The 72,089-nt window shown below is 37.9% G+C and overlaps 3 protein-coding genes across 8 annotated transcripts in view; all 3 read right to left on the bottom strand.

Moving 5' to 3' along the window:
- Positions 1-4,864: 4,864 nt before the first annotated feature.
- LOC139766593 (tudor and KH domain-containing protein homolog) lies at positions 4,865-47,901 on the bottom strand. 2 transcript variants are annotated; one of them, XM_071695447.1, is made up of 11 exons: positions 47,723-47,901; positions 43,749-43,908; positions 39,751-39,881; positions 36,405-36,525; positions 31,061-31,134; positions 17,599-17,706; positions 17,010-17,126; positions 13,889-13,987; positions 11,968-12,206; positions 8,585-8,735; positions 4,865-7,546 (listed from the first exon to the last, which is right to left on the bottom strand). In XM_071695447.1, exons 1-11 carry the CDS (start codon positions 47,819-47,821, stop codon positions 7,454-7,456), a joined length of 1,392 nt encoding a protein of 463 aa, XP_071551548.1. In that variant the 5' UTR covers positions 47,822-47,901; the 3' UTR covers positions 4,865-7,453. The 2 variants fall into 2 exon arrangements, with proteins under 2 accessions (XP_071551548.1, XP_071551549.1); XM_071695448.1 differs by having other exon boundaries at positions 5,543-7,546; positions 39,751-39,878; positions 47,723-47,900.
- Positions 47,902-54,946: 7,045 nt separating this feature from the next.
- Positions 54,947-64,834, bottom strand: LOC139766597 (uncharacterized). Its single transcript, XM_071695456.1, has 5 exons — positions 64,571-64,834; positions 62,925-63,085; positions 60,659-60,767; positions 58,133-58,319; positions 54,947-55,152 (listed from the first exon to the last, which is right to left on the bottom strand). The coding sequence occupies exons 1-5, from the start codon at positions 64,668-64,670 to the stop codon at positions 55,038-55,040; spliced, it is 672 nt and encodes a 223-aa protein (XP_071551557.1). The 5' UTR covers positions 64,671-64,834; the 3' UTR covers positions 54,947-55,037.
- Positions 64,835-67,665: 2,831 nt separating this feature from the next.
- LOC139766596 (perilipin-1-like) overlaps positions 67,666-72,089 on the bottom strand; it is a 7,514-nt gene continuing 3,090 nt past the window's right edge. For 3 of the 5 annotated variants that reach the window (XM_071695450.1, XM_071695451.1, XM_071695453.1), the window contains exons 5-8: positions 71,607-71,733; positions 70,841-70,974; positions 68,649-68,949; positions 67,666-68,182 (exon numbers count right to left, since the gene is read on the bottom strand). In XM_071695450.1, the coding sequence (XP_071551551.1) occupies positions 68,022-68,182; positions 68,649-68,949; positions 70,841-70,974; positions 71,607-71,733 (723 nt within the window). In that variant the 3' untranslated portion in view covers positions 67,666-68,021. Of the gene's footprint in view, positions 68,183-68,648; positions 68,955-70,840; positions 70,975-71,606; positions 71,734-72,089 lie in introns of all 5 variants that reach the window. The other 2 variants (XM_071695454.1, XM_071695455.1) reach the window with 2 other exon arrangements.

Genomic DNA, 72,089 nt, shown 5'->3' on the forward strand with positions numbered 1-72,089 from the left:
ATGGTGAACATGTATAAAAAAGAAAATTACACTACAAATTACATTTACATCAACTCCAAGCCAAACATACACAAAATATATATATATATATAGTTAATCCCAATCCTCTCAAATACATTTCTGAAAAGCATGCAAATGATGAACTGGACAAAATTACAGTGAGAGCTTTGCCAAAGAAATGGTTAATGGAAGAACAACCATTTTAGCTTTAGTTTGTTGAAAGAGTTCAAATTTGTATTCCTTTTCCAATCAAAACACTGCATGACAAACACTTCAGAACACGCTTTTATGCAAAGAAAGTTTCAGATATATTTCAAAATTTTTACAAGGAACTATTCCTTCTGAGCTTCATGTCATGATAACAATCTCAGGTCATTTCAAGCTGTGGGAAATTACAGTATGCATTATATTTACAACCCGTAAGTGTTATGATGAATATTGTGGAATGATGTTAATTAACTACTCAGGATGTTTTCCACTTATGGAGTCAAGTTTATAATGACCTGCATGTTTATATAAGCATCATATTATTTAGTTTATATCTGCTGTCATTCAAATTCTGTAAACTTATTCTGCTTAAAATAATGATAATAATTGTATGCATTAATGAAAACCATGTAACCATATATACCATACAACATTTGTTCTTTACAAGTGAAAATAATATGAGACGTGGCTAAATATTCTTGAGTATAAAACTCAAACAATTTCCATATCATCATTTATTTGTCAATAAGTTTCATGAATACATCAGAATCTCTAATTCTGCTAAAAGATGGAGGCAGCTTCATGTGTATTTTAAATGCAGGTGACTTGCCTGTAATTAAGGGATTCTAATTCTAAGGATACTTACAATGCATAAGACTAGACACAAGATTGCTATCATAAAAGCCTATATTTACTGGCTTCATTCTTATGGAGACAAATCAACTACATATATTCATATATACATTAATATAAACAGCTACTATCTATTATCCTAATTCCTAACAATCAGGGTAGTGAAGTGAGTGAAATTAAGTGATGCTTTAACTTTTGAAACAGATAATGATGCAAATGTTATGCATACCACAGAACAAAATCCCACTAACATCCACATGAGCAAATGATCAAGACTCCCCAAGCTTAAGTCTAGTGCTACATATCTTCAAAAAAGTGCTCCATATTTTCCTTCTTTTTTCTAACCTGATATGAAAATATTCTATTATTTTTCACAATATAAATTTTTTTATGAAACTGTACAATTCTAAACAGGAACAGCATGACATGTACAAGATTTTTTTTTTCAACTTGACATATGAACTACAAACATACTGTACTAAAAATCTTCTCCATGTTATCATCTTACATCTAAACTGTGGTGAGCCTACTTAGAAAAAAGAGGGCTCCACTATAAAAGTATCTAATATGAAGTGGCAAACTCTACCAAAATTCATTCTTCTAAAAAGGCACCTCGGTAGCATAGTTGTCAATAATGCTGATGTCTAATCCAACAATCTAATAGCCCAGATTCAATCCTCAGCACAGCAAACAGCATGCAACAAAGCTGTTCATCCTTATTGTTTAAAAGAATAAGTGAACACTAACTGAAACATAGTAAACCACTACAGCTGAAACAAGGTGACTGTAATTCAGTTTGTTTCCCCTGGATTGTCCCTGTTAAGGGTCATATCCCTCTCTGAAAGGTCTTCAGCCTACTGAGTGGTGGTTCTTTATGGTACATAAGAATTCAAACAATTTAATAACTAAATATTATTACCTCTCAATTTTTAATGATATACACTACATATTATTGACTTTCAATCTGTATTGAAAATATAGGTGATGAAGAACAAAACACCATTTCTTTACCAGACACAGAGAAGATTCCTGTCAGGATCCAAGATGAACACTTGCTTGCATGTGATTACTTTCCATCTAATCCCCCTATTAATTGGTGGGTATTCATGATAATTTACCCTATTTTGATTCCACAAACAAGTGGATTTGTGACGATATGTGTATCTGAGGCCTCAACAACAAATTAGTATCTGCCTGGCAAAAAAGACATTACAACCACACAAGTTCACTTTCAGCTTTTGCCGATTGCTGGCTCTGCCTCAGGAATGTTACAGGCACTCTCAAGCAGATTTCAGAAAGGAAGGAATAGAAAAGAAAGTAAAATTCCATGCTCACTGGGCTCTGCCTCCAGTGGAGAAATGGGTTTTCATTCTTCAAAATCTACTTTTCTCACCCATAGTCAGAGCTATATGAGCATCTGTGAGCATACCCATGTAAAGGGAAAGAGGGTTTTGAGGAAAACCAAACAGTGAAAGAAAATCTGAGAGAAGGCTTGCCTTTAGTGATGGTCTGACCTTGAATTGACAACTTCGTCCAAAGGCGGAAAACCTGAAATGTCACAGTGAGGAGGAAAACATGAACCCAACTCTATCAATGTCAGAGGAATCTTTCTGGAGTCTTCAAACTTCCTGTAATCACTAACTCAGTCAGAGAAATTCCTGAAAAACATATAACAAAAGCAACCTTTCCAAAACCATAGCTTCTATCAAACTATCTGGATCGAGCAAGAATACAGTGGCTAGATCCCACTTGGTATACTTCTTGCCGAGAAGAAAATGAAAGGATCTGCCTGAAAGAACAAGTTCTGCGCAACCATAGTAAAATGAAACATTCCTAGACAGACCTCATTGGTTATAATTGCTAATAGTGTCAGGTGTTGTCCCACCTCCCTAAAATCCTATATATATACATATATATATATAGGCCCATTCAGCATCCAAATGAGGAGCTGGATGAGTTTTACAATCATCCTGGACTACCCCAAAGTATGCTGTTCATCTTTAACCAGTATTCATCCTTAGAAGCAAACAGGCCTAATCCCAGAGGCACAGCATCATTCTAATAATTCATCTAACAATAAATGGACCAGTTCCCAGACCTGCTCTCCCTCTCAAACCAAGCAAGGATACTATAAAAATTATGGGTCATTATTACTCAAGTGAATAGTCATATTATTAAGACCACACAAAAATTTCCAATGAAGTACATCAAAATCCTCAGGGTAGCAACCTTTTAATTACTTCCCTCAGTTCATCATTGGTTCATTAATGAAGACCATGGTGCATCTATGCTCATATCCCCTCTCAAAGACACAGGTACAATGTGATCTTACCTTAAGCATGATCCAATAAGTACATCAACCTCAAGAAGGGTTCCGTGCAATGAAGGCCACCAAACCTTATTCAGGTTCCATGAAGGAAACCTTTATGAAATCTGGGGACAGACTCCCAGCTGAAGTCCAATTAGTGTCATTATCAGATGTAAACCAGCCTGGCCATATGAACTTTGGTGTTTCTCCTTTCCTTTTTCACCAAAGACTTAGGAATTTGAGAACTTAGCTGATAATCAATATGTAACCAGCAGCTAAAACACGTTTTGAGATTTTATCTCTACCAAATAATTCATTTTTGTTTCTGAAAAAAAATAAATCCAGTAAATAAAGCAAGGAACACTTCTGGGTAGACCCCCTCCAACTCTGTACCCTTTGTAAGTCATCAGAACACTAGCCAGGATATGGGACCTTAGGACACAAAGTCTGTCTTCAAATGTGGGAATTGGGAAACAGATCTTACCTGAAATAAGGGCTAATCAATACAGTGACAACATCATGGCTTTTATGTACTGAAGGCACCTTGAATTTTCTGAAAGAATCAATCAATGAAAAACAATTTTAAGTTCTTCTGAGATGGCAACTTCCTAATTAATTCCCTCAGTGCATCACTAGTACACTAGTCAGAACAAGGTAACTCAAGACTTTGGGGGTATATGCTCCTAACTCCAAATATGAAACTGATCAAGGTCTCTTCACTTCTGCAATATCTATTCAGTACATCTGTTACATCATGGCTTACAAGTTCTGAACGCCAAAGCTTGATGAGATTTCATAGGAGGAACCACTCCATAAGGATTCATTGAGATTTCCTATAAGTAGATGCCCTCTGAAACATTCTACTATTGTGTCATTTGTACACTAGCTCGACTTGGGATATTTTGGCTTCAGGGTCTGTCTCCATCTCCCCCACAGGTGACACTAAGTTACAAAATAATCCCACTTAAAAAATCAAGAACTTCCCAAACTGGTTTTGAGAACCCATTACCAATGAAACCTTTGGAAAAAATGTTTCCAAAAGATTAACCATTAGAGGTAAGATAAGTGGAGACTCTTAGGCTGTCTCACCCCCTTGATGGGAGTTCCCAGGGGGAATAAGCATAACAGATATGAATAAATAAATGAGATATTGCTAGGTATTGCAAAGGCTGACCCTAGAAAGACCCCTTTGAAGTGGTGCCATCAGTATATCACAATATATTGGCTAAGGCATGGAAACTGAGATCATGAGGATCTTGTTTTCACCTCATCCACCAAGATATGGTTATGAGGCGTATCTGTCAACACGATCTATCGACCGGAAACACCTGTAACAGCAAAAAAAAAATGACACTTGTGGAGGAAACTATGTGGTGGATTGTCCCTTTGAAATGTAAACCTCTAAATGAGGTAAACTAGTGTCCTTTACCACCTAAAGACACTGTTCCAAGTCCCTTCCCATTGTGCATGCCCTTTCCCCAGCTCAAACATGAAACCTCAACTAAAAATAAATAAAAATAAAAATAATAAAAGGCTATAAATAAAATACAATGAGACAATATCTTAAAATGGGATGATTATTAAACAGCCTTGATATGTTATCTTTAGATAAAAAAAAATCTAAAAAAGGGTAATTTTCTAATTTCAAAAGATTTATTACCCCCTCATTACTCTGAACCTCCTATGAAGATCAACAAGGGTTGATCTGGACCTAAAATGATAATTTATTGCTTTCTGTCTTCATTTGAATTTCAAGTGATATCTGATTCCATCACATTCACTGATGTCACTAGCATTCTTCCAACATTGCTAGAAAAAGTTCACTTGCCTCAGATACACAAATGACTTAGTGTGTTGACATTCATACTACTTGCTTCAAATACCATACAGTGTTAAAATAATACTTGAAGTTGTTCTGGATCTCGAACAGTAGGAAGAAGTTCTGACCATGTCAACATGTCGATCTGATTCAAAAGCCATAATATGTCTAATCTTAAATCTGTATCTGATGCTCTTCCTGCTTCTCTTCTTCCCAGAAGAACAAGACTCACTGGATACTTTTTTCACAAAGTGTTACAACACAATATACGATGTAAACATTCCAGGTTGTATGCCCACCATAACACATGTGAGTCAGACTGTCAGCAGCTGGGATGCACTGAAGTGCCAGAAACAATCTTTTTAAAGTGATCACATGCTAGTGCCATAAATTGAGGTGCTATTTTCATCCTTTTTTTTTTAATACATTTCATTTTTGTTTTAGTACATTTTTTTCATCTATTTCTTTATGAATAATGGACATAATTCTATAAAGGTCTTGCTGGCACAGCCATTTGCCAGCAAATTATTACTAACACCCACTACTGTTCACGATTCCTAACAAAATTTTGTAACTTTTTCTATTTTTTTTCTGTCTACATTATTTAAGATTTTCTCACAAGCTCCATATACATTAAACACTAGGTAATGGGGCATCAGGAAGCAGGGACTGCACATAGATTGGTTAAACCAGGTATTCCCAATCACCAATACTTTTTCAGAACACAACTTAAAAAGCTGTTCATCATTTTCATTTACTCTGCGTAACCCATGCCCTATAATTATACTCAACTACCATTTCACATACTTTTGTATTCAAATCCACCACTAATGCTCAATCCCCTGCATCAAAATTACTGATGCACTCACTCTGTTCTTCCTAAAAGACTTCCCTCTCTCCCTTACTCCTCTTGCTACCAAAAGCATAAGCAAAGACAATCACCAATCTCTCAAAATCTATTTTCATTCTCATCTACATCAATATGGTACTCCCTTATATATATATGTTAATCTTATTTCCCTTAAAGCAAGTATGTTTTTTGTCACAGAAGAGAGAGAGAGAGAGAGAGAGAGAGAGAGAGAAATGGGGGGGGGGGGGGGGGGGAGAGAGTCCTGTGAAGTTTCCCACCTTACACCCTTTAAGATATATGCAGACTCCACCTTCAGCAGAAGTGCCACCTTCTACTAAAGGTAATTTAAAAATCAATGAAACCTTTTTTTTCATCCTCTGCTGCAGCAACACAAGAAAAACAAACTATTGTTTCCAGTCTAAAGTGAGGGCAAACAACCAAACCACTGCATGGTAGCAGTGTGTGTATGGCACACAAAACTGTCTAAGATGTTCTCTCTTTGCTCTTCCCACTGCATAACGAAAATTGTTACAAAAATGAGAAATGCACACTGAATGGGTAAAGATATAACGAAAATCATAAGCTATCAATGAAAAGAACATAGATTGAGAACAAATCCCATTAAGCCCAACTAGGAAGATAACCAAAGAACATACACCTAAAATAAAACATATGCTAAAAGAAAAGCTATTCACTCTAATCAGCTTCCAAAAAAGCAGTTAAGATTTGTTTCTACTACAACAAACAGGAACTTCTCTAGAACTACCGGAAAAAGAGTCTTAAAAGACAAATTTACTGTAAGAGAGGAAAAACTCTTCTCCCTCAATGTGAAAAGCTAGGAGTGAAGAAAGTCAAGAGATAATACAAAGTAAGCTGGACTAGTATTATTCATGTCACTATGTCCAGTTCAGAATTTCATTTTGTATCATGTATACAATTTGACAATAAAGACATCTTATCTTGAATGCAGATAAACCTAGCTTTTCTGGAAGAAAATGAAAAAACAGCTTTAGAATCTTCCAAATCATAAGGGACATAATCCTAAGCAACTCCTACACCAGAAGATTCAGATCCACTCCTGAATTGTCAGCATTCACAGAAAGGAACTGTGTTCAAAATAATACATTGAAAAAGAACTCAACATCCTTTGTTTGGGGACAACCTAAAAACTAACCAATTCTTATACAATAGGAAAGTCTAAAAACAGGAGGATCAGCTGACTCTAAACAAGAAAATTAGTAGCTGCCAAACTGACTCGAGATGCTAAAAAGGCTACAAATCTGGATTTCCTTAAGAAAAAACAATGCAACTAATGTTTCCTAAAATGAAAAAAAAAGCCATGCAGTTGTAAGGAGCATGATTTCAGGCTGTGGCAAACCATGACACCATGTTTTGTGGAAGTTATATGGAATCTAACCACTTTGCAGCAAGTGCTCTTCTCAGACGGTCACAAGACTCTGACTGTATCAAAATCATATTTTCTTGACATCTGTGTCATATAATACAGTATGATCAATCAGTTTAAACTGATCCGATTTTTTTTCATTATACTGCATTCTATGTCCTCCCCCTCTCTAATACCTGAAACTACCAAACTAATTTTCCATACAGTCTATTTACAAAACGAAAAACTTATCTAAGACTTGCTTGATGAGGATGCTAAACAAGACACTGCATTACTAAACTCAGCCAAACCCCTCTTCACTAATTCTTCAGCAACATCAATGTCCTGAAAATAAAAAAAGATAAACTATAATTTAGCTTTAAATTATGACATGATGATAATGGCTTCTAAATCTTTTTATCTAATACAGTTCTAAACATATTAAGCAAACAGCATGTAGAATATTATTTTGAAAACTCACCAGCATGCCCTGAATTGGAACAATGTGGTATAGCAGGTTCAATGTGCTATCAATGTACTGAACCAGGGCATGTGAAACACCTGGGGTAAACCATGGAAAGGTCTGTGGGACCTGGATGTGGATACTGAGATGTGGTTTTGGTGCATTACACATGACAGCTAGAGACTGAGTATGAACGAATGTGGCTTTTTCTGTCTGTTTTCTAGGCGCTATCATGCTGATGCACGGGGGTAGCGATGCTGTTTCCTGTGGGGCAGGGTGATGCCAGAAATGGACAAAGGCAAACAAGTATGAATATGTACATACATATAAATGCATACGTCTGTGTATATGTATGTATATATGTATGTGTTGATATGTATATGTATGTATATGTGCGTGGATGGGAACATTGGTGAAAGGGGCAGGGGGCGAAGTGATAACAGGCAGTGATATAGTGAGGAGGAGATGGAGTGAGTATTTTGAAGGTTTGCTGAATGTGTTTGATGACAGAGTGGCAGATGTAGGGTGTTTTGGTCAGGTTGGTTTGCAAAGTGAAAGAGTCAAGGATAGTGGTTTGTGAAGACTAAGAGGTACTGAAAGCCTTATGGAAGAGGAAATCCAGCAACGATGCAGGGTTTGATAGTATTATAGTTGAACTTATTAAGAAAGGGGGTGACTGTGTTGTTGATTGGTTTGTAATGAATCATGGTGAAGTGCTTGAGGATTGACAGACTGCATGTATGATGCCCCTGTACAAAGGCAAAGGAGATAAAGGCGAGTGTTCAAACTACAGAGGCATAAGTTTGTTGAGTATTCCTGGACCAAATACGGTAGTATAAAATTTTTACATTTTGCATGGGAGTTCCTAATAGCTTAAGTGTCTATAAAAAGTAAGCAACTATATTTCCAAAAATACTTACAGAGGGACCATTTGTGTCAATGATTAAAACACATGGAATAGTTTTCTCTTCTGCTTGCTGATAGCCCACAACTTTTACCATCACTACCTTCCATTGTGCTGCATATGTTAATTCCTCAAACACATCAGCTGCTTCATCCCCTTTCACACTCCTGAAAAATATAATCATGTGCTACTTTGAACTGAGCTAACCTAAGTCTCTCTTAAAAGATGATGTTAGGGATACAAAGGCTAGATTTTATAAAGCATATAATCAAAAGCATTACTTTGATCATACTTCCCTTAATGTTTGATGAAGTATGATAAAAAAAAACCTGACTGGATCACAGATCAGAGCCTTTGAAATTGAACTGGATGACTGGCTAAAAAAAAATCAGACCAACCCTAAATTTACAATTATTCATAGAGGGTTTCAGTAGACAATAATATCACAGCAGAAGAAAGAAAGATAAACAGTGAACACAGCCTCAGGAAAAAATATTGTCAAAGGTATTTGTAGGTAGGTACTTCCTTATCTCTATGACTTTGCAATCTTCATGATTTACACATTTGTCCAAGTAATGAATGTCCCTATACCTTCACCATGTGGTTTTCCTAAAGCAACACAAAGTCCATCAATTCATTAAAGACATTATTTCTAGGAATATTCAGATACCTAACTTCAAAACTGTCTAGAAAAATGCAATACTAGCCTGATAATCAACTGCTGTATAAGCTTACCATTCTACCTTCCATCTTTCAAAAATAGCCATATCAACTGACCTATAATGCAGCTGAAATAAAACTCTGGACCGAAGGTGGTTCTCATAACAACAATAGGTCTAAAAATACCATATTCTATCAACAATTAACATAGCTCTTCTGTGAACATACATGAATTCTGAGGGAAAGTTTCAAGAAACAAGAGAAAATGAGGAGCTGCATGCTGATTTCCCATGTGCAATCATAGCAAAGGACACTTTAATGACATAGAACGGAAGTGAAATTCTGGAAAGAATAAGAACTGTTAAAAAAGGCAAAAACTGGATACTGAAGTACCTTAGTCATACAAGGTTCATGGATCTAATGAAATCCTTCCATATGCTGTATGTACATGTGGAGAGGTGTGCCACTTGAAAAGCCACTAGAGAAATTCAAAAAATTTTTTAAGGATCAGCATTAAAGAGGTACGAAAGAGATTTCTTTTTGGAGGAGACAGTGAGAGGGAGAAGAATGCACTGAACTATAGGCCAATTTTTCAATAAAGCATGGTTCACAATCATGTTCATCATCTGAGCATAGGTATAAACATGTTCTATTGCCAAAAATGGATAGGTTGTTTACATAATTTTCATGACAGTATACCATAAGCATTACCAGGAACACCAAACTGTGGTTATGCCACAACTAAAAGTCAACTTCAGTGAGGTTGTATCATAGAAATACAATCTCATCAAAACTTCTCACTCCAAAGGAGTCTGGCAATTCCCTGCTACTGATGACAACACACACTTGATGCAGCAGGAATCCTTCAAACAGAAGGGGTCCTAGTTTATCTTTTCATTTAAATGCCACTTCCACATTAGTGTCAGGATCAGACAAAGAAAGGCCACATCTGCTCACACCTATTTTCTAGCTGTCATGAGTAATGCATCAAAACCATAACTCTCTATCCATAACCACGCCTCACAGACCTCACCATGGATTACTCTGGATGCTTCACAAGCCCTAGTTCATTCCACTGACAGTATATTGACCCTGTGTACTACAACATTTCAATTCAGTCTAACCCATGCACACTTTTCATCCTTCAGCATGTTTATGCCCCAATCTTTCAAAAACATTTTCAGTCCGTCCTTCCATCCTCAATTTGGTCTTGCTGTTCTCCTTGTTCCCTCCACTTCCAATAAAAGTATCCTCTTTGTCAACCTTTCCTCACTCATTCTCTCTGTTTGTCCAAACCACTTCAGCACACTCTCTTCAGCTTTTTCAACCACACTTTTTATCACTACACCCCTCTTACCCCTTCATTACTTAATCAATCAAACCAACTCATACCATAAACTGTCCTCAAACATTTCATTTCCAACACATCCACCCTTCTAAACACAACCTTATCCATAGCCCATGCCTTACATCCATATAATATTGTTGGGACTACTACACTTTCAAAAATACCCATTCTTTAGCACACCTAAAACCTTTGCCCCCTCATCCACCCTATGACTCAACTCTGCTTCCATGATTCTATTTGCTGCCATGTTCACTCCCAGGTATCTAAAACACTTAACTTCCTCCAAGTTTTCTCCATTCAAATTCGCACCCCAACTTATCTGTTTCTCAACCTTCCTAAACCTAACAGCCTTGCTTTTATTAACACATACTCTCAACTTCCTCCTTTCACACACTCTTCCAAACTCAGTCACCAACTTTTGCAGTTTTTTGCTCAAATCTGCCACCAGCGCTGTATTATCTGCAATCAGCAACTGACTTGCTTCCCAGGCCTTCTCATCCTCCACAGACTGCATACTTTCCCCTCTCCTTAAGACTCGTTTTTATCTCCCTCAGCACCCCATCCATAAGCATACTGAAGAACCATGATGATGTCACACACCTCTACCACAGACTAAGCTTCACATGAAACAAGTCACTCTCCTCTCTCCCTATTCATACAAATACCTTACACTCGATAAAAACTTCTAACTGCTTCTCTCCCTCATCATACATTCTTAAGACCTTCCACAAGGCATCTCCATGTTTCTCACACACATCTTTTAAGGCAAACACCTGATCCACACATCTTCAACCACACTCTCCTCCACAATCTGATGCTCTGTAAATGCCTTCACCCTCTCAATCACTACCCTCCCAAACAACTTACAAGGTACACTCAACAAACTTATACCCTTGTAGTTTGAAAACTCACTAGTATTCCCCTTGCCTTGATACAATGGCATTATACATGCATTCTGCCAATTCCAAGCCACTTCATCATGATCCATACTTGTACTGAAATCCTAACTGTCCAATCAACAACACAATCACCCTCTTTCTTTATGAATTTAACTGATATACCATCCATTTCAGCCACCTTGCCACATTTCATATTAAGTTAGGCTTTCACTACCTACCTCTCTTCACCAAACCACTCTCCTTGACTTTCACTTTGCCTAACGACCCAACCAAAACATCCAACACCTGTCATCCTATCACCAAATATATTTAGCAGTCCTGAAGTAACATAAAAAATAATAATGAAAATAAAAATATACTTTATGCATGTACACTATAGTAACTTACATTTCAGGGTTATGAAATGATAAATCAGGCTTCTTTTCATTATGACCAACCTTCTCCCAAATCTAGTCTAACATATGAAGGCATAAAAGTTCTCAAGTGACTCACTTAGGCTCAATATTTGCAAGGAAGCACTCAATGGCTTGAAAGTTGAGCTTCAAGAAGTCTGTTCTTAATTCACACACACAATCCATCTTGATAGTCTCTGTGTCCCCAAAGTCAACGTAGTAAACTGTAATAAGACTCTGTGAGGGATCTGTCTCATTGTGTTCATAACTGCAAACTTTTCCTCTATACCACGAGTTGTCATGTGGGAATTTGGCTGCCACAATGCTGTCTATATTAACCTGTAAACAGAAAACACATGAGCAACTCTCTATGGGCAGCACAATCCTTTTCCTCTTTTTATAAAATTTACCTTAAAAGCCATAAATATCAAGAGACTGAGCAAAGATTGGTATAAGCAGACAGTAAATGAAATACTGAAAGTGGAATGTACTTTGGGAAACAATGCATACATAAGTAGAAGTGTGTGGTATGTAGTAGGCAGGCATATGAGAAAAGGTACTAAGTGGTGGGATGACAAAGTCATATTGCTAATTGCTAGTGAAATATAAAAATGGATGAAGAAGTTGAATTGCTAATTGCTAGTGAAATTATTCACCATTAATGCTGTACCTGTATTTGAAGTTAGAGTACAGCTGGAAAACACAATCAGCACAAAAAAATAAATATCATTTCAACATATTCCTACTGTATTGGAAGGTCAAACACATCATTTACACTCCTTCTGGAGCTTCCTGGTCAATGAACATGGCCAAACAAAGGAAGTAATATAACTTTCTGTGTTCTGTCTGTTACTTTTGGATGTAATCTACCATATCATTACATTCTACCATATCATTACATTCATGGAATTTCTGGTCCTTGCCCACTGGTTTCAGGGTCAATGTTCATCCAGCAGTAATGTTTAATGCTTCCTATGAATACTGATGATCTTTTAAAAACTCATGTTGATTGAAATACAGTTTGGTACATATCAATAACCATGAAGCATAAATCCACCATACAAACACTGATGCAATGATTTCATCTCATTCTGGTAGGAGTTTGGACCATACAAGTATGATACATAAAGTTTTATAAGTTAAAGTGGCAGAGTTGCAGCCATTCCTATATTCTGGGTATGGGCCCAAAACTGTTATTTCTCATGGCCATAATGACAAATAGATGCCTCCTGGCAAAAAAATTCAATAATGTACACAATGGCCCTCTGGTATTTCATGAATAACTATCTATCCATCTATTACTCACACCCATTCCCTCCAGGGGATGGCCATGGTCAAAGAGTCTCCATAACTGATGAACTTTAAAGCTGCTTCTTAGCCTTCATGCCTCATCCTCAACAGGCCGCTGACAGAGAGCAACTCTAGCACAACAATGTTTCCAGGGGCTCCTACCTTAAGTTTCTACTGACTACTACCACCTAATAAGTCTACCGAATGTTCCAAACTAATACTTCAGCCTAATGCTCCTGCCTAATGTTCCAGCCTACAACTACTATCTAGTGCTCCTACCATTCGGCCAAAAGGCAAGCTAGTGCATAGCATTCACCACAGGAAAATCGTGAGTTTCAAAGACTGAGCTGTTTCAGTTAAAAATTGTCAAGCATTATGTATGACCTGAAGAGACTGTATGTTTGGGGACAGACTGTCAGCAGTCCACATGTCAGTTAGGCAGCAAGAAATGACAGCTTTCTGGAACAAAGGAGTGCAACTTGACAACCAATGAATTACTGGCTCACTACACAGCCATCATTAACCTTCATGATACCCAGGCAGGTAGTAGTGGTCTTATATCTCCCAACCAACTTCTACCTATCAACTTCGACCTAAATATGCATAACAAATATGAAAAATTAACTGAGCTTCCATATTTGCATGACAGTTGTTGACTGATAAATGGATGGACAAACAAATAAAAGATAAACCTATCGTTGTCAACAACAGTCTATAAGAGGAATCCTTACCTTCTCTAGTTCATGTAGTTCTCTATTTTCCTCACTGTCATAATACTCTGTCATTTCTGTCACCAATCTATCAAGCTGAACAGAACGTGGTCCCACAACCTGTTCCAAAATAAAATTTACATATTTACAATTCTAAAAGTATGCCATCCCTAAAAAATATACAATTCTCTTCATTCAAGGAATAATAGCGCTGCAGACGGCTTCATAAACAGCCATACCAATAAACAAACCTTTTTAGCGAAGGTTTGAATACTACTACTGTATTTCTAATGCTGCTTGACAGGATTAAGTTCTTTAAACAAACAGTTAGGGGAACATTCTGCTCACTGCAATCTTTTTCAAAACAAAAGAAATTCATAGCTTTCACACAATATATCTAAAGTGACATTCATGACTTTTACACAATATGCACATATCTCTATATATATCATTAGCCTTCTGCTATAAAGCAGGGCAGCACATCCACAGCCTCCTTCAGAGGAATGCCCATCAACTACCTCCTTTCGAACCTGAAACTTTTCACATATCTCCAAAGAGTATTTCATAAAAAAAGAAATCATCTATGATTTCCTATACATCCTTTTGAAATAATTCAAATGTCATTTCATTCATTCTCTCCAAATCCACTCTTTTCAGAAGTATTCTACACTTCAATGCTCCATCTGTACCTATCTTTAACCTCACTCTTGCTAAGGTGATCAAAACCTCATTATCTTCTGCCTCTTAGATGGTGTTCACACCAAAATCTTGGAATGAACTCTGCACTTGAACAGAAGCATATTTTTGTTTTTCTACTCTCCTAATGGTTCTTTTGTTTACTTTTCCTATTTTGAGTCTATGGTTAATTTCTTCTACTTTCTTCAGCAGGTTTCTTTTCCTTTGTATAGAAACGTGCACCTATTCAGATAGTCTACAACTTCTTATTGTACCTTAGAGATAATCTCATTCCAATTAAAGCCTTTTTCCTTTCTTTCATGCTGATGCATGTCTGGTATGTCTCTAAATTGGTGAATCTTTCCAGACGTTTTTCCAGAAGATTGTCCAAGTACTGCAGATTGTCAAACATTCATTTCTTCGCACTTTATAAATTCAATGTTAAAATAAGATTAATTTTGCTAATTCACTCCATGGAGGTGAAGGCTCTGCTGTTATGGCTTAACATCTAGTACTCAGCAAGTGTTCCAAAAGGGTGTGACTGACACATTTGACAGCTACTACTGAGAGAGAGTTAAACATGAAAATTACTTTTCTTTCTGTTGAGATTGTTTTATCATCATACTCTTACTTGATACACAATCAAATTACATGGATATATTTTGATATATTACACCTTTTGCACCAAAAATTCTGTATGAGGGAGATTGGCTAGCAAAGGCAGGGAGGATATTGAATAATTTGTTTCTTAACACTAAAAACTCTACTCTTACTTCATATGCAGTCTTATTTCATACATACTCTTATTTCACACAAGAGAAGACTAATCTGTCTACCTATCTATTTATCTACCTATGTATATCTCTGATGCCCATTCCCTTTGGGAACTCCCTCAAGAGGATGGCCATGCCAAAAGTCTCTATAAAAGTTGAACTCCAGTGCCGCTTGTTAACCTTTAGTGCCTAACCCTTGGCACAGTGTTTTCAGAAGTTCCAACCTTAAAGTTCCTACCAACTACTTCTACCTAAAGTTCCTGCCTAGTGTTCCCACTTACTACTTCTACCAAGTGCTCCCAGTTAATGCTCCTATATACTACTTGTACCTAATGCTTCTACTTAATGCTCCTGTCTGATGTTCCTTTCTACTACTTCTATCTACTGCCCATAACATTTTGCCAAAAGGCAAGGCTAGCGCGTAAGGCTAGGGAACATTAACGATGATGAATACCATGAACATATAAACAGAAATATTATATCTTTCACACAACAAATAAATGAGGAGACTGAGTGGCTAGCATGTAAAGGGAGGATAAGGAAGGTTTTAATTTTTTTCAACATTCTAACACTTTATTCACAACCTGCTCCCTAAGCCCCCCAATCCCCAGGGATTAGAAGAAAAGGAAATTAAGTGCAATTGCTCAGTAATTTCATCTTTAATGGCAAGTTCACTTTGGATGTCTCCACCTCCTTTCATAATTTCCCTAGATTACACATCCTACAAGTGCCAACTGCTGAATGTGCTCTTGCTTACTTCAGGAATGAAAGGTGTAACATTACTACACGTTCATTTTATTCACTATCAATGCCATAACTGTATGAAGTCAGTGTTGAATGTTCACTATAGAGGGAAAAAAAGAATCCTTCAATTTCCTCCCCACACTTGCCAGCTAATCTCCCCTCATGCTCAATGACTGTGTGAAAGGTTTGACATCTCTACATATACTCATGTTATTTACCACTAACACTGTGCCTGTGAACGAAATAAGAGAACAATCAGAATACACACTGAACAGAAAGAAATATCATCTCCACTTCTGCCTCTCTTATCAGTTGTTAAACACATCATTCACATCCCTTCTGGGTGCTAAGTTAGCACTGAAACAGCCATCACAGAGATAATAATGTAACTTTCTGTGCATTTCTGTTACATTTGAATGATAATCTGTTATTTCTGAGAGGAGTTTTTTTACAATGAGATATAATTTCTGGACTATACCTGCTCTTTAAGGCTTAACCTCCAAACAAAATAAGAACAGCCCAAAGACTTCCACTAATGTATTCATTATTGATGTAAATTCTAAGATGCTTATATGGGGTTTCTTCAATGCAAAGTTGGCAAAATAAAGCCCACAAAAACATAATGTGACCATTTGTGTGTGATCTTCAAGTATCAAGAAATAAAAATGCAAACTGTCCTAACAATTTTTAACGTGCTTTCTGCACATATGTAACTACGAACCATATAAAAAAAAATCCAAGGTCATAAACAAACCAATGGAAATACGGATGTGTTGTAAATTCAGTATTCAGTATCATTCAAATTCAGTATTCATTATCATTTGAAACAGATGCACAGGAAGTACTTAACTAAAGAAAGATTGTGATCTTTATCAAAAATTATCTCATTTTCAAGTCAAGCATCAAAATCTGCTAACTTCAAAGGAACAATATTGCAAATTAAACCTCACTTGTAGCCAAAAGTGTGATGCAGAGTCAACAGCTGATACATAAGCCTCAATGAATCTATCACTACTTGTCGATGACAGTGCTTCCTGATGTAGGCTGTTCGTGCTCATCGAAGCTGACTGTAAAAGAAAATAAAGTTGTAAATAGCTTCTGGGACAAGGTAATCACCAATCTGTGGGATGGCACAATATAGAAACAGACCAAGGACAGACTACAAATGCTGTAATCTAATAAGAATTGTATTCAATGCTTGTGATGCCATCTACTGATGAAAAGCATAACTAGTCTAACTCATCTGCAATTTCAGGATTGAATATAAATACACAAGTGACCTGAGCTTACTTCTGCAATCTTAGGCTTAGGAAAATAGAAGCACAAATGACTCAAGTTTATTTCTGTGATCTTAGGCTTAAGAAAATAAGAACACAAGTGACCGAAGTTTACTTGGGATTGCATTTCTTTTCTTTTTGCACAAAATTATAAAACAAATATACTCTAGAGCAGTACACGAGTATTCAAATATCTGACATAGTAATGACATAACACTACGAATGCACATAACATTAAGAGTTGATAGTGAATTTAACATACCTGACTCATACTGTTTTCCAATGCTGCAGCTTGCCGGCCTCTGGCTCTCATAGACATATTAGCAGCAGATGCATTTATCTGTTGTCTCATCTCCTCTTCTTCAAGCACCTGTGGAAAAAGCCATCCAGGGGCTGCTCTACACAAGGTCATGCACTGGCAGTGAGTATCCCCAAACTATGATTATTTAATAACCAGTTAACCAGGCAAAACAAAAATAGTTTGGTCACACAACAGAAAACAAAACAATGAAACACTGATTGTCATCAATTTACAAATTACCTAAATCACAGAATAGTAAAAAAAATCATGGTTGTCAAATGCATCTAACTTGCATAATAATGAAAACCAATGGAGTAATAATCAAACTACATCACACTCTACAGCAACATAAACGCAAATCTGTGTATCATATATACATCCTCTGATAAAAGTGTAATCTGCACACTTTATCCATCGCTCTTTGTTGAATTCATTCATGAAACCATTTCTAAGTGTCTGGATTATTAACAAGAAATTCCTTTCTGATGAAAGATTTATATAACAAATTGAAAAAAAAGAAAATTTTCATTTTTGAAGAAAATACAGCCAAAAACCTGACACCTACCATCTTTTCACAACACAATGAGTTAATTTTTTACTATGTCACATAGAGCAAGTGTTACTTCTGGGAGAAGGGGTTTACAAATATATTCCCCAAGACCGAAGCCAAATTCTAATAAGACTATTAATGGTAAGCATTGAAATCTACTGTATATCGCTCAGATTTCACCACCATTAACTCATTTCCTATTTTTTCACATGAGATGAATCAGAGGCAAACAGCCTCTCACTTCTTTTTACACACATCCTTAACCCACTCAGTCTAATGAAAAGGGACTGAAGTTCCACGCTATTACACATCACTTACCTCTCTCTTTGCCTACAGCTGAATCATTATTTGAGTCAGCAATCTCCACAGTGACATCAATCTAATAAAAAATCAAGAGCTGCTGTCAAGATACCAGCAAAGTTTTTTCAATATCACCTATGTCTTGCCATCCACTTTCCGTTTTACCAACATCACTCTAGAATTTATTTCATTACACTTTGTGACAGACTCCCAAAACTCCTCTTTTAGGAGTATTGCTACTCCTTCCTTAGCTCTTATCCTCTCACCAAACTGACTTTACTCCTACGATGTTTCCAAACCATTCTTCCCCTTTACCCTTGAGCTTCGTTTCACTCAAAGCCTGAACATCCAGGTTTCTTTCCTCAAACATATTACCTATATCTTCTTTCTTCTCATCTTGGTTACATCCACACCCATTCAGACACCTCATTCTGAGCCTTCGAGGAGGATGAACACTCCTCGCCTGACTTCTTCTGGAGGGTTTCCAGCCCACAACTCCACCCCTTTTAGTCACCTTCCACAACATGCCAGAAAACCGATGAAGAAAAATCCATCCACTCGTATAAACATACATATACATACAAAAACATACATATACACATATTAAAAAAAGGGGGTGACTGTATTGTTGACTGGTTGGTAAGGTTATTTAATGTATGTATGACTCACGGTGAGGTGCCTGAGGATTGGCGGAATGCGTGCATAGTGCCACTGTACAAAGGCAAAGGGGATAAGAGTGAGTGCTCAAATTACAGAGGTATAAGTTTGTTGAGTATTCCTGGTAAATTATATGGGAGGGTATTGATTGAGAGGGTGAAGGCATGTACAGAGCATCAGATTGGGGAAGAGCAGTGTGGTTTCAGAAGTGGTAGAGGATGTGTGGATCAGGTGTTTGCTTTGAAGAATGTATGTGAGAAATACTTAGAAAAGCAAATGGATTTGTATGTAGCATTTATGGATCTGGAGAAGGCATATGATAGAGTTGATAGAGATGCTCTGTGGAAGGTATTAAGAATATATGGTGTGGGAGGCAAGTTGTTAGAAGCAGTGAAAAGTTTTTATCGAGGATGTAAGGCATGTGTACGTGTAGGAAGAGAGGAAAGTGATTGGTTCTCAGTGAATGTAGGTTTGCGGCAGGGGTGTGTGATGTCTCCATGGTTGTTTAATTTGTTTATGGATGGGGTTGTTAGGGAGGTGAATGCAAGAGTTTTGGAAAGAGGGGCAAGTATGAAGTCTGTTGGGGATGAGAGAGCTTGGGAAGTGAGTCAGTTGTTGTTCGCTGATGATACAGCGCTGGTGGCTGATTCATGTGAGAAACTGCAGAAGCTGGTGACTGAGTTTGGTAAAGTGTGTGAAAGAAGAAAGTTAAGAGTAAATGTGAATAAGAGCAAGGTTATTAGGTACAGTAGGGTTGAGGGTCAAGTCAATTGGGAGGTGAGTTTGAATGGAGAAAAACTGGAGGAAGTGAAGTGTTTTAGATATCTGGGAGTGGATCTGGCAGCGGATGGAACCATGGAAGCGGAAGTGGATCATAGGGTGAGGGAGGGGGCAAAAATTCTGGGAACCTTGAAGAATGTGTGGAAGTCGAGAACATTATCTCGGAAAGCAAAAATGGGTATGTTTGAAGGAATAGTGGTTCCAACAATGTTGTATGGTTGCGAGGCGTGGGCTATGGATAGAGTTGTGCGCAGGAGGATGGATGTGCTGGAAATGAGATGTTTGAGGACAATGTGTGGTGTGAGGTGGTTTGATCGAGTAAGTAACGTAAGGGTAAGAGAGATGTGTGGAAATAAAAAGAGCGTGGTTGAGAGAGCAGAAGAGGGTGTTTTGAAATGGTTTGGGCACATGGAGAGAATGAGTGAGGAAAGATTGACCAAGAGGATATATGTGTCGGAGGTGGAGGGAACGAGGAGAAGAGGGGGACCAAATTGGAGGTGGAAAGATGGAGTGAAAAAGATTTTGTGTGATCGGGGCCTGAACATGCAGGAGGGTGAAAGGAGGGCAAGGAATAGAGTGAATTGGAGCGATGTGGTATACCGGGGTTGACGTGCTGTCAGTGGATTGAATCGGGGCATGTGAAGCATCTGAGGTAAACCATGGAAAGCTGTGTAGGTATGTATATTTGCGTGTGTGGACGTGTGTATATACATGTGTGTGGGAGTGGGTTGGGCCATTTCTTTCGTCTGTTTCCTTGCGCTACCTCGCAAACGCGGGAGACAGCGGCAAAAAAAAAAAAAAAAAAAAAATTAATATATACACATACATATATACACATATAAATATTCACACTTGCTCGCCCTCATCTATTCCCTGCGTCAGTGAGGTAGTGTCAGGAATCAGATGAAAAAAGGCCACATCTGCTCACACTCATTCTCTAGCTGTCATGTGTAATGCATTAAAACCACAGCTCCCTGTCCACCTCCAGGCCCTATAGACCTTTCCATGGTTTGTCTAAGATGTTTCACATGCCCTGATTCAGACCAATGACAGCAAGTTGATTTATTTCTATTTATCATAAATAGTCGCTGTCTCCTGCATTAGCGAGATAACGCAAGGAAACAGACGAAAGAATGGCCCAACCCACCCAAATACACATGTACATAAATGCCCACACATGCACACATACATACCTATACATTTCAACATATACATACATATGCATACACAGACATATACATATATATACACATGTACATATTCATTCTTGCTGCCTTCATCCATTCCCATCGCCACCCCGCCACACATGAAAAACAGCACATCTACACACACATCACTTACTCAATCAAACCTCACACTACGCATTGTCCTCAAACATTTCACTGCCAACACATCCACCCTCCTCCGCACAGGTTATTAGGTACAGTAGGGTTGAGGGACAAGTCAATTGGGAGGTAACTTTGAATGGAGAAAAACTGGAGGAAGAGAAGTGTTTTAGATGTCTGGGAGTGGATTTAACACCAGATGGAACCATGGAAGTGGAAGTGAGTCATAGGGTGGGGGAGGGGGTGAAGGTTCTGGGAGTGTTGAAGAATTTGTGGAAGGCGAGAACATTATCTTGGAAAGCAAAAATGAGCATGTTTGAAGGAATAGTGGTTCCAACAATGTTACATGGTTGCGAGGTGTGGGCTATAGATAGGGTTGTGCGGAGGAAGGTGGATGTGTTGGAAATGAAAATTTTGAGGACAATATGTGGTGTGAGGTGGTATGATCGCGCAAGTAATGAAAGGGTAAGAGAGATGTATGGTAATAAAAAGAGTGTGGTTGAGAGAGCAGAAGAGGGTGTATTGAAATGGTTTGGTCACATGGAGAGAATGAGTGAGGAAAGATTGACAAAGAAGATATATGTGTCAGAGAAAGAAGGAGTGAAAAGTGGGAGACCAAATTAGAGGTGGAAGGATGGAATGAAAAAGATTTTGAGTGACCGGGGCCTGAACATGCAGGAGGGTGAAAGGCGTGCAAGGAACAGAGTTGGAACAATGTGGTATACCAGGGTCGACGTGCTGTCAATGGATTGAACCAGGGAATGTGAAGTGTCTGGGGTAAACCATGGAAAGTTTTATGGGGCCTAGATGTGGAAAGGGAGCTGTAGTTTCGGTGCATTACACATGACAGCTAGAGATTAAATGTGAATGAATGTGGCCTTTGTTGTCTTTTCCTAGCACTACCTTGCACACGTGCAGGGGGAGGGGGGTGCCATTTCAGAAGGTAACTGGGGAAATATCTTCCCTTCCCTAATAACTTAAAAAAAAAAAAAAGCAAGAAGCCAGATGAGGATTTTTCCCTCTAACACTCTGCCATCTGTTCTTGATGCTACTCGCTCATGTGGGAAACGGTGAACATGTATGAAAAAATATATGGCATCTATGGATAAGGAGAAAGGTTGATAGAGATGCTTTGTGGAAGGTCTTAAGAATATATGGTGTGGGAGGTAAGCTGCTAGAGGCAGAGAAGTTTTAATCAAGGGTGTAAAGCATGTGCACATGTAGGAAGAGAGGAGAGTGAATGGTTCCCAGTGAAGCTTGGCCTGCAGCAGGGGTGTGATGTCACCATGGTTGTTTAAACTGTTTATGGATGGGGTGTTGAGGGAGGTAAATGCAAGAATCTTGGAGAGAGGGGCAACTATGCAGTTTGTGGGGATGAGAGGGCCTTGGAAGTGAGTCAGTTGATGTTCTTCGATGATACAGCATTGGTAGTTGATTTGAATGGAAAACCGCAAAAGGAGAGGGAATGAGTTTCGAGGAGTGTGTCAAAGGAGAAAGTTGAGAGTGACAGTGAATAAAAGGAAGGATTTTAGGTTCAGCAGGGTTGAGGGACAAGTTAGTTGGGATGTAAGTTTGAATCGAAAAAATTGGAGGAAGTGAAGTGTTTTAGATATCTGGGAGTGGAAATGTCTGTGAATAGAACCATGGAAGCAGAACTGTCACAGGGTGGGGGAGGAGGCGAAGGTTTCAGGATCACTAAAGAATGTGGGGAAAGAGAGAACATTATCTGGGAGGGGAAAAATGAGGATGTTTGAAGGAACAGTAGTCCAACAACATTATATGGTTACAAGACATGGGCTATACACAGGGTTGTGTGGAGAAGTGTGGATGTATTGGAAAGAAAGGTTTGAGTACAATATGTGGTGTGAGGTAATTTGATAAAGTAAAGAAACAGAAAGAGATGTGTGGTTATACAAAGAGTGTGGCTGAAAGAGTAGAAGAGGGTATGTTGAAATGGTTTGGACATATGGAGAGAATGAGTGAGGAAAGGTTGACAAAGAGGATATATGTGTCAGAAGAGAAAGGAACAAGGAGAAGCAGGAGACCAAATTAGAGGTGGAAGGATGGAATGAAATATATTTTGAGCAATCAGGGCCTGAACATACAAGAGGGTGAAAGGCAAGCATGGAATAGTGAATTGGAACAGTGTGGTATACTGGGATCAACATGCCATCAGTAGACTCAAACTGGGCGTGTGAAATGTCTGGGGTAAACCATGAAAAGGTCTGTGGGGCCTAGATGTGGACAGGAAGCTGTATATTTAGTGCATTACACATTACAGCTAGAGACTGTGTGAGTGGATGTGGCCTTTTTTCGTCTGTTTCCTAGCACTATCTCACTGATGCAGCGGGTGGCAATGCTGTTTCCTGGGGGACAGGGTGGCACCAGGAATGGATGAAGGTGAGTAAGTATGAATATGTCCATGTGTATATATATGTAAGTGTATATGTATATGTTGATATGTATAAGTATACATATATGAATGTGCATGTATGCATATGAGTGGATGGGTCTTTCTTCATCTGTTTCCTGGCACTACCTTGTTTACATGGAAAACAGTGATCAAGTATGATAAATAAATGAATAAATAAAGGTCTATGAGGCCTGGACGTGGATGCGGAGCTGAGATTTCGGTGCATTACACATGACAGCTAGAGAGTGAGTGTGAAAGAATGTGGCCTTTTCCGTCTGTTTCCCTGGCGCTACCTCGCTGAAGCAAGGGGCAGCAATGCTATTTCCTGTGGGGTGGGGTAGCGCCAGGAATGAATGAAGGCAAGTAAGTATGAATATGCACAGGTGTATATATGTCTGTGTATGTGTATGTATATGTATGTACATGTTTATAAGTTGATATGTATATGTGTGTAAATGTGCATGTATGAGCATTTAAGTATGTTTATATGTGTATATGAGTGGATGGGCTATTCTTCGTCTGTTTCTTGGCCCTACCTCGCTGATGTGTGAAACAGCGATGAAGTACAATAAAAATAATAATACATATTCATATACACACACAGAGTATAAGAATATATATATGTTTAACAATATGCACATACAAAATGGACACAAGATATTTTCTTGGAAAAGACAGAATCATAACAGAGATATATATAAATTGTAAGATGGTAATATGACAAGACACTACTATTAGTGGAGAAAAACAAAGTCAAGAAACACACCTGCAGCACCTGTATGCACAAATTAGTATGCTAGAGATGAGGTAGAGTACAGTGCAATTTCAAAGCAAAATTCCTGAGGGCCAAATTTCAAGAGGTAATCTTATCCTTGATCCATCATGTAGATATATCTTGATTCCAAAATAATATGTTGTTGACAAACAGATTTCAAAAAAAATTTCACAAATAATCAATGAACAGTGAACTTGTATGCTGTCAAGTTATATACTAAATCAAGATGTTTATATCAAGCACTTTCTGAACTGTCATGTTCTATCATCATCAAATACAGTTTACACCATTTTCTGCAATTACTATAAGACACATGATAAGCTCTACTTAAAAACTTCTATCATTCACAAGTTAGAACATTCAATCACTACAGATTTTATAGTTTTAAGTAAAATTTTCATCAAGACAATTCTCAACGTTCATTAGGCTATACTACAGAAAAAGAGTGGAAGAGCACTGAAAGGAGAGAAATGGCAGAAGAATGTGTGAAATGGTATGCGCGAGGGAGGCATGTAAGGACTGGGATAAGTAGAGACTCTTTTGCCATGGCCACCCCTTTGTTGAAAGTTCCTGGGGGGAACAGGCATCAAGAGTATAAACAGACAGACAGAAATAGAGAGAGACAAGTCATCCTCATTGTGCATAACAAAAAGTTATAACATTTTCAAGGAATGAAAAAAAAGTTTAAAAGACAAGTTTCCACATGTGAAGAACTCACTTATACAAATAAATATTACAGAATTACAAACCATGCAACTCCTGTGTATCAGTAAAAGCAAATAATTCCCTCCTGTGTCATTACCTTCCTAAATAGGAAAAGAAGTGGTTAGGATTCTTTTCTTTAATGTTTACTTCCAAACACTATCTTGTGAAATTAGTATTTGGCATGCTAGTATTTGAAAAAAATGCATAATTAACACACAACTACAGGATTCCTTTTCTGGGGTTCCTCCAGTTACAAGGCTGTGCTCCAATCAAGAGAAAGGAAATGATGGACTCAAGCAAAAGAAGTTCCTAGGTGAAACTGTAACCTCTTTCATCCAAAGACAATGATACAGCTTTGCTGAAAGTGGTTTTTCATTCATAGTATAGCCACATGCATGCAAGTTAAACCTACACACATTATCAGTACTATCCAATGTTCTGCTTATCCAGGAGATGAAAAAAGTGTCAAAAACCATATTAGGCAATATGGAGATCTCTTTAAGATACTCACTCCATCTCTTTTACATTCTCACTTCCTTTGACTGCTACCACTTCCCCATCCACTATCCTCACTGTTATCCCCATCTGTCTCCTTGTTCTCTACATAGTACTCACTTCCTTCCAACATATCTTCTTCTCTGAGATGTTCACAGATAATCTCTAATCCCATTTCTCATTTGTCCTCTTTATCACTTGACTTTATGCTACTTTTTCTTGTACGTCTACACATCACTTGCACTCCTCCTCTACAGATAGTATCTTCACACACACACACACACATTTTTTCTTTCACTAGAATTTTACTTAGTCATTCGATCAATCAACTAACTCTTCTAATATGTAAACATTTGACCTTCTGCATACCACACACTCACCTGTGCATGTAAGCAATGCTTTCCCTAAGTACCTTTTGCTCGTCTTGTTCCATTTAAAAGTACTCTCATTCTATGCCATTTTTCATTCAATGTCTCTTCACACTTGTGCACAAGGACTTCTTATCCAATCTAACTCACTTTCACTACTTCTTTCACAAATCATTTCCTCTTTTCCTAAAGCCATCACAAACTTTCACATATATGGCCACCAAAAATCGATCATCCATTCCATCTGCTACCACTTAGTACATGAACATCCAACAACCTCTTCTTTACCCACCTACCACATAACATATACTATAATAATGCCCACTGAACTCAACCACATATATATGTATGGATGGACTTATTCTTAAACCAAGTATCCCTCGTCACCATTCCTCATTTAGCACAGAACTCAAAATTTTCCTCATTCTAATTTCTGTTAATTGTACCCTATACTTAACTACCACATCACCCACTCTTGTAGTCAAATCCCCTTCAATCATGATTCAATCCCTTGCATCAAAACTGCTAAAGAACTCACTCAGTTCCCACCCTAAAAGCACTCGCAATACCAGTATAACATTGCTGGGACAAATATGCTTTCAAACATACCCATTCTTGCCTTCCCAGATAATGTTCTCTTTCCACACATCTTTCAGTGCTCCCAAAAACTTCACCTCCTCACCCACATACACTATGACTCATTTCCACTTCCATGGTTCTGTCCACTGCCATGTCCATTCACATGTACCTACAACACTTCACCTTCTCCAACTTCTCTCCATTGGAACTCATACACCAACTATCCTGTCCATCAACCCTGCTACCTAATAACCTTGCTTTTATTCACATTTACTCTCAATTTCCTTCTTTCATACACTCTTCCAAAGTCAGTCTTTAAACTTCATACACTCTTCCAAAGTCAGTCATCTAAACTCAGCTTTATGCAAGATGAAGGTATAGTAATCCTGACAATATCATATGGATGCAAGACATGGAGGGTGGACATGTTGTAAATGAAGTCCTTCAGGACAATATGGAGTGTGAGGTGGTCTGATTAAGTACTGAAAGGGTATGAAAGAGATGTGCTAATAAAAGCGGTGTGATTGACTGAGCAGAAGAGGGTCTGCTGAAATAGTGAGGAAAAGTTTAACATAGGGGACATATGTGCCAGAAGTGTAGGAACAAAGAACATCGAGAACCAAATTGGAGATGGAAGAATGGAGTGAGAAAGACTTTGAGCAATCAGAGCCTGAAACATGCAGGAAGGTGAAAGGTGTGCAAAGGATGGAGTGAATTGGAATGATGCAATATACTGGGGTTGATGTACAGTCAATGGACTGAACCAGAGTATGTGAAGAGTTCAGGGATAAACCATGGAAAGGTCTGTGAGGCCCGGTTATGGGTAGGGATCTTTAATTTCACTGCATTACACATGACAGCTACAGCATATATGTGAGCAGTAGTAGTCTTTCTTCATCTGTTCCTGGCACTACCTTCCTAATAAGGAAACAGACTCTATCTGTCAACATTACACAGTGAGCTCAGCCTCTGGGAGAGTGTACGTTGATCAGAATTCAGCCAATCAGTGTCTTGGGCCACCAGCTTTAGGCACTCTCCTGTCTCTCATACTTAATCCAGCATGAAGAATTTACTTCCAGTCTTTTTCCCTACTTTTGTATGTACACTCAACAAAAACATAACCTTCAACCTAGTCAGATGATTTTTATATGAACTCTATGGCTCCAGTTGTTTCCCCCAATAAATATTTCTAAAGTTATTGTTTTACTTATATCAAGGAATATTTCCAGCTCACAGAATGAACTGCCATACTGGAATAAAAAATGTAATGAAAGGGACCGAGATTGAAAAAAAATAGGCAATACATTTCATATACTAATCAGACATATATTTCATGTGGTTTTACATTCATTTGGAATACTAGGTTAAACTGTTGTGTTGGAATTGTCATTGCAGACATAAAATCCTGGAGCTGATACTTGCTATCTTCCTTTCAATAAGTTATCAAAGCATAAAATTTGAAACTTATTAAACAAGCAAGCTCAGTGCTGTTAATTCCAAATAAAGTTGTGACATTCAATAAGAACATTTGAAGGGCAACATGAGGTTCTATTTTCTCCCCTAATGGTGCAGGCCAAAGCAACATAGCGATAGTGTAGCAACCTGACATAACCAAGTTCTTTATTGCCTTGTGGATATTCATTACAAGAATGATTACCTATTACATCATAGTTACTTAGCTCATATAACGATTACAAATAATTCTACATCATAATACAAGATTACAGTAATGGACAACAGTAGTTAAGGTTGCTGACATACAGAAAGCAGGGCTACCAACACAGGGTGTGACCCAAGAGATTCTGTCAAAAATCTTCGTCAAATGCGTCATATATCACAGAGTAAGAATGAAAATTTTTTGGCGTGATTATAAAAGAACCACGACGTCTATAAAAATGGCATGCATATATCTGTATTGGTCATATGAGCAAACAGTATTGTAACAAAACAGTCTGGATGAGAAAATTCAGGTTATAAGGCAAAACGAAATTAGTACTGTGCTTATACTGTATCATGTTTTCAGGACCATGGTGGGCTTATTTCGAGTATTTCTGCCTTTTTACTGTGTGCAAGATACTGATAAAGTCTGGAAATGGCATGCTGGTATTAGTAATGATGGTAAGCATGTAAAGAAACGTAACATTTTAGATGTAAAACTGCTAGTTATCAGGCATACATATGGCATTTAAGGTACATATCGATCTCTTCTTCTATCCTGACTGTGCACTCAGGCACCAAAAGAAACGACGCAATGCAACCTTGAGTCAATCAGCAACTCAGACTGCCAGTCTTGAATGTTTTCCTCAAGGTTGTGTATATTGCAGTATATTGACTTTATTTTTTGTGATTTTTGCCTACTTTTGCATGTTCAAGACACTTATTCCATGATGTCTGGAAAAAGGCTTACAGATGAAAAGTTGTGGTAGTGTTGCCATGCTGTGAAAGAAATGCATCAGCATGGATATAAAAATACAGATGATACAATAAACTGAGGCTCATGAGAATCAGATTAAAGTCAGCCAACAGAGAATATGGATGGAAGACATAATGCAGCAACACATCCCCAAAGCTGTATTGCTGAGTGCTGTGTCATACCTTGTGTTTCTTGATGTTTATCAATGTTATGTCATTGTATATCAGAGTTGCTATCCATAATTTTGATTTAATCAAAACATATATCATGTGAACATCATCATTATTTGTGCTACTACCAATATCTTAATGAAGCCCATATAAGTGACTAAGTGATGCTGTCAGTAGGCATCCCCATCTGAGCCATTATAATGGATTTCTTTACGGCCAAATTCACTCAGAGCTTTATCACCACGAATGCATCCCTAATGTAATAAAAATCTGTATAGCTTATCTATTTAATTCCTAGATATATCATTCATTCATTCATTTCATTTCATTTACATAATCTTCAGAAATATTCATTGATCAGTTTTATACATTTTGTTATTCACTATATAATGAACTACACATATGCTTGACATCCTTGTTCTATAATATTCCACTCTTATTTTCTCTATATCATAATCAAGACCAATTTCTTATCATGACCAAAATCGTGTTCAAAATCCATCAAATCAATATCACTATCATTAGTACCCCTAAGATAAAAACTACCTTGCTGGGCTAAGCATGCAAAACTGCACAACATATCGTCAAAATCAGCAAGCGATCACATTCATATGGGTGCCTGACAGAGCAGTATTTTTCCCCCAGTGCCATATATACTTGCTAGTGAGGTAAGGTATCTCTGCAAACTGAAACATGTGGGTAACTGACACAGCTTGATTTTTCCCTGATGCTGAATACAGTTGCTGGTGAAGTAAGGCATCTCTGCATACTGAAACAGTGCAACTTCAAATTCAAATGAGGGTGGGAAAAGGCAACCCTTACAAGTATGGTTTTAAAAACTGTGATGGGAATGTCTAATATGTCTGCAGGATATATAGGTTCTACAGAGATTTCGCTGAATAGGTCACAAATTATTTTCCTGAGAGGATAATTTAAGCATAGGGAAATTAATAGCATTTCAAATGCTGGAAATAAAGTGACTAGTCTCACTTATCTGTAAATGCACATTTAGCAAAAGTACAATGACCATAAGTGATTTTGGCACTTCCATAGATTTTTTCTTCTCCCCACACTCCTATGCTGGACCATATGTTGTTTAAGGAAAGATTTTCTTATTCCCTATGGCTGTTTCCCCTTAATTTTTTTCTTTTCCATACTACCTCTTTCTTTTTTCTTTCAGTATGTGCCTGCCTTTCCTGCCTCACTGGGGAAGCTTCAGGATTTGAGCCCTACATAATATACTTATGGTAGTATTAGTCTTTCTACATTCCCTTTAAAGACTATTTCATCAAATGCTTTAGACTCTATGGTAGCACTCTTAATGAGTGGAAGTTCTTGGATGGTTAGAAACCAAAATTTTTGAGGACAATCCACTTACGCCACCTTACTGTAGATCCAGGAGAGGATGTAAGTAATGCATGTACTGCCACCTTGCTCCAAAGGAAGGAAAGGGTGCTTGTGATATAGATAAATATGTATGGCATATGAATATTTCCTTTGGAGAAAACTTAAAAGTTCTAAGGAATACTGAGCATGTGTCTTCTACTCTTTGCAGGAAAATGATAAGGAAAATTAAATGAAATTGTATCAACATAAAATTGATGAGTTTATAAATTTGTTCAATATTCTAAACATCCATTCTGAACTTTTTGCATATACTTAAAGTATATGAATGCACCCAGAAATTCATAAAATCTACTATCATAAATGAAACAACTACAACAAGGAAAATATAATCAACACATCAAGAAAGTTGGCCCTGGTAAAGCATTATGAAGCATACCGCCACACTATCAGTTCATAGAAAAGAAAAGAGCCAAAGTTCACCACTCTGGTATCCAACTACAACTGTAAGTACTGTACTCATGAACCAAATGAGACTCAAGACTGTACCTTCTCAAGAAGCAAGGACTTTGCTGCCTCAATCTGCTCTTTGCTTCCCTTGAGAATAATCCTCCTCATATCCTCTGCCATATTCACATTAAACATTGAAAACAGGTAAACAGCATGCTCTAGATGTAAATACATCATCAATGATTATGCAAACATTAATGTAAATCATGAAAATACTAAAATGCATAAAGGTCAAATTTGATAACATACATACATAAGCATGTCCATACTTACCCAAGGACCAACTTTAATGAAAGATTCCTGGTGATACCGAACACCTTTCTAAAGGCTCAAGGAGCTCTAGGCTGCACAAGTTCCAGTAGCAGAGAAATGTAAACTACTTTGGATTGACATGTCTTTTGACAAGACAGTACTCCCAATAAAGCAGCCTGCCAAAGGTGACTTTTCACTTGAAGCCCAGTAACACCTACATTTTTTTTTTTTTTTTTTTTTTTTTTTAAACTATTCGCCATTTCCCGCATTAGCGAGGTAGCGTTAAGAACAGAGGAATGGGCCTTTGAGGGAATATCCTTACCTGGCCCCATTCTCTGTTCCTTTTGGAAAATTAAAAAAAAATAATGAGAAGGGAGGATTTCCAGCCCCCTGCTCCTACATATGTAACACCTACATATGTACATAAATACATTTTTTTCATACTTGATCAATGTTTCTTGCATTAGTAAGGTAATGCCAGGGACAAATGAAGAAAGTCCATAACTGCTCACATCCATTCTCTGACTGTCGTTTGTAATGCATCAAAATCACAGCTCCCTATCCACAACCAGGTCCCAAAGACCTTTCCATGGTTCACCCTGGATGCTTCACATGCCCTAATTCAATCCACTGACAGCATGTTGACCCCAGTATACCACAGAGTTCCAGTTCACTTTATCCTGTACACACCTTTCAACCTCTTACATTCAGGGCCTGATGGCTCAAAATCTTTTTCACTCCATCCTTCCATCTCCAATTTGGTCTCTCCATTCTCCTTGCCCCCTTCACTTCTGACATATATATCCTCTTTGTCAACCTTCCCTCACTCATTCTCTGTATTTCCAGACCATTTCAGCACACACTCTTTAGCACTCTTAACCACATTCTTTTTTTACCACACCTCTCTTTTATCCTTTCATTACTTACTCAATCAAATCACTTCACACCATATACTGTCCTTAGACATTTCATTTCCAACACATCCACCCTCCTCTGTGCTTCCTTAACTATAACCCATGCTTCACATCCATATAACATTTTTGGAACTACTATACCTTCAAACATACCCATTTTTGCCCTCCCAGATAACATTCTCTCTTTCCACACATCTTTCAGCACTTACAAAACGTTTGCCCCATTCCATCCAATGACTCAGTTCTGCTTCCACAATTCCATTCACTGCCATGTCCACTCCCAGGTATCTAAAAACTTCACCCACTCCCAAGTTTTCTCCATTCAATTTCACACCCCAACTAATGTTACTGTCAGTCAACCCTACTAAACCTAATAACCTACATTTTTGTTTTAAATTTATTCTAATTTTCCTTTTTTCTCTCACTTTTCTAAACTCAAGTCACCTACTGCATTTTCTCAAATTTGCCACCAGTGCTGTGTCATCAGCAAACAACAGTTGACCTGCTCTCTATGACTCTAGCATTTATCTCTCTCACTACCCCACCCATAAACAAATTGAAAAATCATGGTGATATCACACACTTGGAACATTCACTCTCCTACACTCTTACTCATAAACATGCCTTACATCCCAATCAAACTTCTCACTGCTTCTAGCAGCTTTCCTCCCACACCAAAAAATTCTTTGACCTTCCAGAAATAATCTCTAACAACCCTACCACATGCTTTCTCCAGATTCATAAATATCACATACAAAACCATCTATTTTTCAAAGCACTTCTCACACATTCTATAAAGCAAACATATGATACACACATCCTCTACCACTTCTGAAACCACACTGCTGCTCCCCAGTCTGATGCTATGTACATGCCTTCACACTCTTAATCAATACCCTCCCATACAACTTACCAGGTACACTAAACAAACTAATAAGTCTGTAGTTTGAACACTCATCTCTATCCCCTATGACTTTAAACAATGGCACTGTCCATGCATTCTGCAAATCCTCAGGCACCTCACCACAATCCATATATACAACAAAAATCCTTACCTACCAGTCAACAACACACAATCAGGCTGCTGCTTCCTGCAACACCTCAACAGTGATTCACCTCAAGTCAAAAGATCAAAACTCTATGGACCCAAAACATGGACTGAGTCTACTTCAGGAATCTTGCCAATTCCATGTCCAGATCAATCTGAAGAAAGTAAAAAAGGCCAAAGAGAGATGACAAAGTACTAAAATATAAGTGTGACATTGCCTGTGAAAATGTATGGGGAGGCAGACAAAGATTTTGTGGACACTAGGTATATAGGATGTCGAGTGGTTCCAGGTGAAGGTGGGTCTGCAGCTGGGATGTGTGACGTCACTATGGCCATTTGATTTGTTTATGGATGGAATGGTGAAGGAAGTAAATACGAGTGTCTTGGAAAGAGGAGCAAGTATGCAGCAGCCAGGGTTTAGGGGGCCTGGAAGAGAGTCCGTAGTTGTATATCAATGACACAGCAATGGGGCAGCTTCAAGTGAGAAACTGCAGAAGTTGGGTCTGAGTATGAGAGAGGGTGGTGATTGATTGACTGACTTTATTTAGGGATCCTAGTACTTTATGACTGGTATACACATGCGCAATACACCACAATAAGGTATATAGTAGCTTCCACTACGATAACCTACTAAAGTTTCACAAACTCATTTTCAGTGCGAATGGAGGAATCTAAGAGTAAATGTGAATCAAAGCAAGGTTATTAGGTTTAGAAGTGCAGGGTATATTAGTTGGATGTGAGTATGAATGGAGAAAATTTGAATGAAAGACACTAGGGAGTGGACATGGGAGTGAATGGAACCATGGAAGCAGAAGTAAGTAATAAGGATGATGAGAGGGAGAAGGTTCTGGGAACACTGAGAAATTTGTGGAAAGAGGTTGTTAACTGGGAGGACAAAAGTAGTCACACTTAAAGTTACAGTAGTAGTTCTAACAATACTGCACGGCTGCAAGGCATGGTCTAAAGATGAGAATGTGTAGAAGGAAGGTGGATATATAAGAAACAAAATGTTTAAGAACAAAATGTGGCAAGAAAAGGTTTGATCACGTAACAAATGGGTAAGAGTGATGTAGAAATAAAAAGTACAAGTGAAAGTCATCTTTGACAAAGCTACATCAACATTTCCCTGCTACTGGAAGTAGCACAACCTTAGGTTGCTAGAATCTTTAGAATGGTCCTGGCTAACAGAAAGACTCATTCATAAAAATTGGTCTTGGGGTAATTACTATGATAAACAATACATATGTTCATAAATAATTTAATATATCATAATGAAATCATGATTTATATTTGTTGTGATTTTAAAATGTATGGCTAGTTTACTCATGTGATGCATAAAATACAATTACCAAAAATTCTAATATCTACTGCTTAACAAACTTACATTTCAATTCATGCATAAACTGTGAACAAACAGTCATGGGAAAACTGTTTCTTTAAAGTAACAACCAATGAAAGTGAATGTAATTCACTTTTACTTTAAAAATTTATCAAAATATCAAAAATACTTTATAACATAATCAAAACCCTAGCTCACAAAAAAGGAGGGCACAGGTGTATCTATGTTCCTTCCACATGAAAGAGAAACCATCAAAAACATAATATGTCATATCAAGGTGATGATGAAGGGCCATCGATACTATGTCGCTGGGAAGTCTCATATGGAGAAACTATCAAGGAAATTCTTAAAATGAAAACCAAATAAATGATAGACTAACTGGCATTCATAAACTATGAATACAATAACAAGAATGAAACATTCTTTCTCCAGCTAAAATTCCTTTTTTTGGCTTTTGAAAAAAAGGAAGAGAGAAATTTAGTTAACGAAGAATTAAAATTATCAATTGATAGGCATGTAAAATAGAGACTTTTGGATTTAAATGAGCTGAGAGGGGCAGCTGGTGGGAGGTCTAATAACCATCTTGTGGAGGCGAACGTGAAGATTAGCAAAGGTTTTGTAAAGAAGAGAGAATGTCAGGGAGAAGAGAGGGGTGAAAGTAAGTGAGCTTGGAAAGAAATGCCAGGAGAGACTGAACGTAGAATGGCAAAAGGTGAGAGCAAATGAAGTAAGGGAAATGGGTGAGGATGGAATGTATTCAGGGAAACAGTGATGGCATGAGCAAGAGATGCATGTGGCATGAAAAAGTTGGGAGGTGGGCAGATTAGAAAGGGTACAGAGTGGTGGGATGAAGTAAAGTTGTTGGTGAAAGAGCAAAGAGAAACATTTGGATGATACTTACTAGGAAGGAGTGCAAATGACTGGGAAATGTATAAGAGAAAGCAGCAGGTCAACAGGAAGGTGCAAAGGCTGAAAAAAAGGGCAAATGAAAGTTGAGGTGAGAGATTATCATAAAACTTTAGGGAAAATAAAAAGATGTTTTATAAGGAGGTAAATAATGTGCGAAAGGCAAGAGAATAAATGGGATCATCGTCGAAGGAGACGGGGTGAAGCGATAACAGGTAGTGATGGAGTGAGAAGGAGATAGAGAGAGTATACTGAAGGGTAGTTGAATGTGCTTGATGACAGAGTGGCAGATGTAGGGTGCTTTAGTCAGGGTGGTGCGCAAGGATTGAACCTAAGAAGGATGATCCTCACATGGCCCCCTTTTCTGTTCCTTCTTTAGGAAAAATAAGAACTGGAGGGGAGGATTTCTAGCCCCCCACTCCCTGCACTTTTAGTCACCTTCTACAACACGCAGGGAATACATGGGAAGTATCCTTTCTCCCCTATCCTCAGGGATAAAATATATATATATATACGACATTTCCTGCATGTTGTAGAAGGCAACTAAAATGGGTAGGAGCAGGGGCTGGATATCCTCTCCTTCCATTTTACTTTTCTAAAAGAAGGAACAGAGAAGGGGGCCAAGTGAGGATTTTTCTCCTCTGAGGCTCAGCCATCTGTTCTTGATGCTACCTTACCAATGCAAGAAATGGCAAATATATATGTATGAAATGTTACTCTCTTGAAAATTGCCTTCCTAGTATCCAGTCAACCAAAAATAGAATGCAGTAATGTAACACCTCTGCCACAACAATTCTCCAAACTTCCCTACACAAACATAGATCTCTCAGCAGTCTTTCCTTAAAAATAAAGTACAGAAAAAAAATTTCTGTAAATTAAAAATTAGTCTAAAGCAGTGTAATTACTCACAGAAAAGCCACTCACCAGGATATGATGGAGAAAGAGCTCTGTCTTCTTCCCTTTCCACAATGATTTTGGCCCCACTAACATGAGACATACTACGAACTGATTCTCCATTCCTACCAATTACTCGACCAACAGCCACCTGGAATAATCATTGTTTGCTTTTTATTAATGTACATCATATAGCATAAAAACTGTCTGATTACCGTTTTTTTTAAGGGAAAAAAGATTCAAAAATCTACTTAGATTTTTATGTCAGTATACTCATCCAGGGTGGATCATGTGCACAATGCAAGACAACTTTTGCGAGCATTAATCTTGCAGAAATTAAGTCAACATTCCAATACTCCCACAATATTGTTTTAAGTTGTATAAACTGATGGGGGTGTTTCAATACTATCCCTCCATGATAACAAAAATATTAATGCTGACAGGCTTTTCCTGTCACTCAAGACATGATAATCCATAACACTGTGGTTACTATTTCCACATTTTAAGTATTACCAAGAAACATGGAGGAACACTAAAAAGACATAATGGTGAGGACTTCTGCATACTGATTTTTGGCTTACACATAATGAAGGCATTTGCTGATGAAGTGAACTAATAATAAAATATGCATAAAAAAAAGTTTCCATATAAAATCTATTTAACAAAGAAAAAGCAATACATAAGCGAAGGCAACAGACATAACAGGAACAAAAATTATGAGAAAATAGGGAAAGACACCTCTAAAAAACAGAGCAGTAAAATGTGTGAGACGCTAGCAAAGAAGCAAAATATGGTCAAAAGACTGATAATCAATAAAGAAAAAAGAAAAAGGAGGTACTTCTACCACAGCAGAACAACTGCTTGTACCCTCTAATGGCATATCAAAAAAAAAATCTCCAAACAGTTTGATTACTTGTCACCTCAAAACATTTTAGCATCAAGACCAATCAAGAATGCTTGCAGTGCTTCTTGAAAAATACTGCATATCAGTCACAAATAATGGAAAAGTTGCCCTCTAAATATGCTCTGATATATAATCACTGACAAGAAAACTGCATTTAGTTTATTGATAAGGCAATATCATTCATGGATACTCAACAAAATTAAACAGCTAATCCCTTTTTCAATAAGAGCACTTTTCTTAGGCCATATTCACAATGTAGCAATACTTACTAGAACACAAATAATTCAGAAACTTCATGCATTCTTTACAAACTTGCTGTTCTCATGTTCTCTATATTCATATTCTACTACTTCCAACATTCTATATCTTTTCATCCTTCCAACTTTACTGCTTTGCTTGTGTATATAGTATTTGCTGAAGCATCCCTGTTTGTTTTTTTGCACAGAAAAATAAATATCAATTAGGTATATAATGCAAGTATAGAGAAATAGAAGTAGGGATAAAACTGAGATACAAGAAATACAAGCTAAGGGGCTCAATGAAAAGATAAACAGCCATAAGCTAGAGCAATTTGTTGAAGGAAAGAGTGCAACAAACACAAATGTTTTATAAAGCAATGTCAGTACTTATAAAAATGGAAGTGTCTGAGATAAATCTTCTTCAGAGCGAATGTGGAATTAGGAGAGGATTTGAAACCAGTAAAATTTGAGGTATATCAATAATCATAATAATAAAAAACAGACAGAAAGGCTGCATTTGCTCACATACATTCTCTAATAGTCATATACAATGCATTAAAACCACCCTATCCACAACCAGACCTCACAGACCTTTCCACAGCTTGGCTGGCCACTTCATATGCCCTGGTTCAATCCAATGACAGCATGTCGACCCCTGTATACCACATCATCCAAATTCTCTCTATCCCCTGTATGCCTTTTACTCTCCAGCATGTTCAGGCCTCGATCACTCATAATCTCTTTTACTCCAGCCTTTCATCTCCAATTTGGTATCTCCCTTTCTATTATTATCATTATCAACATAATTACTATTATCATTATCATTTTTCTTCATATCATTTCTATTATTATCCTTATCAACATAATTACTATTATCATTATCATTTTTCTTCATATCATTATTACAATCATTATCAACATTACTCAACCTTACATCATGGTAAGTCACACAATATACAATTCTTTTATGATTTGTATCAAGACATTTTGAGGTTCATAATGTTCACAAATTTTTCATGAATTAGTGAAATCAAATTACAAGGAATCCCAAATTCTGAAATACACTTACGAGTTTGGTATTCATATTTTTCAGTATTTCAAGTGAGGGAGAACCCTCAAGAATATCAAATGAGTGAGGGTGTTCAGTACTTCAGCTCCTGCACCACATCAGTACAGGCCATGAAGGATCTCTGAATACTTCCTAGCTCTACAATTACACCCACCTTGAAAAGGGTGTCAGTAATGAGTACTACTCTGTTTAAGAGTGTTAGCACCTTAAAGAGATTATGAAATGCTATATCCTCTCCTGTCTTGAAAGTCTACACAATCCATCCATCCATCTTTTTCAGATGAGGTAACAAAAATTATAGCTTTCCAATTATAACTGTACTGTAGAGGGTTTGAAGAGGTTTCAAAAATCATTGCAACATAACAATGTGGGTTGTATTACCCATCATGAGTTACTTGTATCAGATTTGCTATTCTGATGGATATCTCACTTGTTTAGTGACTGTACCACTGGTTATTAGGTATCTCTGTCCATTTGCCAGCCTTCGGGACTGAGGCCAGTAACATCAGTTCTGCAATGTTAATTCTTAAAGATCAACAAATCAGAATTTGATCCTTCCTTGTAAATGTGAACTGGGTTTAATACAGTAGAAAAAGATACATAAACATAAAATTACAACAAAAGGGATTAATGTGAAGTATAAGTCAAGTCCTGAGGAGGCAGCCTAACACAGGTATGGAAGTAGCATGAGACTAAAGGTTTATTCAAATGAGGTGAAAGAGAACAGACACAGGATGTGACCAAAGATATGAATGAACAAGAGTGAGGCAATATGTTTTGTAAGAGCCTTGTTACAACTAAAACAATGCCAATATATACAAAAAATTGTGCAAATCGTTCTGCATGAGGTATCCTCCTACATCTCAAAAGTCAAGTAGTTTATAAACACAAAGATTATGACCAAGATGAGGGCAAAATTCGTTGGCATATGACTTAAGCACTGCAAATGGACTTAACAATGTGAAGATAACCAAAGAAAATATAAACTTGGTTAATCTTCTATGTCACAGATCTGGCATGTAAAGTGTATATGGATAGGGAAGCTGTTAAGTGTATTACCAAAACAATAGCACTGTTTTGTTTCATTTATAACACTTTAAACATTCAAACAATTTATAACACTTAAACATTCAAACATCAAAAGCTGTACTACATGCTACTTACAGTTGGTACAAGCATTTCTGAGGTCTCAATAACAGGCTGTTCATTCACAGCTTTGATGATTAATTTTTGAGCCAAAGTGATGTTATCCTCTAACCCTCTGATGATACAAGTACGATGACCTTCAACCTCTGCTGATAAAAGAATTATTTATGAATTTCATTTACAAAGAAAATTCCTCAAATCTACCTTCATTATAGAATATATGTGAAGTAAATTCAGGAATAACAGTATCATCTTCACTTTAACTGTTCCCTCTTCTATGTAAGTGCTCCATGATTATACGGTGCACTCTAAAAGTATAGTATGTTAACTACAACAACTTCATGCATAATTATGCTCCCTGTGAGCACCTTTGTTCACAAGTATTCCATGTGTTATTTAGAAACTATGGGATCACTATACTCACTAGATATTGTGTATGCTAATGATGAACGTAATAGGTTCACTCTTAGTGCAAAAATTTAAAGTGCTCACAGCTCACTTTATAGTTCCCTATCTTTGTTCTAAGTTTTCATCATTTACAGCAAGTGTAGCCTGTTTACTAAAAGTACATTGTATGCCCAAAATCTAGCCCAGTGACTGCCTCAGTGCCCTCGGTGTGGCAATTTTCAATAAATAAAAAATGCATCATTTTACTTATCTTACCAGTCCAAAGAGCAACTTTTCTGAAACAATTCTATCTATCTATCTATCTATACACATATATATATATATTTTTTTTTTTTTTTTTTTTTTTTTTTTTATACTTTGTCGCTGTCTCCCGCGTTTGCGAGGTAGCGCAAGGAAACAGACGAAAGAAATGGCCCCCCCCCCATACACATGTACATACACACGTCCACACACGCAAATATACATACCTACACAGCTTTCCATGGTTTACCCCAGACGCTTCACATGCCTTGCTTCAATCCACTGACAGCACGTCAACCCCTGTATACCACATAGATCCAATTCACTCTATTTCTTGCCCTCCTTTCACCCTCCTGCATGTTCAGGCCCCGATCACACAAAATCTTTTTCACTCCATCTTTCCACCTCCAATTTGGTCTCCCTCTTCTCCTCGTTCCCTCCACCTCCGACACATATATCCTCTTGGTCAATCTCTCCTCACTCATTCTCTCCATGTGCCCAAACCATTTCAAAACACCCTCTTCTGCTCTCTCAACCACGCTCTTTTTATTTCCACACATCTCTCTTACCCTTACGTTACTTACTCGATCAAACCACCTCACACCACACATTGTCCTCAAACATCTCATTTCCAGCACATCCATCCTCCTGCGCACATCTCTATCCATAGCCCACGCCTCGCAACCATACAACATTGTTGGAACCACTATTCCCTCAAACATACCCATTTTTGCTTTCCGAGATAATGTTCTCGACTTCCACACATTTTTCAAGGCTCCCAAAATTTTCGCCCCCTCCCCCACCCTATGATCCACTTCCGCTTCCATGGTTCCATCCGCTGACAGATCCACTCCCAGATATCTAAAACACTTCACTTCCTCCAGTTTTTCTCCATTCAAACTCACCTCCCAATTGACTTGACCCTCACCCCTACTGTACCTAATAACCTTGCTCTTATTCACATTTACTCTCAACTTTCTTCTTCCACACACTTTACCAAACTCAGTCACCAGCTTCTGCAGTTTCTCACATGAATCAGCCACCAGCGCTGTATCATCAGCGAACAACAACTGACTCACTTCCCAAGCTCTCTCATCCCCAACAGACTTCATACTTGCCCCTCTTTCCAGGACTCTTGCATTTACCTCCCTTACAACCCCATCCATAAACAAATTAAACAACCATGGAGACATCACACACCCCTGGCGCAAACCTACATTCACTGAGAACCAATCACTTTCCTCTCTTCCTACACGTACACATGCCTTACATCCTCGATAAAAACTTTTCACTGCTTCTAACAACTTGCCTCCCACACCATATATTCTTAATACCTTCCACAGAGCATCTCTATCAACTCTATCATATGCCTTCTCCAGATCCATAAATGCTACATACAAATCCATTTGCTTTTCTAAGTATTTCTCACATACATTCTTCAAAGCAAACACCTGATATATATATATATATATATATATATATATATATATATATATATATATATATATATATATATTTTTTTTTTGCTTTGTCGCTGTCTCCCGCGTTTGCGAGGTAGTGCAAGGAAACATATATATATATATATATATATATATACACACACATTATCCCTGGGGATAGGGGAGAAAGAATACTTCCCACGTATTCCCTGCGTGTCGTAGAAGGCGACTAAAAGGGGAGGGAGCGGGGGGCTGGAAATTCTCCCCTCTCAATTTTTTTTAATTTTCCAAAAGAAGGAACAGAGAAGGGGGCCAGGTGAGGATATTCCCTCAATGGCCCAGTCCTCAGTTCTTAACACTACCTCGCTAACGCGGGAAATGGCGAATAGTTTAAAAAGAAAAAAAAAAAAATATACACACATACATACATACATATACATATGTACACACAAACATATCTACATATGCACATATTCATAATTGCTAGCCCTCATCCATTCCCGGTGCCACCCTGCCCCACAGGAAACAACATGGCCACCCCCTGCATCAGTGTGGTAGCACAAAAAAAAAAAAAAAAAAAAAAAAAGCCACATATATTTACATTCAGTCTCTAATTGTCATGTATAATGCACCGAAACCACAGCTCCCCATCCACATTCAGGCCAAACAGAAATTTCCATTGTTTACCTCAGACGATTCAAATGCCCTGGTTCAGTCCAGTGACATCATGTCGACCCCAGCATACCACATTGTTCCAATTTACTCAATTCTATGCACACCTTTTACCCTCTAGCATGTCCAGGCCCTGATCACTAAAAATTTTTTCACTCCATCCTTCCATCTCCAATCTGGTCTCCCACTTCTTGTTCCCTCCACCTCTGACAGATATATCCTCTTTGTCGACCTTTCCTCACTCATACGCTCCAAATGTCCAAAATTTCAATAAACCCTCTTCTGCTCTCTCAAGCACACACTTCTTTTCTCCAAATGTCACTCTTACCTTTTCAATACTTAATCAAACCACCTCAAACCACATTTTGTACTCAATTCCACTTCCAACATATCCACCCTCTGCACAACCCTCTCCATAGCCCATGTCTCACAACCATATAATTTTGTTGAAACTACTAGTCCTTCAAACATACCCATTTTTGCTCTCTCAGATAACATTCTCTCCTACCATATATTCTTCACTGCTCCCAGAACCTTCCCCCTCCTACCCCATCCTATGACTCACTTCCACATCCGTGGTTCCATTTGCTGCCAAGACACTACTCCCAGATATCTAAAACACTTCACTTAACCCAATTTTTCTCCATTCAAACTTGCATCCCAACTAACTTGTTCTTCAACCCTGCTGAACTTAATAACCTTGCTCTTAGTCACATTTACTCTTAACTTTCTCCTCTCACACACTCTTCTAAACTCAGTCACCAACTTCTGCAGTTTCTCAATCAAATCAGCCACCAGTGCTGTATCATCGGCAAACAACAACTGACTCACTTCCTAGGCCCTCTCATCACCCACATCTGCATTCTTGCCCCTCTCTCCAGGACTCTAACATTTACTTTCCTCAACAGCCCATCCATAAAAAGATTGAACAATATATCTACCTCAAAGTAGTAAAGCAATTTCAATAACAAACATGATTTTTCTTCTTTCATACAAAAATTCATTTGTCAATATCATAAGAATCATAAAACCTTTAATATTCCTGTGCAAATTTTACTCAAGCATTCAAAATTCCCTCAATAAAAGAAATTAACTCAAAGTTATTTCTAGTCGCATTTCCAGACATACATGTTGGCTGCACACTATACTGCATTTATAAGAAACAAAGAGAAGGCACAGGAAAGGAAAACGGGGTAAGATGGAGCAGTGTAGTCAAGCTTATATTTCAACACTGTATAAAAACCTTTTTCAACAAACCATCTGAAAAGTTTATTTTTGTGTTTGTACGTTCCTGAATCAATCTTATGTTTGAGCCTTGTCTTCCGATGACCAACCCAACAGAATCAGCTGGAACTTGCACTTTTGCACTTGCCCACTGATTAACACTAGTATTGGCCAGCTTGATTTCATCTTCATCCTGTAATAAAAGTGTAACAGATACTCTCAGCTTACTCTGAGCTGGCTTAGGGAACAACTTCCTTCCCCAAAAGCTTTGTCTTGGATCAAGAATTAATGGCAAAACATTGGCACAAGTAATACAAACATTACTCACTTAATATTCAAAACTAACAATTTAGCAACTGCAATATATGGGGAATCATTTTTCAATGAGCATATGATAACCAAGCATTAAAACTGGACAAAAATTCTTTATCATAAAATATCAAGAAAATAGTCATAATCATGTTTCCTAACAATGAACTGTCGTATGAAAAACTCTGAATAACAATACAAATAATAATAAAAAGGAATATGATGGGTAGTTTGTTTATGTGGTTTAGGAGACGAATGAAACTGCATCTGACATAGCTGTCATACATCATACGTTAGCCTTTAACTGTCAATGGTACATGTCAAGAAATGTGCATAAAAACACAAGGATAACAGTTAAAAAGTTGAGAATGAGACTGTAAATCTAACTTCCAAGAGAAGTTACATGATGAGCTGAAAGGATTCATAATAGTACAAGGTTAGACTGAGGTGATGTGAAGGCAGCTTATCTCATTCTAAATATGACTTTTCCCTACCATAAATTTTGCTGTGATGATCAATTCATATTTTATGCTGCCTTTTGGAATTAACCTCTTTTAATCCCATAGTGACAAAGTTGTAAGAGGTTTCAATGCATTCACACCCACATGGAAGAATATGAATGGCTCAAGGTTAGTTACCCTTATAATAACCTCTTTACCTCTTCTTTACCTGCTACCACTTTCCTATCTACTATCATGTTTATGCATCCACTTGTTCTCTACTTTCCTCACACTTACCACCCCCTGTAAAATCACTTATTTTCCCTGAAATTCAACAACCTCACACCATCTCTCGCCCTCTTTTTCAACTACTGCACCTCCATCTTTACTTCCTGCTACTTTCTTTTGTAAAATTCCCAATCACCCATGTTCATTCCCTACAAATATCTCCAATACATCTCTTTTTTTTACCAGCCACTTAGCTTCCTCATTCCATCACTAACTACCCTTTTATCAAAAATCCCCATCCTGCCTTCTACATGCCACACATTTTACCCAAATACCTTCCATTCCTTGCCCACTTCCCTAACTTTGTTTACTAGCACTTTATGCCATTCGTCACAGTCTCTATTGGCAACTTTGTGCACAAGGCTTAATGTCTCTTTTCCAAGCTCAATTCACTTTAAGCACCCTCTTCTAACCCAAGATAATTCCTGTTTTCATACAATCAAAGCAAACTTTCACATTTGCCTTCGCCATACACATGCATGTCTGTTGATTAGTATATAATCTAATAATACTCATTTACATTAATGCCACTTACTCATGCATACTTATGTAAGCAGTTTTTAAAACAGAGTATTCCCAGTCCTTTTTAAGCATAAAAATCCCCAAGCTGTTCACCACTTTCATTTACATCAGGTACCCCATGCCTCAGCTCTTGTATTCAAATATCTTACCATTAATACTCAATCCCTTGTGTCAAAATTGTTAATGCACTCATCTAGCCCCTTCCAAATCACTTGCCTTTCTTCCTCAATCCTCTCACTACCAGTTGCATAAGCATCATTCTCAACCACAGTCTGTAACTCACATCCTTACAAACTTTAACAAATTCCTAAAACTCCTACTGCAGCAAAAATGCCTCTATCCTCTTTTGCTCTAGCCCTCATAATAAGACAAGACTTTACCCACCATATTTTCCCAGATGATTCTTCCCCTTTCCTAAACAATGATCTTAGTTTTACTGAAAGCATGAGCATGTGGTTCCTCTCCCCATACATACCACCTATTTCTTCCTTCTCAAAATGGTTACATCCAAACATGCTCAGATACCCCAACCAAAACCTCCATGGAGGGTTAGCACTCTTGCCTTGTTCCTTCTGTTCCCACTTTTAGAAATTTACATACACAAAGAGAGGAGGGTTTCTGGCCCCCTACTCCCACTCCTCTTAACTGCCTATGACACACAAGAAATATGATGGTAGTATCATTTCTCCCCTAAACCCAGAGGGTAAACATTAACTTAGTAATTCATCAGTTAAGATCTACCGCTCTACAAGCTTCGGATATTAAAAGATTTTATTTTGCCTTCACTGAAAATAAACAATGATTTTGAGATTCATAATTCATTCTGTGATATTAAACAAGCAAGGGATACAGTATTATTCTGTCCACTCTAAAAGGGCACATGGTTTAATCATGATATTTTTCCATTGCCTAAACTAACCCAACCCAATATAAGCAGGCCTTTAAGGAAGAAAATCCTGATTGCAATCTTATGATAAATAACCACTTCATATCAAATAAGGTGTTAGTGATGAAGGTTATGAAGATCAAGAGAAAAGTATCAACTACTATGAGAGAAAAGTAGAAAAAAAGTGAATAGCACATATCAAATCCTCACCAAATTACATTAGTAGACAAGATTTAAGGTAGAATGATGCCAACATTAATGTGGTCTTCTGGGGGTTGCATAGGGCTGCTACTGGAGTGGTTGGGTAGTGGCATAAATAGCCATTCAGTCCATCTGTTCATGTTTCTGGGAAGGGTATAGATGCTCAATCGTTAATATATCCTTTTCTACCCGAATATTCAATATAATTCGAAATCGTAGCTGTTCAGAGAAGAATTTCAGAGATTCTGCTGCCTTTGTGTTTCACCTACATTTACATTTAATACATTTCATAATTCCCATGATCTGCATAACCCTCCCTAGTGTAGCCATACCTGGCAGAATAGGTAAAATGGTCTAAAGCACACTTAGAAGATAGTAGTCAAGGATTTCAGCGATTATGCTGTTTCAATTATTGTAAAACAGACACAGTTGTAAGGGGAGGTTAAAAAAATATCAAAAATTCACAGAAAAGTATGACCATGTCCAGCACAAGAGCATTGACAACATCCTTCAATTCTCTGCCTTATTCCACTGGCGTTTCCTGCCAATACATCGAATTGCAACATGGTCATTCATCAATAGTTCTTTAAGGGTTTTTCATACATACATTATTAATCTATTATAACAAACATTTAGGTTATTTTTCCACATTCTTTATCTTTAGCTTTAGCAATGCACTGATTCTTGCCTTTACCACTTTAACTGGGGTGTTTTGCTTCTGACTTTTCCAGCTGTCACAAAAATGGAGTATTTGTATTGGAAGTATTTAGATAAGACTCGTACGTTTTACAATGAATGATCATACATGTGATGGTATGTCACAAAATCAGTCATCCTGAAGTAAACGGAAATTTCAGATTGACAGTTTAGCTATTCAACCTTACCTAACCCATCCCACACATCTCCCCACCCACCCCCTACCAAACCTAAATCCTATGTTAAGTAACTCTGGGGAGGGGAACAATTCGAAAATATTGAACCAGATTCATTTCATTTAAATACTTACTAACATCACCATATTGCTAATCGACCCACCTGTGCCACAGCGACACCTGTCGGCAACATAACCACTAGGTACTTTAACCCTAATCCCTCCAACCCCCCTGAACTTTAGAAAGCAATATAACACAGGGATTCATTCATAGAAGTTAGTTCTTGAAACGATCAGTTAATATCATTACTCTCCAAGTGCCAGGATACAACACACACGTCAGAGTCCAGCCTAAACCGTCCAACTGCACTAACAGCAAACTTGCTCACTAATAATCTACCACACACGTCCTGCGGAATCCATGCGAGACGCATCTAATTGAAACCTGCCTCGTTAGAAAGACTATGTCATGTCGTCAATAGTCCAGTACCTTCTTCGTCAGGAAGTAGTACAGAGCTCCAGCGACACCGGAGAGCAAGAGGGCTCCACCAAGAGGCAATATGACGGATTTCACCCGAGTTCCATCCATGGTCCGCTGAACCAACACGACTTCAACCCAGCACTGAGCCAGCCACACCAACAGCCACAAGGTCTAGTTTCGTATGATACAAACACCCGCTGTGTACATAAACAAACGAAAGAACTATAATAAAGATAATAAAGAAAACTACAGAATCCAATATCGTCGTTGTATATATAAAAGCAGACTGTTTTGTCATTCATGAAATCATGACTTGATAATGAGAAATGATGTGATTTTACAGTGCTTTGGACGACATTTATCTACTTAGTGCGTGAATATAATGTCAAACTGTTTTCTTATCTACAACAGCAATAACGATAGTTAGATAAATCCAAGCATTTCCTACTCATCCTTTTGAATTCACACATTGCACGTGTGGACTACCAGTTTTGAGTTTTCCGACCTGTCGTTCACTCCCAGTGAACGGGGTGATAGATGGCTTCACACATCCTTACTAATTTGTCGCATTTTAGGTTTCCCGATGTGTGGTGGCTTCACAGAGAAACTGGTCATCATCAATATGTAATTTGCATGTGGGCATCTGATTTTGATTCCAGTGTTATTCATTACATAGAAATTATTCTAAATCTGACCTGTTTCTTTGCCTTGTATGCAGATCATATTCTACTTAACGTAGTAGGGGTGTTAAACTTCTTTAGGAATGTAAGTAGGCCTAAGGACTTTGAGAGGGATATAGAAACACGAGTAATTCAAATGTATGTAAACCGACGAGAGCAGTATGTATTTCTTGGAGGTTCAAGAGCAGAAGGGAATATGAGGCATGAGTCTGTTCCTGGGTCTTACAATGACTGAATTCATTTTGGTAAAATAGACTGGCCATATTTTACCAGGGATAATATATACGGTATAAACTAATTCTTATTTCTAACGTGGCCCTTATAATACATTTAAAATGACTGATGGTACCGAGTTAAGACTTTCAGAGCACAAAAATAAAACAACTAGATACACAATAGAATTTCATAATGATTAAAAGCTAATAGCTGACTACAGTTACAAGCACCAATTCCAAAGAGTGAAAAATCATTTTCATTACCTAGTTTACTTCATAAAAACGATTTAACTCGTTCTTGTAAGAAAATAATTTGACGCTGATACAATAACCTACTCTAGGTCTAGGAGCAAATCGTGATAAACCACTTGGTTCCATCTCTTTACTCATTCTGACCCATTTTATCATGGTTCGTACTACTGCTGCAGGAGAAAGGAGGACTTGCCAAGGTCCTGTGGTGGTTACGTAGGATGAAGGAGGCATCAGCAGCCTTATAGTGCTGCTGCAGGAGGGATGAAGAGCTGCGGTGTTCCGCTGTTATGCTCAAGTTGCGAAGTGTTGCTGAAGTCACATATAGTGGCTATAGGAAGAAAAAGGCGTGGCCGAACCTTCGTCGTGATACTATTGGAGAAAGTAGGCGTTGCCGTGGTTTCATGATGATGCAATAGGAGAACGGAAGCGTGCCGAGGTCAAATGTCAGCTCACAAGATATACAGGCGAGGGTTGCGCCATGTGTCCGTATCCGATCGTTAAGGACTTTATGACTGATTAGTTTGCTAAGTGAGCTTTTCCCCTATGGAGTGATGGGGTCATCATGACCACGAACGCCGTCATAACGACATATGGAAAAATCTTGAAAAACATTCGACATGTAAGATACTTGTAAGATCCTTTACTCTCACTTCATTATATCTTTGACATCATCACGGCTGTAAGAGGTTTATTAACTCCTCTTGCGTTGCACACTGCGTTCCTTCGTATCATCTCAATTATGCATCATACCTATTAAAACTGATGTTAGCTTCTTGTGGACCGAGGAGTACTTTAAGAATTGTGATTATGGTCGAGTTGAAGAGTAACATGATGTGCGTAATTACCGATTTGCAGCAGCATAGTTAGGAGAAGGGGCCATATACCCTCCGCCCCATTTAAAAATTCTAAGATTTTTGGTTACAGTAGCGTTGTAATTTCTTACACAATATATCCACTGTATTGCACGTCTGTCAATCTGGCAACTCCCATAGGAAGTAGAACTGCCAAATTTTCTCCCGTCCCTCCAGTGAGAAATGATAGACTTCTGGTGAATTACTGTAACTACACTGCCATCATCTATATAGTTTCACTTGGGAATTTATATAGCTGCTATAGAATGCTGATAGTGAGAATATGCAATTTAGATTGTTTTATTTCTACTTGATAAAGTTAATCATAAGAGAATATTCGGCACGTTAGAGCTATAGATAACGTAGTCATACACAGATAAGCGCACACATGGTACAAAAAGTTTGTTGATTTACATATTTTTTTTAGTAATATATTTTCTATTAATATTCACTCATACTTTCCAAGACAAAGCAGCTTTCAGGTATTAATGCAGCCAGCATCTCTGTACCTGTCAGGAGCCGTAATCGTAACTGATATTGAACAAAACTTGGCTAATGATAGTTTTTTTTAGAAAAAAAAAGGCGCGGCTGATTATATCGAAGATTTGAGGATCTTAAATCATTTGGTAAAGAGATAGCAACACTTCCATCCAAGAAGGCAGCCTGTAAATAGCTTAGGATCATACAGGATGATGATGTCATGCAATCAGTTGTACATGTTTATATATGCCAGCATGACCAAAAGAAATATTAGTCGCGTAAATGCCAGCATGACCAAAAGAAACATTATCTATTATCCTGTAATGAACTGGTTATTGGCAGAAATCTATTCCAGATATGAAACGGACAGTGAATTCCATCTTAACCCATGTTCCCTTGAAGTCTAACAACATAACCAAATGATCACCAATTTGCTCATTAGCTACTTCTAGTTATCTGCCTCTTGTGAAAAAAAATCCTCGTCGTCAATACAGTCAGATAATCATGCATTATATTTCATGTGTAAGGATACGTTGTTTATTGCTTCAGTAACTTGGATCCAACAACTTCAAACAGATCAAACAGGATAATTGTCAATGTTTGCCAGCAAACAAGAAAACAGGATGGCTCAGCGGTTTTGAATATGCTGCTCATGTCAGTTGATATTACGTGTTGCAATGTTGACTTACACTCTAGTTTAGTTTTGTTCAAAGTTGGAAGCTAATAATGCCGATATATCTGGAACTGAGATCCTTTATTTATCTGTACTGTTAGCCTCCAGAAGTGCAAATGTATAATTCGGATTTTCACCCTGTGTAGATCACCAATTGTAATTTATCTCGCATGGGGTTCTGTGTGACTTATTTCTATGGAAAGCCGTGTACTGCCCTAATTATTGTCTTGTTAGTAATTGTGATGGTTTTCGCTTCAGAGAAACCGGTAACTATACAACAGAGTAATTCAATTTCAGGAAAAAATACATAGTATGAACAAGTGAAAGTAAATGTATTTGTTGATTTATATACACATGCATGAATCTAGTTCTAGATAAGTTTAAGCCTGAAAGAGTACAATTTGATATGCATAATAAAAAACTACTGCTTACTACAATAGCTTGATCTTTAACGGCCAATATCATTGATTTTTTATAACTACAGTAACATGTTATTGTGTGGATACATTAGTATACATGTATGTATAGATAGATTAATGAAAAAGGATTTTTTTTTCACAGGATCATTCTAAGTAATAGTGAAGGTGAATGAGGTGAATTATGAAAAGAAAACCGCTCAGGCTTTGGTCCCGCCAGTGGTTACTCCCTACGCCCACTACACTTGCCTGCCTGGGTAACACCTGAAGTCTTCTTAGAAAGAGGATATATATATATATATATATATATATATATATATATATATATATATATATATATATATATACACACACACAACGACTGGGACGGTATAGCAACCTGTACATGGAATTTATACTAGTATCTCTCTGTAGGAATAAATCGCGATAAAACATTTTCATTATGTCGGATAGTATTACTAGTAACAAGTTCAATGGTGTGCAGTGCATAATATATGCATTTAACTATAGCTACATATGTTTTACGAGAAAACAAGTAATTGAACATTTCAATTCACTTTCGTAAACCATCTCATCTTGGCCAACTGGAAACTAAGGAAGAAAAGTTTAGGTTTCCATCAGTGCGGGAGGAAAAATAATGCACAGAATTCTATATGAACTTACACATAATAATGGAAATATTAACAATTCTAGTTCAATGGTTGGAGCTACCACCAGGCGATGTGTTCATAGCTATGCGAAACTATTGTTATAGAATGATGTCACCCAGGCTGTGGGTGGAATCTTTTTCCTAGAGTGAACTAAGCCAGGGCTGTTTATACCTTTTCTGGTTGATATGTCCTTTTGAGTTAACGGGTGTATATATATATATATATATATATATATATATATATATATATATATATATATATATATATATAAAACTTTACCTAATGTCTAATTTTCTTTGTAGGTTATTCTCTCATTGCCTTGGTGATAACCAATTTACTACGCTTGTTCTACTGCTTACCTCAGTACAAAAAATATTAGGCAATTCAGAGTTAGGCTAAATTGGCATACATTCTCTCTCTTGCCATGCATATCCTTGTTCATCCTGAAAAAAATTAATCCCAGGAAGGCGATGACGTTAGACAAGCCACGCCACATTAAACTTGTACCCATAATAACTTTGACACTCGTTGTCACCCACACATACCTCTGCAGCATAGAGAAACTTTCATACACACGTGATTGCATACATATACATTCCACACGATAACTTATACACCCAACAACGACATACCCAAGGTCAAAGGCTCATTAACAAATTCATATTACTGAAAGAAGCCTCGAGTCATATGATGTGTGGGAGTAATGGTGACGCATTAGAATCTCTTGTTTCTCGTGATTACTTCCTCCAATATGGTCGAATCATATTTCAGAGTGGTTAAGACTTGGAGAAAAATTAACCATTGATCAAATTTGTAGCATTTAATGAAATCTTCAAATACATATTCTGAAAATGTTTAAAGCATTTGTTATTTTTGATGGTTAGTCGTTCCCAGTGAGTTAAATGTTATTTATCCGTCTAAGATTTATTTCCATTTCCCATACGCCTCGTTTGGGTTACTTAAGTTTGGCATGGGTACGAAACCGGCAGAGTAGGGATCAAGTTTGGTTGGTCGGTTTGACCTCTTCAAGGGCGGATCAGTGTGTTTTGCGGTAGTAGAAAGGCCCCTATCATATATCTGGACCCTACGTTTTTATTCGTGTTATGTTTGTATTGTGCCTGTCTTCAGGTACAGCATATCAACACATTCTGTTCCAAGATGGCAACGTCTAAAACACATGCATATAGTATATTATGTAAATACTAAAACACGCAAAATCGCGTGCAATAAATCTAAACGCAACCTTCAAGTGCTTACTTACAATGCTTCAAATGTTAATAAAATACGTTTTCGAATTCTGTTGTTACAAATCGACCAAGGCCAAGTGGGGAATATCCTCTGCATCACAATGTTTAGAACCCCAGCACCACCACCCTTTTCTCATAATCCTAGATTCGCCAGGACCCCTCCCACCCAAACCACATCATAATCAACCACCAATCATCAGGTTGAAATAAGAAAAAAAAAAAAACTAACTGCTTCCTATTTCAGCAAACAAGTTCAAAGATCGCCCAACCCTTTCCCAAAAAGCACAACACGGATAAATCATACATAGAAAATAATTACTGGATAAGCACTAAATAACCAACCTCCCCACTTAGTCTTAAAGTCCATCCTACCAAACATACACAAATTTGAAACTATCCTCCCCAGGCATGTAGGAGATATATTTTCTTATCTGCAGTCTGGACACCACCCATATTTACATCATTACTAATGCTGATTCAGTAAATCACAGACTCTTAGGCCCATGATGCAACTCCCGTACTGAAGACACAATACTACTTCTTATTTGTCCTGCATTCATGATGCAGACATCTGCACATCACTACATGAGCTGTTAACCTTCCTGAAGGACATGGGTGGCTTCCTGAGTGACGTGGAAGCCCTACAAAAGGGGGTACTAGGGCAGGAAAGTAAGTATAATAAGCAGACAAGCAAACATTTTTCATTAAATTTTTCTGAGGTAGTGCATGCCTACCCGACAATTTAAGCATCTGTTTATTGGACTTATGCTGATATGAAAAGCCTGAGAATATGTGGCGAGGTGGGTTGAGCATCTACAGGATGACAGTGTAAGTGAGGAGAGGTGGTAAGTGGTGAGCACTGTGTGCTAAAATGGTGTGGATTTATGGAGAGGATGAGAAGCAGATGGCAGACTAAGGGGTTCTACATGTCAGAAGTTGAGGAAGCAAGGAGGAGAGGGAGGAGCTGTTTTTTCTTTCTGCCTCACCCAAATGTGGACTGCTGGCATTTTGTCCACAAACTTACAATCTCTTCTTGTCACACGTAACACTTGACAACATTTAACCCACCCAACTTGTTCTTCATAACTCGAGATTTTTCTTGCAGTAAGTGTTATGCACTAGCCCTGCCTTTTGGCAAAATGGAAGGAACAGATAGACAGAAGCAGTAGGTAGGAATATTAGACAGGAGCATTAGGTAGAAGTAATATGTTGGTACATTAGGTGAGAAAATTAGATAAAAGTAATAATTTGGAATATTAGGTAGAAGTAGTCATTAAGAGCCTCTGAAAACACTGAACTAGAGTTGCCCTCTGCCAGTGGCCTGTTAAGGGTGAGGCACTAAAAGTTAAAAGGTGCCACTGGAGTTCATTTGTTATGGAGACTTTTGCTGTGGTCCATTGGAGGGAGTTCCTGAGGGGAAAAGGCATCAATATCAATAGTAAAGGATCTTCAGACATTGTTAAGCCATTCCTTCAGCCTACATTACCACACAGATCTATTTTACTTGGTACTTATACTGTTTTTGAAAGTTTTCAGTCTGGAGAAATTTCAAAATTTCCTAAGTTATGACTAAAAATTATGCAAATCTAAAGAATCCTCTAAATTGACTCCATACCATTAATGCTTTTAATATGTGTTTGCGAAAGAAGGGTTCCAAGTCTCAGTTAAATATATCTCAGGACTTCCTAATACAGTTTTCTTTTTACCAAGTGTAAACCCAATAAGCCTAAAACTTTTCATGACTGCAAGAAAGGTTGAAAGGAGAAAAATTTTACAAAAATAATTTTATTCCTAACAAGGTGCTGCTTTGTCTGGGGGTTCTGACAACTAATACATCTAATGATCCCATCTACTATCCCTCTACTGATTACCATACTTTTTCTGATGGAATATAATCTTTCGCTTTACATCAAGAGCATCCTCCAAGTCATGAAGTTTTAGAGGCTCACGATATCCACATCCCATGCTGGGGCATCTGTAAATATGAAGCAATTTGTTAATGAGTAAAAAATTAAATAAATCTCATACACAAATGTACAGCAAATGTAATTACTGATTTGTTTTTTCAAAAACAAGATACCACTGGAATAATTAATTCAATCATTATCACAGGAATTATTAATTCAATCATTAGAAGAAGAAAGAAGCACATTACAATAAAAGTGTTAGGGGATATACTGGGTCATATTAAACAGATGGAATGTCACTATTAATACCTTCAAACCTTTCCTTGCAAGATACGGTTTTAACCCTTAAACTTGAGATCAAGACCAGCTGGAAATTCCATCACCATGTGTGTACAAATGCTCTTTCTATTATGACTTGAAAGATTGGTGTGTATAAGAAAATAAAAAAAGTGATGTAACTATCTCGTACTGTCTAAAAGTAGTGCTGAGTAAATGGGAGGAAAGAATGTGGTTGCCATCTCAAGATGAGAGGGAAGGGAAGGATATGTCATTTCTTTTTCTTGAACTTTGTTTCACACTTCACCCTTATTTCATACATAGTTACAGCACTTATGGCAAATAACAAGAATATGCTTAGGCATATCACAGCCAGCATGTCTGGGGGTATTCTTCCTCATCTTTAGAAAGAAGGACATGGTGGTACTGTGTATGATATATCACCTTCTACTCTTATTTCTTAAATACACACAATGATGATGGTTAATAACAAGGATACAAGTGAAAATATTGCATTACAAACAAAAAATGACAAGACTGTGCACTTCTCCATGAAATGATTCTTCACAGTCAAAATATGTTCGAAAACATTCTAGTTCATTACCATCATCTTTATGATGCAATTATCATGTAACAACATCTGCGCATAAGGGGGCTGGGGATATAAGTGATGGAGTACCATACTAATTCTTTTCAAAATATTTTACTTGTTTTAGATGATTCTTATATCCTATTCCAGAAGCAGCAACTAAAAATATATATATACAACTCTGGTTCTTTATTCCTTAAACTGAAAGCATTTATTACAGTTAACCTTTCTACAAACTACTAATATGCAACAAGAAAACCAATCAAGAAACAGCAGCCAACATCATTTAATGTTCTCTAAGAAACTGCAGCTGACATCAATTAATGTTCTACCTTTTCCTGACTCTTTAAATTCTAGCTGACTTAACATATGATTATTAACCTACATATGTCTCTTCCATCGCTAGGAAGGCACAGGGAAAAAATCGACTATCCTCAGTGCCCCTACAACCACTATTAGAAGTACAAAGCTATTCAACTGAAGGTCATGCATACATGATGACTATGGAAAACATGTATTTTGTTGGATGACTTAAAGTTTGGAGGGGCTCTTATGATACCTATGAGCTGGTAAAGAAAAGAAAGAAGAGCATGAGACGTGAAAAACTAAGCAACAGAGTGATTTGATGGGAACTCAAGTAAGGTGGTAGGGGAGGCATCCCCAGTGAACTCAAGTTTATGCAAGAAATTACATAACACTGCATCTAATATTCTCTATTCACTGTAATCCTGGGATGATGAAGGTCTCTTGTAATGAAGTCGACATAAGGAGCTAGAATATTTCCAGAGAAACAATATCTCCCATGTCCTTTGCATACATACCAGCCACTCTTATCTCCATATACTTATTAGTAGTATAAAAGGCTTATGTAATAATTCTACATATACTTATGTTATTCATCAACAATGTTTAGCCTATTTATGAAATAAAAGCAGAGTTTTCACTGAAAAGAAAAAAAAAAATCCTTCAATGGACTTGCGTGGTGACCTTAATGGGATGGCTTTGATTAAGGCCTCTGCTGCCCATGCCACCTCAAAAAAAAAAAAAAAAAAAAAAAAAAAAAATCCTTCCCATACTTTGCAGCTAGTCCCCTTCTTAATGAAGTCTGGCATGATAGGTGTAATATTCCTACATAATCAGTGTCTGCTAAAAACCTTGTCTGCTTTCCCATACATTTTCAATGACAAGCAAAATTCTCAAAATAAAGTGGGACCCTGGAAGAGTAAAAGCAGAACATTGTTCCTGAGGCAAATCGAGGAGGGTTGCTGGTGCCCATACCATTAGAAACTCTACTCTTGGTGACCAGATGTACAATGATTATCTTCTGAGAGCATCATATGCTAGTACCCACAACAAATCTTAGCCATGCATTGCCTTCGAAAATATATGGGGGAGAGCAAGGCTTTTTGCAGACACTGTATTTCCTACTTACTGCCAAATCTGTGCCTATCTACATTATGAGTACAGGGAAAACAAGCTTAATAAAAAGAAAGAAACATCATATTCCACATCCTCTCTCATCTGGAGCTGTGGTGATACTGGAATCTGTTTGCATGAAGTAGTACCATGAGTGAAAAGTCACCTTTGGTGAGGCTACATAATTTTGAGTAAGTACAATCTCGTTAAGGATTTCTCAACTCAAAGCAGTCCATATTTTCCTGGTACTGGAAATAGTACAGCCTTGGGTTGCAAAAGCCTCTCGAAAGAGACCATAAGTAACACCAGGATTGTTTTTCATAGATCCTGGGATTATTATAAATAAAAATGAATAAATCAGGAGTTGCCTAACATATTATTCACACCTCTCTCAATGCTCAGTCAGCAAGGAATCTGGCCAAGAAAAAGGTAATAATATACTTTCCTGAAAATTTCCTGGTACTTGTAAATGCTAATCTATCATCTATTTAAAAAATAAATGTTTGTTACTTTTTTACATTTGTGCAATCCATGATGGAATTTTTGGACAATACACCCATTTAAAGGTTAAGGAAGACATAAAAGAAATTACAATTTCATCAAAGACTTGAACAATAATTTTGTTCGCTGAAGAATTTTGTGAAATGGTATGCCCATTACACAAGTTCAATAAAACAGTTTACAGCAACTGCAAAATGAATCTGGACTCCGCACAAAGTGGTCCAAAAATGAATAGCAAAACAACCGCAACCCAATATTATACTTACTTGAATCCTTTCCGCTTTTTTACTTTAATCATATCAACTACAGATGACCGATCATAAACATGACCACAGTGTTTGTTGCGTACTGGATCTGTCATGACCTTCTTGCTGATAGGGTCAATAATATTTATTGAGTGTTGGGTTGTTACCAGTTCCTCACTGTCATCAGCATTTGAACTTCCTCCTGGAACTGACAATATATTGTTACTCCAACTGTGAAATATTCTTCATATAATAATCATCTGTATCCTTCTATTATCATTATCTGTATTTTCAATTACAGGGGATGGATCCAATGCCTAGTCATGCACATTTTGTGAGATTCAATATTGCACAGCACAGGGCAATGAACCCTATCCCATGAGCTGTCAAAGGTAAGAGATGTAAGGGATTTGCTATTCCATTACCCTAATAGAATAATTCTGATTGAAAAAATACAATATGTCTTAAGGCAATGAGATCAGTTTCTCTTTAGTGACACTGATGCCAATTGTCTAACAGACTGTATATGTTGTTTTCAGTCAAGCAAACAGGTACAGCTTGGGTGATCAGATAAAAATTGTAAGAAATTGATTGGTTAGTTGACAACTAGCTAAAGAAGAAACCATCATTAACTGATAGATGACTTCCAACCCTACAGATGACTGGGTTATGGAAGGTCTTAAGAATATATGGTGTTAAGAGAAAAGCTACTAGAAGCAGCGAGAAGTTTTTATCAAGGGTGTAAGGTGTGTGTACAAATAGGAAGAAGAGTGAGTGGTTCCAAGTGAAAGTTGGTCTGCAGCAGGAATGTGATGTTACCATTGTTTAATTTGTTTATGGTTGGGGTAGTGAGATTAGTAAATGCAAGAGTCCTGGAGAAAAGCAATGGCAGATTTGAATGAGAAACTGCTGAAAAGATGGTGGCTGGCTTTGAAAGAGTTTGTGAAAGGAGGAAGTTGAGAGTAAATATGAATAAAAGCAAGTTTACTAGGTTTAGCAGAGTAGTGGGACAGGTTGGTTGGGGGTGTGAGTTTGAATAGAAAATTTGGAGAAACGGAAAAGATTCTGATACCTGGGAGTGGACATGGCAGCAGAAGTGAGTCATATGGTGGGGGCAAATGTTCTGGAAACACTGAAGAATGTGTGAAAAGAGGTCATTATCTGTAAGGGTGAAAATGGGTATATTTGAAGGTGTAGCAGTCCCAACAATGTTGTACTGATGTGAGGCATGGGCTATACATGAGCATATGCAGACAAAGGAGGATGTGTTGGAAATGAAATGTTTGAAGACACTGTGTTGTGTGAGATGGTTGGTTAAGTAATAAAAGAGTATAAAAGAGTGTGGCAATAAAAAAGTGTGGTTGAGTGAGCTGAAGACCGTGTGCTGAAATGGTCCAGACTTATGGATAGGGTGAGTGAAGAGAGGTTGACAAACAGGATATATGTGTCAGAAGTAGAAGGGACAAGGAGGAGGAGAAGGAGACCAAATTGGAGATGTAAGGGTGGAATGAGATTTTGAGAGATCAGTACCTGAATGTACAGGAGGGTGAAATGTGCAGAGGATATGGTGCATTGGAAAGATGTGGTATACTGGGGTGTATGTGCCATGGTAACTCCATAAATCAGTACCAGAGACCTACCTTCACTAAGAAACATTTCTCATCCTCCCCACTACTTGCACACACACCTTACTCTCTCAGTAAAAACACAACAACCATAAGTAACATTCTAAGCATGCCCATATACTTGTAGCACTTTTCAAAAGGCATTTTTGTCAAACCTATCATATGCTTTCTCAAGATCTACAATGCTACATATAATTTGTTCTCATTCTCCAAGCATTTCTCAATCACATGGTTCACATCCTCTTTGTCTTATCAAGCCAAACTGCCTCCTAATAATCAAGTTTTGAGCATGCCACCATCTTCTGAATCACTGTTCTCTACACACTACCAAGTACCCTCAAGACAAATTTCCTTGCAATTGAAAATTTACCTTTATAGACGGGCATGAAACATGCATCCCGCCATTCCTTATGCTAACCTAGAGTTATATAAACATCAAACAGCCTGAAAAAACTATCGATAGTACATCAACCCTTCTCTTGAGAAACTCTCCTGCAATCCCATCTACTTGTGCCAATTTGCCACACTTCATCCTGTGCTAGATTTTCATTGCCTTATCTTTTCACCTTGCTATCCACCATGTCTCACTCACTGTGCATACAACCTTGTCCCAAACTCACAACATCCATCTTCCAATCATCTAACAAATTCAGCAGTCCTTTAAAATAATGAAACCAACTCTCATTCATATCTTACCCCCAATTCCCCTTTTGCTTTAATTTTCCTCACAGAATGATTTGATAAATTCAGTCACATATGTTACTGCATTATCAATATAGAAATTCCAAACTACCTTATAAGGTGATAATACAAATATCAATGCAATGAAATCATCAATTATCTAAAATTTCCATCTGTGTTGAACAGCAAGGCTGTGTAATAACATGATATCTATAAAAGCTTCTAGGTGAATTATACATACCACTCTGTGCCAGGAGTTGTTCCCTAAATGTCTTCACACTGGGAGCATTATCTATAACTTCTTGAATATCTCTGTCTTGTTCTAGCTCCTCTAAACTCTCTAAATAAACCTGTAATGAAATAATCATAAGACAGTGACATATTCTCATTAGATGAGTAATTATCTACTTGTACATAGAGAGTGGGGCCCCCATCTCTCTAACTTTCTCTACTTTCATACTTTTCAAATGTTTGTTAACTGTCTACATCCATAGTTTCATTACGTAGATTACCAAATTATCCACAACTTTATTTCTGTAAAGGTATTTTTCTATCTCTTTTCTAAAAAGTTTACTGCCAGGAACTTATGTTATCCTTGCATCTTTCAAAGGCCTGTTTGCCACTAACACTGTCAGTCTGATTAAGGCTATAATCAAGATTCCCCTTATTCTTCTCTCCATGGCAGGAAATATAACATCCTCTTATATCTCTCTGTAACTCGGCTTTCTTACATCTGGTACCCTCTCTGTTGCCCTCTTCTGGATTTTTTCTATTAGATTTTTATGTTTCTTTAAGTGAGGAGGCCAAACTTGAGATGCATAGTCTACATTTGGTATAATTTAAAAAGCAAATACTTGACTTTAAGTATTCAAGTACTCATACAAAATCTTAATAGCAAATAATTTGTCTCAAAGTTCTCCTACGGTGGTCTTTTTGCGATAGGCTCAGTACTGTCAACACTCAATTCCTTTTCACACAAATTCTTGTACTCTTTTTCCTGCCAGAAGCAGATCAGCTGGTAGTGGCTACCCATGCGATGTTGAAAAATAAAATATATGTACTTGTACGTAATGAAAAAAATATGGAACTCAAACTAAGACTTTGGAGAAAGACAGTAAATAAACTAACAAATAGTTTATCATTGCTAGTCCTCCTGGAGGTGTTAGGAGATGGAAATTGTACAGTATTTAAGAAATAATTACAGTAATTTTTTATTCTTTCAGGCAAATACGTTTTTCTCCATGGAGTCATCCACTGTATATGATAAAAAAAAATCCCAGACAGACAACTAGGACTTACCAAAGTAATTACAAGAAATATGATAATCAAATATGAAATATAGTATCTCTTCACACAAGACTCTCCTCCAAGCTCAATGACTTCACCTTTTTCCCACCAATATCATTTCCTCTTTTCTAAAAGCCTCTACAAACCTTCACCTTGCCTCCACCATGTTATGATAAGACATCGCACCAAGTGCCCCTCTTAGCACTTTCACATCCAACAGTCTCACAAATCTATCACTTACTAATATTCCAATAATGTCTGCTTTTCATCTAACCTACTCACCCATGTGTACTTAAGTAAGTCCCTCTTTTTTAAATCAGGTATTCCAAATTCCTTTTTCACCACAGACCTCCACAGGCTGTTAACCATTTTCATTTACATCAGTGGGTATCCCATGCCCCCTAATTATACCTTCAATTGCCACAGTACCCACATTCACATTCAAATAATCCACCACTAAATCCTGATCCCTCACAATAAAATTGCAAACACCCACTCAGCACCTCCCAACATACTTGCCTCTTCCTTCTCTCACTTTCACACTAATAATTACCCATCTCTTGTAATCCACTTTCTCAGCTACAGCCGGGACTCACCTCCTTATGCTTTTTCACACATTTCCACAAATCCCCCTTCATCAAAAATACAACCCCTTCCTTGCTCCCACACTAACCCCTGATTTTACTCCAGAAACATATCCAAACAGTTCTTCTCTCTCCCCCTTGAGGTTTATCTCAATCACAATCAATACATTGAAACATACTACAGTACCTAACTCTCCCTTATTCTCAAGTTACAGCCAAATACAGTCAGACACACCAGCCTGAAGCTTCAGGTATGATGAGCACTTCTCACTTCTGTTCCACCTTTTGGAAAATGAAGTACAATGGGACAGTTTCTAGCCCATTTAAGGTGGCTTCTACAAAATAAAAGGAATGTGTGGGAAGTAATATTTCTCCTCTACTCCCTAGCTGCTATTTTCATTTTGTAATATGGAATTAGCACTGAAAGAATACAGTGAATGAGATGTTTGTACAATTACACACATGCTGTGACTGTTGTTTCACAAGGAATTCACAGAGATACATAGTCCACTAGTTATGTACTAAATGTCTGCCAATAAGTGAATATAATATGCAGTAAACTAGTCTTTAAAAGCAAACAGAAGAGCAAGAGATAAATCATGTATGACTGCACACACAAACATCTTGTTTCTTTACCTCATCATATTTATCTGAATCTGGCAATTCAGACTCTTCATCCACTGCTCTTTTTACAGCTTCCTTAGCTGCTTCCTTAGAAAGAGCCACTTGACGCTCTGCCTCAACACAGCTTATCAAGCAATTTTCAAGGTCAGATAAATGCTCGGCCTTCAGCGCATCTAGAAGAATAAGTACAATCTTTGTCATAAAATATGTAAAATAAAACCATTAAATTCAGCATTACTTATCACCTTTGGATTGGGATATGCTGATGGTTGAAGTGTCGGATAAGCAATAACAGGTACGAGAGAGGTGTGGTAATAAAAAAGAATTTTGGTTGACAGAGCTGAAGAGGGTGAGCTACAATGGCTTGGACATATGGAGAGAATCAGAGAGGAAAGTTTAACAAAGAAGATATATGTGTCAGAAGTGGACGGAACTAGGAGAAGGGAGAGACCAAGTTGGAGATGGAGAGATAAAAGTGAAAAAGATTTTGAATGATCATGGTCTGATCATGCAGGAGGGTGAAAGGTGTGCATGGGATATAGAGACTTATGGTCAACGTACTGTCAATGGACTGGACCAGGGCATGTGAAGTGGCTGGGGTAAACTATGGAAAGGTGTGTGGGAACTATTTGAGGATAAGGATCTGTGGTTTTCATGCATTACACTTGATAGCAAGAGAATGTTCATAAGCAAGTGTGGCCTTTCTTCTTCTGTTCCTGGTGCTACATTATTAATGCAGGAAATGGCGATCAAGTATGAAAGAAAACACTTATAACCCTGATTCATGCTTTCATAAATAAGAAAGATACAAACCATTATAGTCCGATATTAGAACAATCTATGAATGTCTGAAATCTTACTCTGTCTCAACAAATTACATGGAGTGATTCAGACTAATAAAATAAGGCATTAATGTTGCCCCATGTCTTGAAACAAGAAAAAAGTAATTCTTAAAAAACATGTTTTGTCATATGTCTTTGGCCAAAATTTATAATGTATAAATGTACATATCTATTTATTTAATCTATAACCAAGACATTTTTCCAAGAGATATATTGGTGTTAATCAGGTCCTCTTTCTATAAGCTTAAATTCTCACCTGGAGGCAAGAATATGTGGGTACACATGATAATTCTAGGTTCAGTGGGTCCTAAGAATGCACAATGAGGTGGCTGCTTCCTGCCACACCTCCTCTGTCTCTCACCTCATTCAAGAGTTAAGACCCTATGGACCCAGAATATAGTTCTACAGATGGTAATCAAGGCCAAAGGAAAGATGATAGAGCACTATAATGTACGTGTGATATCACCGTTGTATTAAGGGCAGATTCCAGTAATTCCTACAAGGCGTTATGTCGTTCAACTTTTACAAAAGCCAAGCAGTGTGGAACATAGTCAGCAGATCAGATGGCAGCAAAAACTGATGGAGAAGTGTAATCTATAGTCGATTCATCCCATCCAAACAAGGTGGAATCCAACAAATTTACCTACACCTCCAACAAGGAATCTCAACCCAGACCCTACTCTACCTCAGGAAACCCTAGTCTACCTTAGCGTGAGACAGAGATGGCAAAAACAAGACGATGTCGAAAATGAAATACCAAAATAGTTTTATTAACTCATCGGCAGAATAACCACTACGCCAAAGTTGATAACTTACCGTCCTCCACATACTCTAAAATCATGAAGGCACACTTAGTCACTTGATCACGGGTCTTCTCTAAAGCTTGGAAAAATACGTTATCATAATCATCCGTCATCTTGAAGGCAGAAACCACTTAATCTACACTGGTCTCATAACATAAACGTTTGTCCTCTTCGAAAACAATAACAAAGAAAATATCTAAAAAGAAGGACAACTCTAAGCTCTCGTGACGTGGGTTATACTAACGCCTGCAACTTCCCTGACAGTGCTGCCACCTAGCGACCCCTGCCTCAGGCATCGACGACCAACACGTTTGCTGGTCTTATTATTTCTTCTTTTATCCCCTTTTATGTCAGCATCTCCATTTCTTGTCTATAGTATAAAACTGAAAAGACTTCTCACTTCTTGTGGTCCAATGTGTTGTGTATAACCAGATGAATTAATGTTTTATGGAACATAGTGTGATGAATGAATCCAACACTAATTTGTATGGTCATACTCAACTATTACATGTCTTATAATTCTTTCAGATATCACATTTTGATATGGAGCAAAAAAAGTTATGCGAGAATTATAAAAAGCTTTCGATACAGTAACCACGATACTTTTGCATCAATATACACTAGTCTTGAAAATTCTGTGCATCGGTTGTACTCATTTCTGTCAAGCAATACAATGATCCCAGATGTTGATAAAATTGATGAAAGATTTAACGTATTGGGTTTCAACAGGTTCCTCACTCCAGCATCTTGTTTCTGGTAACATGACGATAGTGTAGCAGAAACTTCTGCTGTACGCAGATGATTGAATAAGTTATTCTATCAAGGAAGTAACAAAAAAAAAAAAAAAAGCAGTCAATTTTGTGTATCAGATTCTCATCCATGCTAGATCCACTTCTTATTTGTTGGCTGTAAACTCGTCACCACAAGTGCAGCTTGTTCTAAGGAACGCCATATGAATGGGAACCCACCATCTGTAAAATTCCAAGAAATGATACTTCCCCTACAGTACGTTACCATATCTACAGTCGTATACGATTTTTTTTTCTCTCGACATACTTTATCAAGACAAAATGTTAAGGGACGGAAGTGGTAAAATTTTTCTTACGGGTAATAGAGTTCTGGTAGCCATGCAGGAAACATTTAGCAGAGTGGACGAGACAAGTTTTAGGCTTCTATAAAGGGTCAAATGACTTCAAAGTGTAGCGCAGTGTGATTAGAAGTCACAAAAGATTCACGGGAGACATTTACAATCATCCGCAGAATAAACAGTTTAGGTAAGATCACCGTGATGGGTGACAAATGGGAGACTGGGGCAGAGTTGTATGGGGTCCCAGAATGTCGAATATGTACAAAATAAACACGTTGCATTGACTTCCATCTGAAGGACGCTCATAAATGTACAAGAATAGCGTAGAAGACTCGAGTTGACAAGAGTACAAGTTTCTAAAAGTAGAAACTATTGGAGAGGACAGGAACTGTGCAGACATGATAATGGTATGGAATCAGATTCAAATACTTTAGAATATTTGCCTGGACACCAACGAGTTACGCCTGGGTATCATCATACGTTGGTTAACTACCACCTCAAACTCCTCTCTAGAGACGAGATTATATTTAGAGGGAAAAATAAGTTTCCAGATTATTATAACGTGCCTGGCGTCTTAACTACGCGAGCATAACCACCCTTGGGTGATAATAGCGAGACATTCTGACTAGACAGATCCTTATGGCTCATGCCAAATGGCACATCATATCTACGGTCAAAGTTGATGGACTTTATAATCCAACTGCTTAATCAGGAGTTGTATACCATATTGATGGTATCAAAGCTTCATCCTTGCTGGGTCATTCGATCACTTGGGTTAGAGGAAAGCAGTATGTAACCACTTACAATGTCTCCTAGGTTTTGTCTAACGTAGCCGTACGTAAGAATTATTCCATTAAAGTTTCGACATTTATGTATCCAATCATATTTCTTCCCCAAGACTATTTCCAGTCTTAATTTCAGTCTCAATTTAAATATTAGACCTTTATGTTTTCTTCCAATTTTTATCACATTTCATATATATATAATCCTTTTTGTAAATAGCTTTTTTAGCTTAGTCCTGTTGTCATAAATCTGCCAAATGCGTAGGTTTCCCTTCGTCATATAACTGATCTATTTCCGTAATAAATTTCAGATTCCTGTGTTATTCTTCGGGCGATAATTCCATACAAACTTGCATTACAGACTAACTAGTTCCTGAACTTATAGTTTTGGGAAGTTTAAGTATCCATATTCATTCTAAGGAGAATTCCACAAATAAGACCTTTTACTCTTCAATATGAGAGCTACAACAAGGATGGAGCTCCTAAAGCTTCGGTCATATCCCTTCAAGCACTCCCGGCTGACGAAGTCGAATCCTGGAGAACCTGTCCTGCTCGGCTTCTTACATTAATCATCCCGGGCTTAGCCTCCCGTCCATTCCTCCCCTCGCCTAAAGAAGCTAGTGGTAAACCATCCCCAGGACGCAGAAGAGCGAATTTTTACGCTACGAGACACTAGGTGGAGATGTATAAGAATGTTACTGTTACACTGAATCACATGGTAAACCTCTTCAGCAAGTCTGTACAATCCTTGGGTATAATGGTCTGGCCTTCGACTTTTCATATTTGGGTGAAAGATCACGTACTCAAGGAGTGTACCTTGCTGTTCATGTATTTGATATTTTCTCACACTCATAATACTACACGAATAAATTACAGTTTTGCAAAGAAAATATAGTTTGAAACTTTGCGTCCCAAACTTTCCTCAAAGAGCAATTTTCACATCACAAAAAAAGTGTCTTCCCGTTACCACCGCTTGAGGTTTACGGCTTTAAACTCTTAATGTAGTTAAACTTGCACTTCGTTCCCTTTAAGTGTGTCGAGTAATAAAGTTATATGAAGTTAGTGAACGTGTGCTTAGGTCGGACCATTATTTTTTATGGTGCTCAACTTATTATTGTGCGAGACTTTCTACCAATCGTTCAACGATGTTTTTGTAATGTCAGAAGCCTTGTCCTGTTATGCCACACTTCTGACATTAATGAGACATCTTTCATCTGTATGATTTAGGGAAACAAACTATTCAAGAATAAAGAATATAATGTTACTGAACATCCGAGTGAAATACTATAGACAAATCATATACCAATTTACAGGAAATCATGGCTACAAAGTACGCTACTGGAACATCCACATTTCTTTTTACTTTAAAATATACTTGTACTGCAGAAGTCTGCAACACAAATTCCGATATGCAAGAAAAGTCTATGAACAGTCCTGGTAACATGAAGTTATCCATACAACTGGATCATGAAGTAATTAAGATTTCATTATCTTTTGAGTGTACTTTTCGAGGAAGATACTCTTAATATTGCGATTTGAATTCTGACCATTACAAGCGAAATGCTTAAAAAAAAAAAATGTCCCTCAGTGACGCGTTAACACAGGAGGAGGGATGATGGCAGGGTGGGTGGGTTTAGGAAGTTGTGGATTCCTCGCGTTCCTCGATGGTGGCCAGTCCCCAGACCATGGTTGTTGACGCTCGTTCTCGCTGCTCCCAGGAAGTCAGTATACATCGCAGGCGATAGTCTGACCACGCCTGTCGGGAGGAAGATAAATGTTTAACTTCTAAGGCGTACGGTACTTAACATAATGGTACGACAGTTTTTTAGTCTAGCCTTTACGGGTCATGTGAAAGATATCATACACAAGGGTCGTAATGCTACAGTTTCGGGAAGGACAAACTATTAGGGAGTATCTTGCACCACGGTCAGTAATCACAATTGTTATTGTTAACCAAATCCTGAAAATTTCACCTCCGAAAAGTGTCAAAATTTATTCAGTACCAGTTTGAAAAAGGCAATTTTCTAGTAGCTCGCACACGATTAATTCTAATTCTACAGACGTACCAGTTATTTCGAACAATCAGTTCACAAAAGGTAAACAAATCAACACAAGAATCTATGAATGAAGTTGAAATATCAAACTTAAAAACAAAGCCGATTACATTTAGCTGTCAACTTTATGAAAAGTTCACGAATCTGAATTAGTTCGAGGTTAATTACCCAAATCTTCATAATTTCGCCTTCTAATGCCATGCAGAAAATTGCAAGACGAAGCAGTAGCTTCCTGGTTATCTTTGCCACGATGTGGCAGAGGTCCATCATAGCTCTGGCGGTCACACTGGCAGCAGATCTGGGGTCTAGGGAGGACACCAAGGGAAGCAGAGTCTGGAGAATGGCCGAGAGGCGGGCGTATGCGTGCAGGGCCAAACTGTATATGATCCGGGCAACTGTTGTCAGATGGTTCACGCCTAGCCACGGTTTCGGAGTCCAGTACCACTCCCGAGCAGCCCTCGCGGCACATCTAACCTGACAAGTTACGACTTGGTTTACTTTTAGCATTTCTGCAGATTCTTTGTAAATTGGGATTGGATTATATAATATAGGCTTATGAGCCAAGGAGTACAGTTTCCTTAGGCTATTTAGCGCTCTCGGTACAGATGAAAACATTCTTAAAAATTCAATACGTATTATAAATATTACTTTAGAAGAAAGTGAATTCCATTGTTTCCCTAGTAATAGCAGTACACCTAGAAGGACTGTTGTAAATATTTGGATGAAAACTTAGCCAGATTGGTAGAAATTCAGTTCCCTCTGTTAGACTACAGTAAGTAGGATAGTTCGACCCTCGGTTGTAACCTGGTCATGATCTGGTCAAAAGTAATGCCATGCAACTCTTACTATAATGTTAGAGATGTTAATTTACCAAACTCGCCCAATTTTATACAGTAAATAGGAATTAAAATTGTTCCAAACTTGGTCAAAAGTTACATCCCTGATCCACAAATCAAATTACATCTATTGAAGCTAACAATATCATTTTTGTTAGGAAAATACAAAGGGTACTTCATCTGTGTACTTCTACCAGCTGTCATGGATACTGTATAGAAACCAGAGTAACCATCCACGGATAAGGCCAAGAGAAAGATTTAGTAGTTTCTTCTATTTTATTCATACGGTACAGTCTGACCACAGAGAGCGTCACACCTCTGCATACCACATTCATTCGCTTTATCACAAGCACAATTCTCAACCTTAATGTTCAGGCCTCTGTAACTTAGCCAAGTCTGTTTACTCTCCCTTGTATTACCAAACAACTTGAGCTCACCTAGACGTCGATTTCCAAATTGTACCCCGCTTGTCACCACGCACCTAGCATAAAGCACTCGCTCCTCAGTGTCATAAGGAAATAAATTTAACACATTCACCCACTTTTTTTTTTTTAAGATGAATTCAGGACTCAAGACAAGCACTGGGAGTACTATCAAACAAGCCCATCCTATCCCTCAAACAAGATCTCTCTTCCTACACACTCCCCATATACCCAAGACCTCTGCCCTCTCTCCCACCCACTTATCGATCCTTTTGGATCCAATCGTTCAGTTCTCTGCAATATCTACCCAATGGTATCCTAAAGACTACTTCACCTTCTTACCGTTCACACTTTAACCAGCTTCGCCTCTGTTAGTCGTATAATGGAGCTTCTCCGGGTCCATAAAACATACATTTCCATCGTTATAAAACAATGTAAATTTCATCATAAAACTTGCAATTAGGATTATAGTGCTCACGTGAACCATAACACGACCCCTTTCTCGCGGAGGTGCCGTTGTTCTAGATTTAGAGCAGAGTGCCGAGGGACTTGGCGTCATGATTCATAGTCTCTCCCTCACAGTTGTCAGCACAGACAAGAAAAACCAACCGCAAGTAAACATCGGCCCACAACTCTGGGTGGGACGAGACCAGATGGCCAAGACGGACGAAAACTGATCGAAACAAAAACAAGTCCATGATCGAGCAGATGAGACGGTCCCTAACGTAAAATCCAAAATGAATTTCCAGTTTATCAAATTAATAATTCTGCAACTTTGCAAGCTCAACTCCTCGAGGTGTATGGCACGACTTTTCATCACGAATTCGTGGTGTATGACCAGTTTCTAATAAGTTAGGTTGACAGGCCATCACACCCAGGGTCTTGCATGGAGCCGATGGGATTAAATGTAGAACATACAAATTATTTGGTACAGATCGTCACTTTATCGTGCTTGGCTGCACAAGACGGAAGACTGCGAGGAAGGTTATGGAGATCAGAGTAACAGATGCTGCCTAATCCACCATCTGACACTGTGGGGAAGGGAAAGAGTCCTGACCAGTAGTGTGGCTGTGAAGGGGGGGGGGGGGGGGTTGGTACTCACCAGCTGTGTGGGTCTGGAGGAGTCACAGTCCGGGTGATGTGGGTGGATAACGGAGTGGGTGACCCTGAATAGGCGGAGTTGGGTCTTGTGGGCTAGTGTGGAGGCCTTCGTCACCACCCCACCTCCCCTGCCGTCTGTGGCAAGAAAAATACAAGATGCTAATGTTTAACAAATGTTCCTGCCTTGCCACATAGCTCCTGGAAACATTACGAACATTAATCAAAGTCAAAGTATACGGACTGGAAATTACAGAGCATACATTCTTGAACAGGTTTCTTATTGTATAGAGGGTAAAATGAGCAACTAAATATTCTGAAAGGAAAATGTGGAGACCGAATCTTGAAAGGATTTAAAAGTCTTTGTTTGCATGAAGAATCTTTGAAACGTGGAGTTTGTCTAGATCAGTTATTGAGTGGATGGATTCATGACAGTGTCGACTGCCTACAAGATACCTTTCCTCTGTGGCTTGGACGGAAGACTTCTATGTGGTCAATTCTCTATTGAAAGTAATGCCTGTGCGAGGGTTAATGAAGTGAATAAGAGCATTCAAATAATAGAGCTGTGAAAGCAGTTTTTAGACCCATTTGCCTTCACACGTGTATTGTTTTGAAAGGAAGAGCTGGAATATGAAGAGGATTTCCTATAGTATCGTTTAAAACAACTGTACAACAGTTTTATAAGAAATTCTTTTGATAAAGACCTAATACCACATCCAATCCCCACGAACTCTTGACAATCCCCAACTCTAGCAAGTCGTGGAACTCACTCGACTCCTGGAGGTCGCCCTCGTCTGGGGGAAGGTAGTAGTCCAGAAGAAAGTGGGCCGCTTCCAGCAGACGCTCGGCGACTTCCGCCGCCGTACGGCCTCTCTTGGTGTTCGACAGTAACTCCACCTGCCAAAGAACAGGTGGTCAAGGTCAAACAAATCAAAGATATTCTTAAAATCAATCACGCGGCTTGTACCCAAAAGACGCTCACGCTTTCACAAGTTAACCTAAATAAAGCCTCGCTACTTTAAGAATTATGCTTTACCTCACCTATTTTAAAATAGGCTGTGGAAAATTATGCTCAAGAGTCTGACTGGACTATCACCGCTTTAGGTGGTTGTAGAGTTTAACACTTTCACATCATATTGGCCATTATTGAATAATTCTTGAATATATTAAATGTTGTGGGAACTCCTGCATGTTCTCAACTAATAACACAACTATCCGACGCGAACTCTGATGATTACGAGGATACAGAGATA

Source organism: Panulirus ornatus, chromosome 58 (assembly GCF_036320965.1).
Source record: "Panulirus ornatus isolate Po-2019 chromosome 58, ASM3632096v1, whole genome shotgun sequence".
NCBI lineage: Eukaryota > Metazoa > Arthropoda > Malacostraca > Decapoda > Palinuridae > Panulirus > Panulirus ornatus.

What these genes read in the sequence shown, in the direction of transcription:
- LOC139766593 (XM_071695447.1), bottom strand. Translation starts at nt 47,821, where the DNA reads ATGGATGGAACTCGGGTGAAATCCGTCATATTGCCTCTTGGTGGAGCC. An exon ending in CATCACACTTTTGGCTACAA is followed by an intron (nt 13,988 to 17,009) that starts GTGAGGTTTAAT and finishes ATTTTGGAACAG; the next exon opens with GTTGTGGGACCACGTTCTGT. An exon ending in CTTGCAAATATTGAGCCTAA is followed by an intron (nt 8,736 to 11,967) that starts GTGAGTCACTTG and finishes TATATTTTTCAG; the next exon opens with GAGTGTGAAAGGGGATGAAG.
- LOC139766597 (XM_071695456.1), bottom strand. Translation starts at nt 64,670, where the DNA reads ATGACGGATGATTATGATAACGTATTTTTCCAAGCTTTAGAGAAGACC. An exon ending in TTTAGAGTATGTGGAGGACG is followed by an intron (nt 63,086 to 64,570) that starts GTAAGTTATCAA and finishes TTATTCTTCTAG; the next exon opens with ATGCGCTGAAGGCCGAGCAT. An exon ending in AAAAAGCGGAAAGGATTCAA is followed by an intron (nt 55,153 to 58,132) that starts GTAAGTATAATA and finishes TCATATTTACAG; the next exon opens with ATGCCCCAGCATGGGATGTG.